We start from the raw sequence: 72,089 nt of genomic DNA on the forward strand, positions 1-72,089 counted from the left end.
GAGGGATGAGAAGAAGTGAGTTGGTACTACTCAGAGTTCTGGATTTTTCCATTTTTTACTAGTTTGCTGTTTAGGTAGTTGGGAGATTGGGCGTGAAGAGCCTTGTGAGTGATGCAGGCCAGTTTGTAAATAAATCTACCCTCTATGGGAAGCCAGTTGAGAGCGTTGAGGGTTGGTGAGATGTGTTCAAATCTTTTAACACCAGTTATGAGTCGAGCTGCCATGTTAAGGATTGACCGTAGTGAGGCTAGGTGAGCTTTTGGAGACCCTGTTAGGATAGCATTTTCATATTCAGTTTAGAAAGGACTAAGGCTTGTATGATTGTCTTCAGATATGAAAGGTAAAGCACACTTTTTGCAGAGTTCTTGTTGTGGTCCTTCGTTGACCAGTTCTTATCCAGGGTAATGCCAAGTGACTTTACTGAGTCTGATAGGACGAGGGAGCTGTTTAGAGCATCAAGCTCCTCGAGCCAGTCTTGAAATGGTCGGTGGTTACTTTTCGGAGAGAACACTATTCATTTTGTTTTGTCTGGGTTCAGTTTTAAGTGGTTTGTGTTAAGACAGGTTAGCATCTTATTTAGGGTGACATTGAGGTGTTGGACGTCACCGGGTGACTTAATTTTGTAGTAGATTTGTGTGTCATCTGCATACAAGTGGTATTGAACCCCTGCTTGTTTCAGAATAAATGCGAGAGGTTCCATGAAGACATTGAAGAGGGATTGTGAGAGGATCGATCCTTGCGGGACTCCAAGTTTGACTCATGCTGGTACAGAGAGGCAGGAGTTGATTTTAATCTGTTACAAACAGTGCTGCAAGAAGGAAGTGAACTATTCTAATACTGTGCCATTAATGCCTGCGCGCCTCTTTAGAGTCTCAAGTAAAGCTTGGTTGATGCTGCTGATAAGTCAATAAGGATGAGGAGGCTGGCTTCACCTTCATTTAAGGCTCTGTGGATGTCATCTGCAATATTGTGCATCGCTGTTTCGGTGCTACAACCTTTCCTGTAACCCGAATGAAAAGTGTTGAGAAGGTTGAAGTTATCCATATGTTTGTTAAGTTGTTGGAGAACGCCCTTCTCCATTGTTTTAGCTAGGAACGGAAGGTTGGAGATAGGTCTGAGGTTGTTGAGCTTGTTGCGGTCGGCCGCTGGTTTCTTGAGTATAGGTGTGATTTGTCCTAGCAGATGGGAGTCTGGGACACGACCTGAAGTGAGAGAGGAGTTGATGATTTTTGTCCAGAAAGGGGTAATAATGTGGTTGAATTCAATTTTGTTTAATTTTTTACTAGTGTGGATGGGAGGGGGTCCATAGTGTGGGAAGTAGGCTTTAAGCTTGCAACTATATTGCAGACTTCGATTTCCACCATGAGTTCGAAGTTTGACCAATTAGCGTCATTAGATTGAGCCTAGAGCAAAACACCCTCTTGGAATCGCTCTGGACTTTTCACACGCTTGTGTGTGTGAAAAGGCCTAGGGCTTGCGGTTACGAGCAGTGGCGCGCAGTGTGTCATCTGTTTTGTGTCGGGTTTCACACAAGGGCCGCACCACTCATGGGACGCTGCAGCTTCTAAAAGTTCTGAGTTTGCTCCTGAAACTGATGCTAATGGGGTGACTTTCTTACCCTGGTTTCACCCTTTCTTCCGCCCTGTTCCTTAAATCTGCTATTCTGTGTTCCTTAAAATCTTCTATTATCTCTTCCCATTTCTTGTCCTTTATTCGAACTAAGCCCCCCTCTCTCTCTCTCTCTATCGAGTTCACATGTTTACTAATTAGATGCATTTTGTTTGAATTCCCTGCAAATCTTGTCAAATGATTCGATTCAGTCACTCTGTGCCGCAGAAGGAGTCCCACACCAGAGTTATTAGTCTGTAGGAACAGGCAGTCAGTTCAGTAAATGAAATAAACCCAACAAACGGAGACGTGGTCACCACATCCACCCGACAGTGCTCGCACAAGTGAAATGCACTCAGTGCACATGTGTATGACATACCTAGCACTGAACCTCCCTCATGGCTTTGGTACAATATTTATGTACATATTTGGTATCAGTAGATCGTAAACCTACCCTAAAGGCAGCGGAGCACAATACAAAGGTAAAGCAAAGTCCATCAGTGATCGGAGGGGTGTCTGGGTTCAGGGAACAGAAGTCTATTGTTGCTGCGTTGTGATATAGTGTCATTTTTTAAGGTGACTTGTGTTCTGCACTATGCTAAACTCAAGCAGAATTATGGGTGTTGTCCCCAGATCCTGGGTGCATGCATAGATGGAGCGCGCTTTGGGGTATCACGATAATTACCACATTATTATATGCTACACAATTACATGGCACTCAATGCAACGTACACTCCAAATACCACTCAGTGCCACTTAATTACACACCACATAATTACACTCTACTGAATGCAACATACACTCAACACAATACCACTCAGTGCCACATAATTATATGCTACATAATTACACTGCACTCAATGCAACAAAAACTCCACATAATACCACTTAGTGCCACATAATCACACGTCACAATTACACTCTACTCAATGCAACATAAACACACTCCACATATTACCACTCAGTGCCACATAATTACACGCCACATAATAACACTCTACTCAATGCAACATAAATACACTCCACATAAATGCACTCTATACCAGATACCACCAATCAAAAAAAATGCACTCCACACCATGACACAATTTCACTAAGCATAATTTCACTCAACCACAGTTCCAGGCCACACAAATGAACTCCACACATTTCCAATATGCACCGCATAATGACACACCAAATAACATTTCAACTCCACAATCCACAATGTACCTTCAATCCACACCATATAGTGTCACCACCTGAGCACCAAACATCATTCACCACCACCATTTTGTATCAGCGCACCACCCAAGTAAGCATCACGTCAGTCTTCCCTTGGAATCTGGCATCTGTTTCTCCCCTAGTGTCCGTTCACCGCTTGTGTTCTAATATTACTGTTTTCCAACCTCCACTCCCCCGTTATTTATTTCCCGCTCCCCCATAACAAAAAAAATTATAACGAACAGGCAGGAAGAAGTTGCCAGCAGTGCAAGTACAAAAAAATAGAAGGCATTTTTTATGTTAAAATCTTTTTTTAATCAGGTTGTTCAGTTGTATTATAATGTTGTCTTTGTTTGTATAAAGGTAACTACAATGCTTAACACTTTATTATAACTTTTCAACATAAGGCACATCAGCCACAATGCTCTACAACAAAGCCAAAGATCTGGCTAAACACATAAGGTCCCAAATGCTAGACCTATTGGCTATGCCAATGCTTGTTTTTCAGTTGGAAGCGTGCCTGGTTGCCCGTGGTATGGTTACGCTCTGCTTGGTCAAGGGTGGCTAAAGTGGGGCAAGTTGTGAGGGAGGGAGGGAGGGTTGGTTTGAGGTTTGGATGAAGGATTGCTCAGTTTTTGAGACTTTATCTGTGAAGAAGCTGGTGATTTCTTCGCATCGGTCTATGGTGTCTTATTTCTTGTGGGGGGGAGCCGTTTGTTTGACCTTTGACAATGTTGAAGAGTTCTCTAGGTCTGTTTTTCATCTGGTCTAGTTGGCTGCGTAAGAAAGTGGCCTTTTCACTAAAAATGTGTTGTGCCAACCGGGTTGATCTGAGTTGCGCTAGGTTAAGACTCGAAGGGTTAACTCTCCAAGTCCTTTCTGATTTTTTTTTGTTTTAATATATTTTATTAGTTTTCAAGCTTTTATTTTCAGTGCACACTTAGGCATTGAGCAAAAGGATATGATATACATAATCTACACAAAACCATAAGGACTATACAGCACAATGGTAATACATGGTGAGTTTGCTTGTTTTCTTTTTTGAACACACTTCACATTACTTTGGCAGAGTTGATGGAATATGTGAAAAGAAATGGTGACTTTATGTTTCTGCTCACGTGATGTTGCATGGTGTTTTGTGCATTGTGGTCTGGGGTATGGGGATAAGATGCGGTGTGAGGCGGCATGTTCGCTCGGTCGTGCACCTTCTCTTGATCTCTTCTATTAATTAGCTTGTGGTGTATACCCCATCGTGAAGTCGCAACGTGACTGTTCCGGATTAAACAATCATCTGTAACTAATGCTATAGTCACAGCTTTATAACCAACGTGTCAAAGGGAACCTGTTTTGACACCCGAACTTAATCGAAAGGGAAAGAGTAAGGAGAAAAAAGGGGTGGTTTAACGAGGGAGGATGAGGATGAAGGGCTAGTGTGGTGGGAAGAATGTCAATGTGTATCTGCAGAGGTAAGCTTCCAGTTCCGGGGCAGGGGTGCGGGGCGATCGAGGTTATGCAAGGGGCAGGTCCCTCCCCAAGGGGGGGGGGGGGAAGAGCGGCACGGCAGATGGGCATCGGGGCAGCGGTGTCGGGCGGTGGGGGTTTTAAGCAGTTGTCATGTCACTACCCTGCAACTGCGCCTCGTCATACAGGTGTGGGTTGCGTCTTTCGCCAAACTGAGCCGGTGGGGTGTCGGTGGGTCCAAGTCCTTTCTGATTGTCTGAGTTGTCTTCTTTCGTTATTAAGATCCACGTTGAACCAAGATTTGTATTTGGTAGATCTCAAATGTTTGAATTTGAGTGGTGCTACTTAATCTAATACCTCTGTCATTGTGGCATTAAAGTGTGTTGTGAGGTCATCAGCTGTCATATTGGAGGGCTGGGGTAGTAGATGAGCCTGAATCCTGGATTTCAGTTCAGTTATGGGGACTCCTTTGATGTTCCTGGGCCAGTGCTTAGGGTTGTCCGGTCGTATAGGATGGTTTCTGACATGTGAGTAAATATTAAACATTATGAGGTGGTGATCAGACCAGTCAGTGGGAGAAATCGATCTCCAAGAGACCAGCTCGTTTTTGGTGATTGTATCCAGAGTTGCTCCTTTGATGTGTGTTGGTTTATTGCAGAGTTGTTTGAGGTTGGTAATTTCAAGCAGGTTAGAGGTTCTGGGTTGTAGTGTCTTCTGGGTTGTTGCAGTGGATATTGAAGTCCCCCAGGAATAGGTCTTCCGTGACTGTTGGGGAGAAATGAGTTATTAGGTCGGTTAGTTCTTCAGCGAAGAGGGTACGTTCACCAGGAGGATGGTAGATGGTGTGAAATTTGATGGGCGTGGTGCCTTTGACTGTAAGGTCAACACCTAGGTACTCAAGAGCCAGGTATTCTGTGGGTTTTAATCTGGTAAGCTGTATTCCTCCTTTATGAATGCTAGCTAGGCTGCCTCCAGTTTTGATTGGTCGGTCATGTCTGATGATGATGTAGCCTGCAGGGCTGAGAAGGTCTAGGATGAAGGAAGAATGGTCATTGAGCCAGGATTCGGCGAGGAATGCGATGTCTATTTCTTTTGTGAGTATAATGTAGTGTAGTTCCTATATTCCCAATAGGCTCTGCGCATTGGAATAATATACCCTGCAGCTTAGACGTAGGACTTATGTCGACTAGGTCTCTGCCGAATATATTAGACTTAATTGTGAGTGCCAGCTAGCTCAGAGGTCACTAGAAACTTTCTCGAGTAACACAAGAAGGGATTAGTTGCTGAAAACCATATAACATGACAACTTTGTTTCCCCAGAATGAAACGTATCTCTAGAGTCGTGGAAACAATAGATGGCTATTTCACTCAGTCAGATGTGCATGCTTCGTTTCACCAGAGTTGCTTTTTAGAAATAGAGAGACGGGCGTTTTCAATAACTGGATTTATTGAACAGTCTTATTTCTCAAGCATAACCAATGCACTGCTACAATTGAAATGCTAGTCAAGAAGTACAAAGCGTATAATATGAATAGTATTATAAAATAGTACTATAAAACCACAATATGGTTTCTAAGCCATAAAATACATACAATGATAAGAGTGGCTAAAAGTACTCAACTGGTGCTTCTAAAGTACGCCTACCCCGGTGAACCTAACCTAAGCCTAGTACAAGGGAAGAAGTAAGTGAGGAGTTGTTTAAGTTTTAGTATTTCTCTGCCAAGAATCTGTTCAAGAATTCTCTAGGGGTCTAATCAGCTCCGTACCTTGGTTTTAGAATGATAGAGGGCTGGTATCTCTCTCTCTCGGGACTCGATCTCCCAGCAATCCACAAGGGCAGCTTGGAAACACCGGAGCTGGATATCTCGGCAGGAGAAACAACAGAGTCTCTCAGTGCGTCAGTTGGAGGGTCGGCTTCCTTCGGCACTTGCAGCAGAAGGGCTTCGGGCAAGTAGTTAGTCGATCTGCTCCTGAACCACAGCGTGTTTGACTGGGCAAATGTTGGCATATTTATACCCCTGAAGGTCCAGAGTTTGACGTAAGATTGGACATAATATCGTCACTAGTGCCTCAGTTCCTTGAAAACTCCCAGATTTCTTGGATAAATTAGTTTTCAAGCAGGGGGAAGGTCCTGACTGCTGAAGGCTGTTTTACCACGAAATCAATGTGGATTCTCGGAGTTTAGTGGAAGTACCCATGCTGTATTAGGGCTGCACAGGCTATAACTAAATGAGGCAATTATTCTTTATGCCTATAGAAGGACTCAGTGAATTATACCTATATATGGGCATGAATTGGGAAAAATTACACTAGGGTCCTAGATTCCCACTTAACACCCACTCCACGAATATTAAGTTCAATAATACATAAGCACTGAACATATTTCAAAGCAAAGTGTTCACAATCCCATCCCAAAATACAAGAATACATTTTTTATTAGGTTCGTTCATATGAAATGATTATACTGTATGCGGAAATTCATAGGCATCACTTGAAATCAAGCAAAATTTATGAGCACATATTTTCCCATTTATAAAAAACGAAGGCACAGACATTAATTGATACTTGAGATCAGTCCCATAGCATAAGTTTTATAACTGCGCTTGTTCTTATCCCTATCATGGTTGAGGCCAATTATTGTCAATTTAAGGAAGTTCAAACATGAAATCTTATTCTTTAAGAATAGTTCTACTTCAAGCAGATTACTCCGTGCCAAAAGTTCTATTTATAAAAGAGTTCAAAATACTCGCTTTGTTTTTAAACAATGAATGCCAAATTGCAGAGTTCAGGGAACGCCGTGTGAAATAATCAAAAGTTATTCTCAGGTGTGTCAGAAAAGTCGGGAGAAAACATCAGATCATCTAGGCTCGAAAATAAGTCATCTACCGTGGTAGGTGAAAGTTGAACCACTTCATTTAGTAGGTCAAATGTGCAGAAGTGGGGAGTGTTGCCATCAGCGTTTGATGCATCATTTAAAAACAAAATATGTTCTGGTATAACGCAGGCTCTGAATAGTGCTTCTAAACCTTGCACCTGCCAATCTTTTGTGCCCCAGACAGTTTTTGTCTTGATGTTGTCTTTCCAGTAGTTAAACCCTAAAGTAGACAGTTGAGCATAAGTTTGCAGAATTAATTTGTTTAGTATTGGTCAACGTTGCCCTATTTATATTTTTAAAATAAAAGATTTCTGGATTTGTAACATTAAACCCTGTAAAGTATGGAAATTTTTCAAAGAATTTTCTCGAGCTGCTTTTTGGCGGCGTTGGATAATGATACCATTGATTGTAATAAAACCTATTTCTAGGGCTTGCTGATTTATGCAAATCATGATTACCATAGTGGTTGAAACAATACATTTGTTCATAATCTGATGACCCTTCTAAGTAGTCATATTCTGTAAATTTAGCTGACATTTCTTAATCTTTCATTATGTTGTTAATAGTCTCAAATTTCCAATCATCAGAAAATTTACTGGGTGCGACAAAGTCACTCAAAGCAACCTTAAATTGGTGTGGAAGTTTCAGAAGCTCCACCGGACCATAGATGTCATAATCAGTTATGTCCCATGCTATACCACCAGGTATAGGAACAACTGTGATGTTCACTGCTGACAGTCCTCTTCTTTCGCAATGAGATGATTTGGAAGGTTTCAGGACCAAGTTGATTTTCTTACTTGCTGTGTCCATAGTACTATATTTTCCATCAATCATACTATCCAGGTTCAACACTAGCACGAGCCAGAGCAGGAGGAAAAGTACACCCAATCCGATCCAAAATTCCACCCATTGTGAAACCAAGTATGTTTTTTCCAATAGATGAAGTTGTTCTGTTACTTTTACTTTGAGAGTTTTGTTAGCTGGCTCATCTGCAGGTTCACTGGGATTCTCAGAAAAGTTATCAAAGTTGATAAAGTAGCCAGAAGCAGTTCTGTTAGTTGTTGGTATTGCATCAGGATTACTGGAAATCACTGGAGCTTTGTTTAATTCAGTATCCTCCCTAATGGGATAGCCTTATTTCCATAACAAACTCACAAACTCCCGTAACATCAGGCCCCTCATTGATTACTGGTAATTAGATATGGATTCTCCAACAACTTCATCCCTTATGATGAATGTCCCCCCTGACAGTCAGGAAATCAACAAGGGGGAGGAAGAGGTAGTGCCGCGTGGCACTGAGGTGGACACGTCCTCCTCATGCACAGATAACTATAATCAAAGAGGTCCACCTCAAAAGGGGGGCTGTTTGTATGTATCCTGGTGTTTCTGGAATACACACATTTGTTTAAAATACCCCTCACACACCAAAAGGGCCCTTGGTGTCATGCTTCATCATCGGGGTCTTCCCGCCCGGCTGCCGGACGGGGCAGTGCTGCGACAAGCGACTACGCTGGAGCACCTTTTTAATGTGGGTGCTATGTGAGTGAAATGGAGTGAGTGTCAGTGAGGTCAGGAGTGATAGGGAGGTGATATTAAAAAAATACCTGGCCTAGTGATACAAAAATTATTTAATAAACACTGGCTGGTATTATTAAAAAAAAAGTGAAGTCGGAAAGGATAAGCGGGGTTATGTGCTTACTTTCCTATGTGGGTCGACATGTTTCGGGGCTCCATGCCCCTTCGTCAGGACCGGGGTTAATGATCCCCCTGTCACTCACTAGAAAGTCGCCACAATGGGTGTATTTACAAAAAAGTGAAGGTTAAGGGAACTATGTGTATGGATATACAGTTAATATTCTAACACACAACCCTTACTAACAAGATACTTTATGTAGTATGCTTATTATGATGAGGAACAGTGCCTCATGGGCCAACAGTAGATGGAGGGGTATTGGGGGGGTCCAGTCAACTCCCAGCCTCTATGTGCTTCCTCCTCCGTCCGTGGCCTCCGTGGTCACGGACGGAGGAGGAAGCATACTACACTCACTGACACTCACTCCATTTCACTCACATAGCACCCACATTAAAAAGGTGCTCCAGCGTAGTCGCTTGTCGCAGCACTGCCCCGTCCGGCAGCCGGGCGGGAAGACCCCGATGATGAAGCATGACACCAAGGGCCCTTTTGGTGTGTGAGGGGTATTTTAAACAAATGTGTGTATTCCAGAAACACCAGGATACATACAAACAGCCCCCCTTTTGAGGTGGACCTCTTTGATTATAGTTATCTGTCCCCCCTGACAGTCACCAATACACATTAGCATTTTTCCAGTGCATCCAATACATCATCTCCCTCCGCTATTTTTTTTTAAGTGGGCGGGAATATATTTTAAATAAAATAATAGCAATCCATTGCAGAGATTTATGCGTTCTGAAGGCTGGTTTTCTACCACAAAATCAATGTGGATTCTCGGAGTTTAGTGGAAGTACCCATGCCGTATTAGGGCTGCACAGACTATAACTAAATAAGGCAATGATTCTTTATGCCTATATAAGGACTCAGTGAATTATACCTATATATGGGCATGAATCGGGAAAAATTACACCAGGGTCCTAGATTCCCACATAACAATAACATCAGCAATATCTGTGGTGTTGTGTACTGCTGATCTACAATTGAGGAGAATGCACGATGGAGGACGGGGCACCTCAGAGTAGGTGTGTACTGTATTTATAGGAGTCTACTGAGCAGGGGGTCTGGGCGAGAGGACCGGTCTAGGGGTTCTTTTAGTGCTCACAAAAACTTGAATTGCCAACGAGGCAGAGTTCTGGCTAATTTCTAGGTAAGAGTGGTTGATATAATCTGCTTCTCGTTCTGAGATGGGGCGGAGAGCTCGGCTAGGTCGATGTGCCTGGTTTCTCACAGGGTTGGTGGGGCCAAGGAAGAAGCTGTAAGGAGGGAAGTTGTGTAGTAGCCCGGATTGTGTGAGCAAGGTGGCTTCTTCCGGTTGGGAAGGTCTAGCTGTAGGTGTGGGATATGTGCCGCTAGGGGGAGTCTATTTTCCGCTCCATTCAGGTCAGTAGCTGGGTAAGTATGTTGAAAGGGCATATTGCCTTTGTCTGGAGTAGTGTATGACTAGGGTCTGAGTAAGGAGAGGGTACAAGGTTGTGGGATTGAGTGGCATCGTTGGGATTAGGAGTAAGGGTAGATTGGACATGTGGAGTTGGGTCATTGTTGTTTCTGGTCCAGAGGTTAGGAGGAGGTGTTGTGGGTCTTTGGTCCAAGGGAGGGGAGTGAGCAATGCTATGGAGGAAGTCGGTGTCCAGGGCATTGGCAAAGTGATCAGAGGTGGTGGCGGGTTGGGCATGTGGCGGAGGGTCGGGGGTGTGTGTTTGAGGGAGCTCATTGTCCGAGGAATTATCGCTGCCGTTGGGTATGGAGATGTTTTGGGCAGGGGGAGGAGGGACAGTGGTGGAGTTGAGGATCGTTTGCGAGGGAAGAGTCGGGTCTCCAGAAGTCGGGTGGTGCCTGTAGTGGGTTCTCTAATGGAGGACTGTTGTTTCAATCTGATCTGCCTCGCTCAGGATCAACCTTGTGGTGTTTAATAACTGTGCGTTTGCTGGCCCTGGTGGTGTCAGTTTAAGCCATTGCAGAGGTTGTTTGGCGGTAGGGTGTGATGATAGGGGTATTGAGATTATAATTTGTGATGGTGGACGTCCAGGAGTTGTAGCATGGGTCGTCTGTGGAGGGTGATTGGGATGGTTCCAGGTTTCTTGCGGGGAAAGGGTGGGGGGGATTGGGTTTGATGGTACTGATGAGTTAGAGAGGAGAGAAGTGTTGGGAAGTGCCAATCAAAAATGGTGAGGTGCGGGTCAGTGTCCTGTATTAGAATGTTTCCTGTGCGGAAGATGGAAATTGAGTTCCCCTTTGAAGGTAGGGGTGACGACTGATGTGGAGATTTTTTTCGCCATAGGGAATATTTACTAATTTGGTAACTTTAAGGGGAAAAACACCTTCCTTCACTTTCGTCGGGCGATTTGTGTAAAAGATGTTAGTTTTCATTTAGTCACGGTGTTCGTAGTTGTCTACTACAAGTGTTTCTGGGTCCTGTTTTAAGTTACTGTGCTTTAGGTTCTTTTGTGCATTACTTGTCAGATTTTCTGGGTACTTTATGGACCATCAATCAATCAGAACATTTGAAAAGCGCACTACTCACCCGTGAGGGTCTCAAGGTGCTGGGGGAGGGGGAGGGGGGGAGGAGGGGAGGGGTGCTGCTACTGCTCGAATAGCCAGGTCTTGAGTAGCCTCCTGAATATGAGTAGCTTCTGGGTCTGCCGTAGGAGGATGGGGAGGGTGATCCAGGTCTTTGCGGCGAGGTAGGAGAATGATCTGCCACCTGTGGTTGCTCTTCGTATGCGGGGGATGGTGGCAAGGTCGGCAGAGCGGAGCTGGCGGTTCGAGGTGTAAAAGGGGAGTCCTCCGTTTAGGTATGTGGGTCCGATGTTCTGGAGTGCCTTGTGTGATTAGGCGAGGAGCTTGAAGGTGATCCTCTTGTTGACGGGAAGCCAGTACAAGTATCTCGGGTGGGGTGTGATGTGGCTGTCGAGGATCAGGCGCGAAGTGGCGTTTCTGTTTGCGTTGTAGTTGTTTCAGGAGTTTGGCCGAGGCTCCTGCATAGAGGGAGTTTCCGTAGTCCAACCTGCTACTGACGAGGGCATGGGGACAGTTCAAGTTTCGGTGGGGATCGACCTGCAGATCTTGCGGAGGGTGTTGAAGCAGGAGGACGAGACAGCATGGACTTCTTGGTCATGGAGAGTTTTAATTCTAGGATGAACCCCAGGTTGCGTGCATGGTCGTTGGGAGTTGGTGCTGCTCCCAGTGTGGTCGGCCACCAGGAGTCGTCTCAGGCTGAGGGGGTGGAGCCGAGGATGAGCTTCAGAAGGCTGCTCCTCCTCCACTCTGCGATGGCTTTCATTCATTCGTGGAGGTTGGTTTTGGTGGTGAGGGGGTCTTTGGTGAGCGAGTGGATCAGCTGGGTGTTGGCGTAGGAGATAATGTTCAGGTCGTGCAGTCGGGCGACCTGAGCTAGTGGTGCCATGTAGATGTTGAACAATGTCAGGCTGACAGATGATCTCGGTGGCTTCGGATCGGAAAGGGGGGAGCGTATGCTCTGGGTTCTGTTAGAGAGGAAGGAGGTGACCCATTCCAGAGCCTTGTCGCGGATCCCTGCGTTGTGGAGGCGGGTGCATAGGGTGCGATGGCAGACTGTGTCGAAGGCGGCTGAAATGTCCAGGATGAATAGGGCCCGCCGTCTCGCCATTGTCCAGCAGGGCCCTGATGTCATCAATGGAGGCAATGAGGGCAGTTTCGGTACTGGCGTTGCTGCGTAACCCGGACTGGGACGGGTCTAGGATGCTGTTCTCCTCGAGGTAGCGGGTCAGTTGACTGTTGACAGTCTTCTCAATGACCTTTGCCGGTAGCTGGAGCAGGGAGATGGAAATCAAGTTCTTTAGGTCCTTCTGGTCAGCCTTGGGTTTTTTGAGTAAGGTGTTTATCTCGGCGTGCTTCCAGCTCTCTGGGAAGGTTGCAGTCTCGCAGGAGATGTTGATGGCCATACGGAGATTGGGTGCGATGGTGTCGTTGGTTTTGTTGAAGATGTGGTGTGGGCATTGGTCTGACCGAGAGCCGGAGTGGATGGTGTTCATGATTTGGATGGTGTCGTCATAGTTTATGTTGGTCCAGGTGAGCAGGGGATCGATGTGGGTGGTGGCCATGGGGCAAGAGGTCTTGGTGGCTGTCGGGCGGTCAGGTTGTTGAAGCGGTCGTGGACGTTTATGATCTTGCGATGAGTTGGGTCTGTAGCGTACGAGTTTAGAATTCTGGGAGGGGTTTGGCAGGTGCATAGTTAAAGACAGAGTTCGGATTCTATATGAATCGATGGGAGGAGAGGTTAGTTGTGCTTTGGCGTCTTGTAGCGGTGAGTGGTTGGACTGAATAATGAGGGAAGTGCCAAATGATAGATCTCTCCAAGATGGTTGCTATCTTGTTAGTACAAAGGTTATCCCCTTTCTCCATTTCCATGCAGAGAGATGAAAAGGTCGCTCCAAGTAGGATTATGTAGAGGCGGTTGGTAGCGGGTGTGGCCTGTAAGTAGCCGAGACTATTGTGGAGGTGCGGCAGAGCATCCCAGAGTTGGAAAAAAACAGTATCGGGGAATCCTGATTGGTGTGGGGTGCTCCCGTGCTGACTTAGTCATCACAGGTCGGGCTTAATAGAAAAGCCGTTCCAAGATGGCTGCTTGTTTGACCAGTGATGGTTTGGCTCAAGTGTGTGTCCTATCGCTCTTTCCATGAGATTGCCTCTCTGGGTAAAGTCCTCTGTCTCTTTCCATAGGTTGCAGTTGTTGATCCTTTGTTTCTTTTTAGGATTGTGAAGAGCGCGGTAGTCTTGTGTCTTATTCATGGCTTGATGTGGAGAAGGAAAAGCAACTCTATTTAGTTAGTTAAGCCTGCCATTTTGAGGGGAAAAGTTGCTGCTATTTACAACGTGTGAGCAAAATGGAGGCTTTGCCATGTTTAATGGGCCATCGATGCAGTTAATTAATCCGGTGCTGCAATGAGCAGGGAAAAAAACTCAAAAAAAGAAGCAAAATAGGGGAAAGTCTAGATTAATGATTAAAACCATAAAGAATCCGATTTTATATCTACCCTTAAACTTGTTAGTTTAAAATAACATCACGCATAACATTCGTATAATTGAACGCCGTGCGGTCTGGTTCTCTACGAACTGTTAAGTACGCAAGCGCGATGTGTCCCAATATGCCGATTGCTGATTGCTGATTGCTGATTGCTGATTGCTGATTGCTGATTGCCGATTGCCGATTGCTGATTGCTGATTGCTGATTGCTGATTGCTGATTGCTGATTGCTGATTGCTGCCGCTTGTTCGAATTAACAAAGAACACTGCACGCGCTAAGGGGCTGGTGCTGATTAACACGCTTCTCTAGGCATTTCGTCATATAAACGAAAGGAGGGTTCTGGTTCCGCCAAGCATACTGATACGGTGTATGGAACATGATTGAAGGTGTCCACACAGGTGAGCTTTAGGACTAATGACTCATTTCAAAACGATGGAGTGAGAGCAGGGAAAGCGGATCATCAGTGCTAAGACTGGACCATGTAGTGACTCGGACAAGGAAGTACAATGGGTACCTATTTCGAGCACGTCCGAAGCATACTATAGTGGGGACATCAATCAAAGGGATAGTTGACGAGGAATGTATACCGGTAGAGGTATAGCGGGTAGAAATAGAGTGGCCCAAGAGTGTCTTTCTGGATACAAGGCCCCCTTACGTCCTGGATGGCTGTTGAATATCGGTCGGGGAGCGTTTTTTAAGCCTAAGAGGGGGGTAGCTACAAGAGATTGTACAGTAGACATCTTTAAGACATTTGCTTACGTGGCCCCTTGTTTACATTTCATTTCATATATCACTTTAGCGTACGTACCACATCGACGAAGATGCAAGCGCGAATTTAAAACTGCACAGTACATATTGACACCCTTACCGGGTTGGAATTCTCACCGGTCCAGTGGTAAGTGGGCACAATAGGATGACTTTCATCACCGTTTTGTGGTTTTAATCAATCATAATGCGTGCCTATTCTCATTATGACATCATTCTATTTCCAACATTTCAAATAGGGAATACAACCTACGCCTTTATTAGAAGCAAGGTATGTTTTTGCATGCCCATTAAAGAACACGTCTTATACCTACACGATGACACAGGTGCAGGATCTTACCTGGTCTTTCTCTTTCGTCGACCGTGATAAGCTCACAGCTCTGTTGCCTTTTTCACCATTCCTCGCACAATGTTTGCATTAAATACATCGCACCGATGTACATAAACGACTCAAAGTGAATTATCTTCTTTTTCTTCTATATACATGTACAATATTACGAGAGTGTATGGGACTATGGCTTCTACTGTAAAGAGTTCGCTGTTACCAGGCGTTATGTCACTTAGCCACCTTTCCCATGCATGAGCATGCGACACACGAGTGAGAAGTGCACTTACATTATGAGAAAAGGGTCTCCTTAAATAGAAAACACAATGTGATGAATCAGATTTTGTGATATGGACAACGATGGCCCACGTGTTCCTCAAGTCTTTCTTCTTCGGCCGATGTTTCCCCCAACATGTAAATCGCTCGTGATATGCATTTTTGTAGCCTTGACAGCATCATCCCTCGATGTATAGATGGATGGTGCACTGGACATTCTGGATAGAATATTCAGTACTGTATATATTTTGTTTTAATTCCAGCCCTGAAGAGTCAGAGCGACCCATACTCTGACGAAACACGTGTCGGCTGGCGCGGTGTAGCTCGAGCAATAAAGAAAGAATTGCTCATACAAGAAGTGGACAATAATGTTTCTTTGGTGTTTGTACCTAACTAACAACTGTATCACCCAGTGTTTAAATTTAATTGTGTGTGCACAGTAATTTGTTTTCAAAGTACAGGTGTTGCGTCCCAACATCTCTGGAGGGGTGGGAGGGTCTCCCCTTTTTCCTGTAGCACCACCACCTTAAATTATTCAGCCAGACAGGCAGTAATCAGGAACATAGCTGAGCGCAATTAGTCCCTAAGAATAAAAAAACCCTGCACCTTTGCCAGTACCGGGTCCCCAGTCTATGCCTTAGAAAATTCATTTTTATGGCTTAGGGTTATCCCTGATTAAAGAATTCTTGTGGGGCAAGTGATTTGTAAGAGTTCAGGGTCATCCAGGCATGAAATCTATTTGAGAAGCTTGCCTTGTCCTCCACTAGGGAAATTTGTTTTATGCATTTCCAGGCCAGTTTTTTTTAAAGGTTAGATGGCTGAGTTTATTTATTTATTTTGAAAGTTTTATAGAGCGCAAACAAGATCCTGGCGGATATCAGAGCGCTATACAACCATTAAAAGTTACTTATACATGAAATATAAACATAACCACACATATGTACACAACATATTGTAAAAGCTGCATAGTAAGATGTATCATCCAAATGTCTTGTGGTTGAGTGCGTGTGTGCATCTCGTTACAGGTTTTCAGAAGACCATATTCATGTGAATTTGGCCATGAGGATGGATTTTACTTCCTTTTTAAAAGAGGTAGTGGATGGGTTAAGTATGGTTTCTGGGGGTAAGGCATTCCATATTCTGGGCGCCATCCCAGAGAAGCATCTGTTATAGGTTTTTTTTCTTATGGAATTTTTGTGGTTTCAGTAGTAATTTTTCAGCATTATTTGAGGATCTGGATCCACCCGAGATCGTCAATTTCTGTGCCAGGTATCTTGGTGTCTTGTGATGCATGGCTCTGTGCGTCATCCACGCAATTTTCAGTCGAATTCTAGCCTCCAGGGGTAGCCAGTTCAGGGATTGTAGGTCCGGGGAGATGTGGGAGCTGCGTTTAGACCCAGTTATGAGTCCTCCTGCGGCGTTGATCGATGCCCTTAGTGGTGCAGTTGATGCTTTGGGTAGGCAACAAAGAGAGACACATCCGTATTCCATTCTAGGAATAACCAGAGCCTGTACTGCTTGCTTGAAGTCATTGTGTGGGAGGAAGGGTTTCAGTTTCCTCAGTGTGTTTATCTCGAAGTTTGCTCCCTTTGTGGCACTGCTGATATGTTTTTGCATGTTGAGGTTACTGTCTGAGGTTATACCTAATGACTTAGCTGAGTCCACGATGGTGGGTTGAACGTTGAATGCCGTAATATGTTTGATCCATTCTTGCATTTTGGGGATTAGTGCGGGTGGAGCTATTAGCAAGAATTCAGTCTTTAGGGCATTCAATTTAAGATGATTTTCTGCCAGCCAGGTTTGGGTATTCCTAAGCGCTGTATCAAGTCATTTGATATCCTCCAAGGTGTGGATCTTGAGGTATAGTTGTGTGTCGTCTGCATACATGTGATATTGCACGTTAGAGGTTTGTAGAATTTCGGTGAGAAGTTCCAAGAAGAGATTAAACAATGTTGGGGATAGTGCGGATCCTTGCGGGACTCCCAAAGATACTGGGACGGGCTTGGACAGGGTGTTGTTGACTTTGAATTGTTGTGTCCGATTTTGTAGAAATGAAGTGAACCAGCTTGGCACTGTCCCAGATATGCCCATTCTGTGTTTCAGGAGGTCTAGCAGGTTCTCATGCTTGACCGTATCAAAGGCAGAGGAGAGGTCAAGTAGGATGAGTAAACATGATTTGTTTTGATCAAGTATTTGCAGCGCATCGTCAATGTGTGTCATGGCTGATTCCGTACTATGGCCTGCCCGGAAACCTGATTGTTGTTTGTTGAGAAGGTTAAAGTGATCAATATGATTCGTTAGCTGAAGATGCACACATTTTTCCAGCAACTTGGCTAAGGTAGGGATATTGGAGATGGGGCGGTAGTTGTTTAGGTCCGCGGGGGTCGGCCGTGGGTTTCTTTAGAATGGGTGAAACCTGGCCTACTTTGAGGGAATCTGGGATGCACTCCTGTCGAAGTGAACTGTTAATGATCTTGGACCAAAGCGGTAGCAGCAGTGGAGTAAGGTCTTTGACTGCGTTTGCCGGAAGGGGGTCAGAGAAGTGGCTAGCGGGGTTCAATGCACAGAGTATATTGCCTATGGCATCTTCAGAATAGGAGGTAAATGATGACCAGTCTGCATTATTTTTTGGGTTGGACTTTGATGGGCTTTGGCATGATGCGGTTCTGGGCGACGGAGGGGTTTGTGCATTCGTTCTCGTGTATAAGGTTAGATCCTTAAGGAGGTCGTTCCTGATGGTATCAGTCTTCACTGTGAAAAAGGTGGAGAATTCCGCACAATTTGGCTGCGGGTATTCTATACTTTGTGGACAATGAGTTGCCTCCTTGGATTGGGTTTTGATCAGTTCAAACAGTTTTTTGGGACGATTTCTTGCCTGGTCAAGTTGTAGGCTGAAAAAGCTGACTTTGGTGCGCTTGATCTTTCGGTAATATGCGTTTCTCTTTGTTCTGAGAATCTTGAGGTGGTTGGCGGAAGGTATCGACCTCTAGGCACATTCTGAAGTTCTGAATGAACGCCTGTCCTCGTTGAGAATACCGTTGTACCAAGGTTTTGAATCTTTCGTAGAGACTCTTTTTAGTTGTAGAGGTGCTACCTCATTTATTATTGATGTCATGGTCGCGAGGTAGTGATCGTTGAGATCATGTACTTTGGCAGATCCTGCGGGGGGCAACAGTAAGTTGTGACATGAGGGAGGCAAGGTGTTCGGGTTGAGTTTTTTTTCAGGTCTCTTTTCCACACCTTTGGTCTTGTGGATTGAGCTGAGATCAGTTTCACCGTTTCATTAATGGAGAAGTTGATGATGTGATGGTCTGACCAGTCGCAAGGTTGGATCGATTCTAGCTGAATGGAGTCTGTTTTAGAGATTATTAAGTCCAGGATCGAACCTTTGTCGTGTGTTGGGATGTTGCAGAATTGCGTTAGGTCTAGGTCATCTAGGAAATTCTTGAGACTGTTCACCGCTGTATCCTTTAGATCATCCCAATAGAGATTGAAGTCTCCGAGGAAAATTTGGGTATTTTGTCGTCCAGTGTTTGAGGATACCATGTCCATGAGGTGCTCGGTGAAGGTGGGGTTCTCGCCTGGTGGGTGATAGATGATGTGCAGAGAGCAGACAGGATTGCCCTTGCTAGTGACGTCAAGGCACATGTATTCGCAAGACTGGAATGATGGGGAAATGGCTCTGTTTATTGAGATATTGGTACGATGAATGCAGGCAATGCCTCCCCCCGACTTATCAGCTCTGTCTCGTTCTAGTATGATGATGTTGTAACTGGGTGGTACTAAAATGTCAATGATTGGTGTGGAGGATTCCTTCAGCCAGGTTTCAGTTAGCATTATCAGGTCTGGTTCATGTGTGAGGATGAGATCAGCTATGTCTGCTGCATGTCTAGCGGCAGATCTGCAGTTTAGGAGAATACATTTGAGTTTGGGCGTGCTGATGGTTGAGGAGGGTTCCTGAGTGATAGGGATTCTTCTAAGGTTGTTGTTTGTGACGCCTCTAGAGTTAGATTTAATGGTCCTATGAGGATTGGGGCGAATAGTCGGGATCAACGAGGATGCAGGTCTGGGTGTCTTGTTGTGGGTGGGTTCATAAGTGCTCAACAGGGAGAGTAATTCACTCTCTGAAAGCGTAATGGTGCTTCTAATTGGTCGGGATGAGTTATTGTAGGAGGGGACTGAGGACCAAATGGGGCAATGGAGAGTCGTATTAGTTGTGGGTTGGTTCCTGGGCCAGCCAGTTTTGGGGTGTCTTATAGCTCTAGTTCCCCATGGTTGTCTCGCAAAACGATCATTGAGTGCTTGGAGTTCTTCTTTAATTTGATTCAAAGAGAGCATGATCTCATCAAGTTTGGATTTTTGTGCATGCTGGCGTGTGGTATGTAGCTGTGTTATGGGTGTGGCTATGGACGCATGCGTTGATATCTGGCCTGGTGTACGGTTGGTTGTATGTGTGAGTGTGGATGAGAGGGGTGCTGCGGGTGGGAGTGTGTGTGTTGGGTGGGTTGTGGGGGTGCCTATGGAAGGTAAATGGGTCTGTGTTATGGGTAAAGATTTAGGCGCTGGGAGCTGGCCTGGAATGTGGTTTGGGACCACTGTGTGGGGGGAAGGTAGGGGTGCTGCGGGTGTGAGTGTGTGTAATAGGTGGGCTGTAGGGGAGGATAGCTGGGATGAGGGTGTGGGTAAAGATGCGGATGACGGCGAGTGGGCTGTGGGAGTGGACGGCTGGGATGTGGGTTTAGGAAGTAAGCTAGGGTCCAAGGTGATGATGGAGGGCCACGAGTTTTCTCTGTCCACTGAGTGGGATGTCGTAATTTGGTCTAACAGCTGAAGTAAGGGTGGTGGACTAGCGTTAGGGGGGTGGTTAGTATGGGTGACGGTGTTTGGCCAGGTTGCAGAAGCGTGAATGTAAGTGAGGGGCGAGATGGTGTTAACCAAAGGGGGATCTTTTGTAGTGGTTAAGGGGTGTTCGTGGTTACTGGGGGTGCGAAGGTCAAGTCAAGTCAAGTCAAATAATTTATATAGCGCGCTAAGTCCGGGGAGTGTCAAATAGGTCACATGCAGGTGAAGGACGGTCTGGCACGTCGTAGTCGGTAAGGAGAGGAAGTGAGAAATTTTGAGTAATGGCGGAGGGGGTGGCCTGAGTGGTCGTTTGGGGTTTAGACACTTGCTCTTTGATAATTGGGAAGATGTTATCTAAGAGGCTTAGGTTATGATCTGTAGATTGCATAAGGATGGTTCCATTGTTGTAGATGGTGATGGTTACTGTCGCTTGGAAGAGTTTGGAGGGGGCGATCTAAATCACTAGGCCATGGGGGATTTTCCTGATGGCGGAGAATGTAAATAGGGTTAGAAATGCTTTTCTCCATTGTGCTCTCCGTTTCGTATGGAAGATGATGGCATTGGTTGTGTGTCCGTTATGTTTTGAAAAATAGGGATCAGCTATGGGTGTTTCAGGGTGAAGTTTTATGAGATTGTGCTTGAAGCATTTAGCTGCGTTTTTAGAGAGTTTGGGGGGGAAGTGATGGTGTAGGTGTGCGTGCCCGTGAGCTCCATAATAAGCCCAAGGTAGTTGGTGAGGCGTTGTATGTGTGTTTCTGTTAGCAGTCCATGTTAAACTGTGTGGGGTCGGGCTTGGGGAGGTGGGGGCATGTGTAAGGAGGTGGTGAGTGGGTATGAGGGAAGGTGTCAGCTGTGGTAGTTGCTAGATACTAAATTGGGTGTAGGTGAGGTATCAAGCGGTGGATGGATATGAGGGGGGTGTCAGCTGTGGTAGTGGCTTAACGAGTAATGGGATATGAGGTGTGTTGGTGAAAAGAGAGTTAACCGGCCTACAGGACGAAAGAAAGTGAGTGAAAAGGATCAGCAGGGCGAGAGATAGCGTGGTATGGTAGTAGTGAGCAGAGAGATAGTGTAAAGAATGATAAGTTATATTGGTCAAAAGTAGGTTAAAATAGTAGGTAGGACTTCTGACCTGTGGTAGTTGGGTAGTAAGCTTGGGTGACGTAGGGTGAGTGTTATATCCTTGAGGTAGCGCTGTTCCAATATGGCCGCCTCATTTGTACAGAGTCTTCTAGAGAGCAATACAGTCCTATTTCTTTTACCATGGATTGAAGGCTGGTGGTTGTAGTCTTGTTTTTATTTCTATGCACTTGTCCTACTTTCAGTTGCTTGTTTGGTCCACCTGGGACCACCAGAGTTCTTTGAGCCTGGTGGTTTCCAGGGCTAGCTGAAGGTAGCTTCTCTTGGGAGGATTCCCTATGCTAGATGTCGTGCCACAGCAGATGATTTAACAGGTTTGTAGTGGCGCTTCTGGTCTTATGCCAGCATATGATGTAAGATCCATGCCGGGCCAAGACTTGTTGTAAAAGACCGAACTCCAGCCGTATTTTAGCATGTGAAGTATAATGCGGGCGGCAGAACAAGGTCCTATATGCTTTGACCAGTGTGCTGTCCAGAACCTTGGTATCTCTCCTCCGCATTGGCTCACTGCCATAGGTAATCGAGGGGAGTAGTTTAGCCTGGACTACCTTCAGAAACAGGCTCAGCGTCGGCCCCATCAATTTATTTGAAAGGTTTTTCATCGATAGAGATATTAACATCCCTTTCCTTCTTATTTCCTCTTTCTGGCGCGTAAATAACCCTTCCTTGTTGATTATAACTCCTAGGTACTTGTACTTGTGAGCTGGTTCAAGTTTAGTGCCGCCCAAAAACCAGTTCTTCTGCAGGTTTATTTTTTATTGTCATTGACCGAGTCTTACTCTGATTTATATTTATGTTGTTTTCTAGGGCATAATTCTGCATGTACGTTAATAGATGTTGAAGACCAACATAAGTATGACTAAGCAGAACTACGTCGTTTGCATACGTAAGATTGGTTAATGTTTTGCCACCTAGCTTTGGTGAGTGGGAATTGCAGGCAGAGTGTCTTTGGGAAGTCGGCCATGAATAGATTGAACCGGGTGGGAGCGACCACACAACCCTGTTTCAGTCCTTTTGTTGTGGGGACTTTTGAGAGGTGGGTGCCGTCGCCTAGTTTCACCTGCACCCAGGTGTTTGTATGGAGAAGTGACAGAATGTTTAAGATAGGCTTTGGGATGCTCCAGATCCCGAATTTCCCCCACAGTCTGCCCCTGTCCAGGTTGTCGAAAGCAGCACCAAAGTAGATATAACACAGATGTAAGGGTATTTTGCGGAAGCCAGTCTGGTTCAGCGGTATTATCTGGTTTGCCTCTGCCCAGGATGTGAACTCCTCTATTATGATGCCCGCAAAGTATTTTGCTTCATTATCTATCAGGGCAACTAAACAGTAGTTACTAGACTCGGCCTTGCCTCCTTTTTTGTGAATTGGCACAATTGTCAAGCCCTTCCAAGATTCGGGCATTCTGTTTAACAGCCTGACTTCCAGAAAAAGAGATTGCAGGATGTCCGCCCAGTCCTCCGTCTTTGCTTTGAAAAGTGCAGGCGGAATACCGTTCGGTCCCAGAGCCCGTTCTTTCCTTTCGCGATCTGCTTTTTTTATTGGAAGTGACAAGGGGCTACTAGCTCCGCATGACGTTATGTCTACTGTGGCTGGCAACCACTGCTCCCACGTCTCAATGTCGCATCCTCCAGCTTGTTCTTCTGGTGGCCAGCTATAAGGGATTTGTGCTCCAACGCCTCCTGTTTGGTTGTTAAAGTGAATAGTAAGAAATTCCACCCAGATTGCTTCTGAGATGTATGATACGATGCCCTCATGATGAGGGTGGGTAATCCCATTCACGGTTTTCCAGAAGCGGGCACAGTCAGTGCAATTTATGTCATGTAGAGGTTTTGCCCAGGTTGCATTCTCTTGATCTCTGCTGAACCATTTCAGTCTCTTGAGTGCTGAGGTCCCTCTAGAGTAAGCGTGCGCTAGAATTATCCGGAAGTCTTCTCAGCCTCCGCAAAGTGATATTTATTGATTTTTATTTTGAGGGACTTAAGACGATCTCTTTGGCCTTTCGGAATTATGTTTTTTTGCCATGATTTCTGGGAGTGGTCTTTTTTGTAGAAAGTAGCGGTTTGGTGTTCTAGAAATGTGGCAGTGTACTGTCCCCAATGGGCGATTGGGTCTTTAGAGCTGAAGAACAAGTTACTTACCTTCGGTAACGCTTTTTTCTGGTGGATACAGTATCTGCCTGTGGATTCCTCACCTTGTGAATATCCCCCTGCGTCAGTAACGTTCGGAAAATTCTTTTGTAGCATGCCGGCGTGGACGTCATAGGAGCACGGCATCGCGCGTGATTCCGACTGACGTCACTGACTCCTTATTAGGCCTACGTCGGCGTGATGACATCAGTTCCGCCCTTTTTTCCGTGCCTTCGAGGCACCCGGACGGACCAATGACAGTAGATATATACATATACAATATACCCAGAACACAATATCCAAAAATACACACATAGTGTGTAGACAATGCATGAAAAGCACTATATATATGTATATGTGTGTATATGTATATATGTATATATGTGTGTATTACCTACTGGCGGTCGCCAGTAGGTATATATAGTTAGGATTTTTTCTCTATGGGACTTTTGAAAATTCTATGTCTAATAACTTTGGCGTTTGTGGACGGAATTGGCTGAAATTTTCAGGAAAATGGCACATTTTGTTTCTGAGCAGCCCCTGAAAATTTGGGGGGGGGTTTCGTCAAGGGGGGGCCGAGAAAAAAGGGGGGTCCCAAAACGCGTTTTTAACATTGAGTTTTCCATAGGGCGGTTGGCCTCACTTTTAGCTAGAACGGCTGAATGGATTTGCACGAAACTTGGCAAAATTGTAGGACTGTTAGCCCGATGTGCCTTTGCTAGGTCTCAATATATGTGCTCCAGTGGATTTTGAGAAATTAACGTTTTAAAAAACAGATATATCTGTGAGAGCGTCCCGGGTAGCGCTCCGGTTCGCGTACTTTTCGCGTAACGGAACTTTGCGAAGCGAAGCTGATTGGCTCTCTGGTGTCTGTCAACATTCTAAACAGTCCGGAACGGCTGCCATCTTGTCTCTCGGTAGGATCGAGAGACAAGAGGAGGAGAAAAACGAAGGGGGAATTTAATGAAAGGGGGCAAGGTAGACCCCTCTTGACCCCCTAGGAATGATGTTGGGGTTATTAAAGGGTCCAGTGGGGCAAATTAAAAAAAAATAATTTTTTCGCGGTATCAGCGCTTCCCGGTTCGCGAACCGGGTCGCGAACTGGTAGCGAAACGGGAATTCGCCATTTTGTGTTTCGTTTTAATTAAATTACAAGATGGAGGAAAAACAATGTGTGAAATGGGTATAAGGGGGTACGGGAGACGTATCCTGACCCCCTATGTTTTCTGAGGGTGGCTGAGGAGGCTCATATATGTTGATACATGTCTTCCAGCGGCTGCGCGTGAGCGGATTTTTTTTTTTTGCTGCGTGACGTCTGTTAACGTTCGATTCGAAAGAAAATCAGGAAGTGTTGACCGCCATTTTGTCACTGCGAGTAAATATATTGTTAAAAATAATTGTTATAAATTAATCCGTATTGATAAACATTGTCTGCGCCATCTTGCCTTTTTTCCAATGCCACACTTTTGTCGTGCACGGCAGCCATTTTAGATGCCTTGACCAGACCCACTCTCTGCACGCCGCCGATCCTCAGCATGGCTCCCCACCCTCGCAAGCATCTCCCCCACGCACTGGTCACCACCGCTCTCTCTCTCATGCATGGGCCATAAACCTCCTCCCATCTGCGCTGCTCTTCCCTGAGAATCGCACCCTGTGCTCGCCCAACACCTCCCTTTCACCCTATTCACTACCGCACCCTCTGACACTCCTCTTCCTCTGTGTCCGATTGTCCAGGCCGGTCCTAGGCTATCACCTAGCCCTGCGGATTTAGTGTATGGCCCCAACTGTAAAGAATCACCCCTCTTCAAAGGAGTTACAGTAGATCAAAGCCCCCATCCCATGAGATCCATCACACCACACGCGTTCCTACTATCTGATAACGATCCTGTATTGTGATTGGGGAGGGGATTCTCACTGTAAGGGTGTGTGGGACCGAGCCTGAAGCGGAAGATTCCAGGAATGCCTTTTTGTACATCAAAGTCTTCACAATTATGTGTCACATTACAAATATATAGCACTCCAACAAAGTAGTAGGATTATAACACTTTAATAACTTATAAATATATACAACGCTCCAACAAAGTAAACACGTTAAAAAAACCATTTTAAACAACTATTTACATGGCAGCCTGCTGCAACATCCATCTCAAAGCAACAATGGGCTGCTTTGGTCTGTCTTTTAGTCTGCAAAATCCGTCGGCCTGTGAGGTGGCATCAGTAGCAGACCGTTGTGCGAATAGGCCGAAGAAAGCACAACGCGCCGAGATCAGGACGGCACCGATGTGGTGTCCAGCAAGTTGCCGCACTGGTCTGGCCATCCTACAATGCTGTGCCGAAAAACGGCGTGGGGCGCCCCGGGGGGGGGAGGCGGCGCCAACGGGCCTCCCCCGCCTCCCCAGGTGGAGGCTCCTCAGCTGCAGTGGGGCGCCCCTTGGCATCCAACTGAGTTGCGCCCGCTCTTCCGGAACAGTGCCTCCCTCGGCCAGCTGAATTGCGCCTGCTCCACACCTTGTCCCACAATCCGTTTGACCTGAAGACACGTCCTGCGGTGCCCTGGTCCGACCATCACATATACCTGCGCCAGGAGATGGCGTGGGGTGCACTAGAAGGGAGAGGCGGCGCGAACGAGCCTCCCCCACCTCCCCAGGTGGAGGTTTCTCAGCTACACCCCAACGCTTCACTCGACCAGCTGACTTGCGCCCGCTCTTGCGACACAGTGCCTCGCTCGGCCAGCTGAATTGCACCTGCTCTTGCTATTACAGTGCCTCACCCGCCATCCAGCTGAGTTGCGCCCACTCTTGCGGTGCAGCGATAGGCGGTTGCCACAGGACTCTCAAAATGGCGGCCGGCTCTTCGGATTTGAGCCTGGTCCACTAAAATGGCCCTGGGACACATTTGAACTCGGACGTTTGCCTGCTAGGGCATGGGCCCCATTCCCGAAAGCGTCCCCTCAGCCTTGAAGATTCTACAAAAGTCATCGGGGCCCCCGACTCCCGCAGGCTTCCGGTGGGGAGCGGCTGCCATGATTGCTTGCGGAATGGCCACGACGGAGCCACGAGATGGTGGTGCTTGCGAGAAGTTGGCCTGATATGCAGTGCTCACTATTCTAGTGAACACTATGTATCAGTCCAGACAACCCTTGTTGATGATTGGTTGTAAGTCAACCTTATAGACCAGCTATCCTAGTAGCGTGGATACGAGCAGTCTAAGGCTAAAGACTCGAGAGGGCGTGTTAAGCCAGCTGTTATACCATCACATATACCCCTTGAACACCAAGTGAAAGGACACCACACAAGTGTTATGAAAATAAACAGTGTATTTATTAGAATCACAACAGCCCTGTACTCTTTATGAGGACAGGGTACTAAGCACAAAACAAAACTCTTACGAAAATACTTAAGTTAGCACAATATACACAAATGCCCGAGGGGCACGTAAAACCATATACTATGGAAGTGGAATGCGATATTACTAGCAGGTAAGTACAGTACTAATAGGCTTTGGAATCGCTAGGACTTGACTGTAGAATCATTAGATTACTTCTAGGAGGCCTAGGGGACTCGGGTGCAGAGTGTGCACTCTCACGCGTGATGCGGGACAAAGTCTATGGTAGCTAGTAAAAGCAAAGTTAGTGTTCTCGGGCGAACCCGACCTGGTAGGAAGAAAACTAAAGTGGATTCTGACCCTTGGATAGTGAGGCTATGCTGGGGCACCGCAATGCCGAAGTTACCTAGCCCAGGGGCTGCAGCTGCATAGGTCTCAAAAGACGTCGGGAATCCTCGTTGCCGGACCAGGAGCCTGGAAGAAAGATGCTGGCAGGCGACCAGTGAAGAGAGTTCGAAGTGATCCAAGCCTGGATCTTGAAGATGGATGATACCTGAAAGCAGAGGGGACCAAGTTCGTGACTACTAGCCAGTAGTCAGGTGGCACCAGGAGGGCACCGGATGGTAGTCACCTCGACTAGGTGATTGGGCGACGCTGGGCTCTGCAGATCTCACGGACCAGGAGGCGTTGTCGGCGACCAGGATGGAGGAGCGAGCTGTCCCACGATGGATGAAGCTGTCGGCGTCGCTGGACCCAGGATTGGGCAACAAAGCCTTGGCTAATTCAAGCCCACGCGGTGGACCTAAAATGGCGTCTGGAGTGGACCAGGAGGGTCCGGGGTGCTCCTCTCTTGGAAGGGAGCAAGGGCCAGTCTGGAGCAACCAGACCAGCGGTGGTGATGTCGTCGGGCGTCGTTCAGAAGGCCACAAGCCAGCGGGCTAGTAGCCAAACAACGCGGTGAGCTGCAAAAAGCAGAAGGGCCCCACGCAGATCGTGGAGATGCTGGGAGGCTGTACCTCGGTGCTGGAGCTGCTCAGGGTCGGGGCTTCTCGGACCCCAAAGCACTCACCAGAGGATCCCTCGGCGGTCGTGCTGGAAAGAAGTCGTGCAGTCTTGAAGATGGCCGGTCCCTCGAGGTCTCGTCGCACTCACGGTTCTCAACTTTGCTGTAGAGGTGAGTAGAGGTCAGAGGTGCCAGGGAAGCCGGTTCTCGTCGAGCTGGGCATTCGGATTCCGGAGGAAGGACTTGCAGCAGACCGCAGTGTTCTTAAGATGGTGCCTGCGGATGCAGGGTGACTACTCCTTAGTCACAAGGGAGAATCTTGAAGAAGAAATCTTGAAGTCCTTTCGAAGAAAGTCGTGTCTTGATTCCAAAGATGATCTAATTTGGAAGGGGGCCCGCTCCTAACTTTATACTAGGAAAAGGGGCTGACCCGGTGACTAGGTCCTGCTTATGGGTGGGACTAGGAGGGGGGTGGTTACACCCCTCTCCCATGCCGGACTTTCCCCAGGCCAGGGTCTGGTGTGCCCCTGGAACTGGTTCTGGCCGGCCTATGCGTAGTGAGCACCAGGGTGCCACTCAGCAGTCACCTTCCTGTAAAGCCCTGCCTACCCAGGATACACAAAACCCTGTCTGGGATGGTGCTAGCACCGCCCCGGACAGGAAACCCTTTGTCCAAGCTCTCCTCGCTGGAAGGACTCCCAGCAGCAGGAGGTCAGACTCGTGTCTGTGGTGGCAGCATCCATTTTGTGGAGCTGAGGCTTCAGTTAACTTTAACCGGGGTTCACAGTTACATGCATGTCGTGTCCCTCTAGAAGGGTGGAATGCTAACCCCGTTGCCAGAATTGGCGAGGGGTTAGTATTCCAATTCGTATGACACCTTACTCGACATGTTTTGATAAAGCAATACCAGAGATAGCATATAACCGCGAGGATTATAATGCACTTAAGAGTATATGGTATGCAATATCATGGAACAGCTATTAGGACTTGGTTTCCGCAAGCTGCAAACGGGCTCAGCTCATGCCAGAGCACCATTTCACACGATTCCATGCACTCTGCCTTCAGGATTGTTAAGGACTGCCATAGGAGTGACTGATAGGAATCTGTGTGTCCATTTTTAGGGTTAGATATAGGTATACTATATCTACAGCAAAGGGTGATTACACGACTTTGCCCCAGCTGTCATGCAGCCAGTTGTGTCAAATCTAGGAGGCCAGCCAGGGGTGGCATAATACATGCTTCAGCCCCTGGTAGGCCCTGGGTACACCTATGCCCTGAGTGACAGGGTCTGATAAGGTGGCCCAGCCAGGCTGTGGGTCTGATTGGCAGGCCCACAGCCAGAGAAAGTCGTAAACCAGTGAAACAAAAGCAAAAAATCTGGGTGGTCATAGGATTGCAGACCCTACTCTCCTACATGACCCCCCCCCCAAACTTTGGGACAATAAGCTAACCTTGACCAGGTGAGTCTTCTTGTTCTAAGTGGAAATATCTGGAGAGCCCATCGGCATTGCCATGATCAGTACCAGGTCTATGTTCCACTGTAAAGTCCATCCCCTGTAGGGAAATGGACCACCTAAGCAGTTTGTGGTTTTCACCCTTCATCTGATTTAGCCACAAGAGGGGCTTACGGTCGGTCTGAATCTTGAAGTGAGTGCCAAACAAGTATGGCCTCAGCTTCTTCAGGGCCCAAACCACAGCAAAGGCCTCCCTCTCAATAGCTGACCAATTTTTCTCTCTGGGGGTCAGCCTTCTGCTTATAAAAGCAATGGGCTGGTCTTGACCATCAAAATTCAGTTGAGATAGAACAGCTCCCACACCCAACTCAGAAGCATCTGTTTGGACAATGAATGGTTTGGAGTAGTCTGGACTCTTGAGGATAGGTGCTGTGCACATGGCCTGCTTTAGGTCATCGAATGCTTTTTGACAGCCTGCTGTCCACTGAACCTTTTTTGGCATTTTCTTACTTGTCAGTTCATTTAATGGAGTCACAATTGATCCATAGTTCCTGACAAACTTTATATAGTAACCAGTCAGGCCCAAGAAAGCTCGAACCTGAGTCTGGGTGGTTGGAGGAGCCCAGTCCCTGATTGACTGTATTTTGCTCTCCAGTGGCTGAACCTGGCCTCCACCTACAAGGTGGCCCAGGTATACAACCTGTGTCTGCCCTATCTGGCACTTGGTGGCCTTGATAGTGAGGCCTGCTGCTTGCAGAGCCTCTAACACTTTCCTCAGGTGGACCAGGTGATCCTCCCAGGTGGAGCTAAAGACAGCAATATCATCAAGATATGCTGCACAGAAGTCATCCAGCCCAGTGAGAACATGATTCACCAACCTTTGGAAGGTGGCAGGTGCATTTTTCAGACCAAAGGGCATTACCACAAATTGATAATGCCCATCAGGGGTTGAAAATGCTGTCTTGGGCTTGGCATCCTCAGCTAACCTGATTTGCCAATACCCAGCTGTCAGGTCAAATGTGCTTAAGTAGTTGGCAGAAGCCAATCTATCTATAAGCTCATCTGCCCTTGGTATTGGGTGGGCATCAGTCTTAGTGACTGCATGGAGACCCCTGTAGTCTACGCAGAACCTCATCTCTTTCTTACCACCCTGGGTGTGAGGTTTTGGCACTAGAACTACTGGACTAGCCCAAGGGCTATCTGAGGGTTCAATGACTCCCAACTCCAACATTTTCTGCACTTCAGTTTTGATGCAGTCTCTAACATGATCAGGCTGCCTGTAGATTTTACTCTTGACTGGCAAGCTGTCACCAGTGTTAACCTCATGGGTGCACCAATTGGTCTGACTGGGTGTTAGAGAGAACATATGTCTGAAAGACTGAAGAACCTGTTTGCAGTCTTTCTGTTGATGCTCAGAGAGGCTGCCACAAAAGACAACACCATCTACTGACCCATCATCAGGATTCTGAGTGAGCAGGTCTGGGAGAGGGTCACTCTCTTCCTCCTGTCCCTCATCTATGGCCATGAGCAAGCTCATGTCCTTCCTGTCGACATATGCTTTGAGCCTGTTGACATGGAGCACCCTGTGGGGGCTCCTGGGAGTTCCCAGGTCCACCAGGTAGGTGACCTCTCCCTTTTGCTCAAGAATTGTGTGGGGCCCAGACCATTTGTCTTTGAGTGCTGCTGGGGCCACTGGCTCCAACACTCACACCTTCTGTCCAGGCTGATAAACAGTCAGGACAGCCTTTTGGTCATGCCAAGCTTTTTGGAGTTCTTGACTGGCCTTAAGGTTTTCAGATGCCTTCTCCATATACTCAGCCATCCTGGAGCGGAGACCAAGTACATAGTCCACTATGCTGGTTGCAGGCTTTTTGAGAGGTCTCTCCCATCCTTCCTTCACCAAGCACAGGGGTCCTCTTACAGGATGCCCATACAAAAGTTCAAAAGGGCTGAAGCCAACCCCCTTCTGTGGGACCTCTCTGTAAGCAAACAGAAGGCAGGGAATCAGGACATCCCATCTACGCCTGAGCTTTTCAGGTAGTCCATGAATCATCCCTTTTAGGGTCCTGTTGAACCTTTCAACAAGCCCATTGCATTGTGGATGATAGGGTGTAGTGAATTTGTAATTGACACCACATTCCTTCCACATAGCAGTTAAGTAGCTTGACATGAAGTTTGCACCTCTGTCAGAGACAACCTCCTTAGGGAAGCCCACTCTGGAGAACACTCCAACTAGGGCCCTTGCCACTACAGGTGCTGTAGTGGTCCTAAGTGGAATAGCTTCAGGATACCTGGTGGCATGATCCACTACCACCAGTATAAACTTGTGTCCTGATGCTGTCTGGGGTTCCATTGGACCAACAATGTCAATCCCCACTCTTTCAAAGGGCACCCCCACCACAGGCATTGGTATAAGGGGGGCCTTTGCTGTGCCACCTGACTTACCACTGGCTTGGCAAGTGACACAGGAGCGACAAAACTCCTTGGTATCCTCATTCATGTGAGGCCAGTGAAAGTGTGAGACAAGCCTTTCCCAAGTCTTTGTCTGGCCTAAGTGACCTGCTAAGGGAATCTCATGGGCCAAGGTAAGGAGGAAACCTCTCGGAGAAAGGGGATAACCAGCCTCCTGGTCATGCCAGGCTTGGGGTCTCTTGCCTCAGTGTACAGGAGTCCATCTTCCCAGTATACCTTGTGGGTACCTGTGGCATTCCCAGCAGCCTCAGCAGCAGCCTGCTGTCTGAGGGGTTCAAGGGAAGGGCAGTCTAACTGGTCCTTCCCCAGGTCTTCCCTTGAGGGGCCACCTGAACCCAGAAATTCAACTTGATCAAGTTCGAACTCTTTAGGCTCAGTTTCCCTCAATTCCTGTAGGTCAGCCTCCTCTGAGACTTGATCCACAACCTGGGGCAAGGGGGAAGGCAATGCCATAACCCTACTGCTCTTCTTCTTGGAAGGTGGCTGGTCCATTTTTCCAGGATCCAGCACCTGTTCAGTGGGGCATCTTCTGGCCTGTGACCTAGTCACAGCAAGCACATGTGCTGGCAAGCCTAACATCTCCATGTGAGTCCTATGCTCCACTTCTGACCATTGTGATGACTCCAAATCATTGCCCAACAAACAATCCACTGGGAGGTCTGAACTAACTACAACCTTCTTTTGGCCAGTTACCCCTCCCCAGGAGAAAGCTACAATTGCCATACTATGACTGGTAGTGACATTGCTTGCATTGGTCACCAGGAAATCTGTACCTGGCATGATCTGTCCAGGGTCCACAAAGTTAGGTGTCACCATGGTGACACTGGCACAAGTGTCCCTATAGGCCTGAGCCATTTGTCCATTGATAAAAGGTGTCTGTCTGTATTTGCCCAAAGTATTGGGACTGACATTAGGGGATATATCCACATCCCCTGTACAGACAAGGACAGCCTGAGTGAGTGTGCCAACTAAGTTGTCATACCCCAAAGAACCCAAGGTTAACCCAACTAAACCCTTGGGAGGTGCACTACCACTGCTGACTGTACTAGGGGGCACGGGTGCCTTAGGGGCTGCAGTGGCAGGAGTCTGCCCTCCTCCTTTCTTGGTGCACTCACTAAACCAGTGAGATTTACTTTTACAGTATTGGCACCACCTTTTAGATTGGCCTTCTTGATTCTTCTTTTTCTGGGAAGCCTGACCCCCACCCTCTTTGGGTTGTTTGGGACCTGTTGAAGACTTCTGGTCATTTTCACCTTTAGAGTCTTTACCCTTCTGGTCTGCTTTCTTCTGACCACCCTGGTTCTGGCCCTGGTTCTGCTTAACTCTTGTTCTGACCCATCTGTCTGCCTTCTTTCCCAATTCTTGGGGAGAGGTCAGATCTGAGTCAACAAGATGCTGATGCAACAACTGGTTCTGACAATTGTTTAAAATTTGTTCTCTCATGATCAAATTATACAATCCTGTGTAATCAGTAACCTTACTGCCCAGCAACCAGCCCTCCAAAGCCTTAGTGGCACAATCGACAAAATCAGACCAGTCCTGAGACTGAGTTTTCTGGGTATCCCTGAACAGCAGCCTGTACTGCTCAGTGGTTAGGCCAAACCCATCAATCAGTGTGTTCTTCAGGACTTGGTAATTGTTAGCATCCTCAGCTCTAGTAGTGAGGAGCTTATCTCTACCTTTACCTTCAAAGGAGAGCCACAAGATAGCTGCCCACTGACTTTGGGGAACACCCTGCACAGTGCAGGCCCTCTCCAAAGCAGTAATCCATTTGTGGATGTCATCCCCTTGTTTAAAGGGGGGCACTATCTTACTCAGGTGTCTTGTATCAAAACTCCTGTCCCTATTGCTAGGTATAATGCTGCCACCAGTGGGTTTTGACCCACTCAATTCTTGCTCTCTAGCAAAGGCAAGTCTCTATTTGGCCAGGGCAAGTTCTTCCCTTTCAATCCTCAGATTGACTTCCCTTTCCTTGGCTTCATATACTCTCCTCTGAGGGGAGGTCATCCTCCTCAGAGCGGAGGCCTGAGAGCCATTGGTTTGAATGGATCTGTTAGAGCCTCTTGATAGAGACCTAACTCGTCCATTCCCAATGTTAAGCTGGCCTGAGAGGGGTTCCAGGGGTCTCCTAGTACCATTCTCATGCCTGCTTAAGTTGTCCCTAGTTAGCTGGCTAACTACTTCTGGACCTTTGCTTGCCTCGTCCTCAGATGGCTCTTGATCATCATCCTCCTCTCCTGAGAGATGGATGAGGTCAGGGTCACCTGTGGTTCCCTCTAGGGCAGGCATGTCCCCTTCTGGATGAGAAGAGCTAAGTTTCTCAGCTTTTCTGGCATCATAAGTCTCTAAGAGACCAATCAGAAATGGGATTGTGGGGTTAGACCCCTGTTTTAGCTTCCTGGAGGTACACACTTGTCTCATCTCCTGGAAGCTAAGGGCTGCATATCTGGAAGAGGCCTGTGGAGGGTCCTCAACCACCAGAGGGGTCTCTGTAGACTCTCCGTGGTTAGACATGCTTCTAGTGTGGTGTAAGTGATGCACCTACCTACACTACATGTTTGCCTACTGATCCCTTGCTAAGAGTTGCAGCCAAGGTGTGCTAAGCCTTGAGGATCTACACCAGCTGGTTCAGTAGAACTCAGAGTATTCAAAGCTAAGTTATATGTATCTGGAGTACTTATGTGATCTTTCACAAGATATTCTTAGGATACATGTGGTAAAACAACAGCAAGCTCAAATCCCAACCGCTGCTCACCAATGTGAGAAGTTGGCCTGATATGCAGTGCTCACTATTCTAGTGAACACTATGTATCAGTCCAGACAACCCTTATTGATGATTTGTTGTAAGTCAACCTTATAGACCAGCTATCCTAGTAGCGTGGATACTAGCAGTCTAAGGCTAAAGACTCGAGAGGGCGTGTTAAGCCAGCTGTTATACCATCACATATACCCCTTGAACACCAAGTGAAAGGACACCACACAAGTGTTATGAAAATAAACAGTGTATTTATTAGAATCACAACAGCCCTGTACTCTTTATGAGGACAGGGTACTAAGCACAAAACAAAACTCTTACGAAAATACTTAAGTTAGCACAATATACACAAATGCCCGAGGGGCACGTAAAACCATATACTATGGAAGTGGAATGCGAAATTACTAGCAGGTAAGTACAGTACTAATAGGCTTTGAAATCGCTAGGACTTGACTGTAGAATCGTTAGATTACTTCTAGGAGGCCTAGGGGACTCGGGTGCAGAGTGTGCACTCTCATGTGTGATGCGGGACAAAGTCTATGGTAGCTAGTAAAAGCAAAGTTAGTGTTCTCGGGCGAACCCGACCTGGTAGGAAGAAAACGAAAGTGGATTCTGACCCTTGGATAGTGAGGCTATGCTGGGGCACCGCAATGCCGAAGTTACCTAGCCCAGGGGCTGCAGCTGCATAGGTCTCAAAAGACGTCGGGAATCCTCGTTGCCGGACCAGGAGCCTGGAAGAAAGATGCTGGCAGGCGACCAGTGAAGAGAGTTCGAAGTGATCCAAGCCTGGATCTTGAAGATGGATGATACCTGAAAGCAGAGGGGACCAAGTTCGTGACTACTAGCCAGTAGTCAGGTGGCACCAGGAGGGCACCGGATGGTAGTCACCTCGACTAGGTGAGTGGGCGACGCTGGGCTCTTCAGATCTCACGGGCCAGGAGGCGTTGTCGGCGACCAGGATGGAGGAGCGAGCTGTCCCACGATGGATGAAGCTGTCGGCGTCGCTGGACCCAGGATTGGGCAACAAAGCCTTGGCTAATTCAAGCCCACGCGGTGGACCTAAAATGGGGTCTGGAGTGGACCAGGAGGGTCCGGGGTGCTCCTCTCTTGGAAGGGAGCAAGGGCCAGTCTGGAGCAACCAGACCAGCGGTGGTGATGTCGTCGGGCGTCGTTCAGAAGGCCACAAGCCAGCGGGCTAGTAGCCAAACTACGCGGTAAGCAGCAAAAAGCAGAAGGGCCCCACGCAGATCGTGGAGATGCTGGGAGGCTGTACTTTGGTGCTGGAGCTGCTCAGGGTCGGGGCTTCTCGGACCCCAAAGCACTCACCGGAGGATCCCTCGGCGGTCGTGCTGGAAAGAAGTCATGCAGTCTTGAAGATGGCCGGTCCCTCGAGGTCTCGTCGCACTCACGGTTCTCAGCTTTGCTGTAGAGGTGAGTAGAGGTCAGAGGTGCCAGGGAAGCCAGTTCTTGTTGAGCTGGGCAGTCGGATTCCGGAGGAAGGACTTGCAGCAGACCGCAGTGTTCTTAAGATGGTGCCTGCGGATGCAGGGTGACTACTCCTTAGTCACAAGGGAGAATCTTGAAGAAGAAATCTTGAAGTCCTTTCGAAGAAAGTCGTGTCTTGATTCCAAAGATGATCTAATTTGGAAGGGGGCCCGCTCCTAACTTTATACTAGGAAAAGGGGCTGACCCGGTGACTAGGTCCTGCTTATGGGTGGGACTAGGAGGGGGGTGGTTACACCCCTCTCCCATGCCGGACTTTCCCCAGGCCAGGGGCTGGTGTGCCCCTGGAACTGGTTCTGGCCGGCCTATGCGTAGTGAGCACCGGGGTGCCACTCAGCAGTCACCTTCCTGTAAAGCCCTGCCTACCCAGGATACACAAAACCCTGTCTGGGATGGTGCTAGCACTGCCCCGGACAGGAAACCCTTTGTCCAAGCTCTCCTCGCTGGAAGGACTCCCAGCAGCAGGAGGTCAGACTCGTGTCTGTGGTGGCAGCATCCATTTTGTGGAGCTGAGGCTTCAGTTAACTTTAACCGGGGTTCACAGTTACATACATGTCGTGTCCCTCTAGAAGGGTGGAATGCTAACCCCGTCGCCAGAATTGGCGGGGGGTTAGTATTCCAATTCGTATGACACCTTACTCGACATGTTTTGATAAAGCAATACTAGAGATAGCATATAACCGCGAGGATTATAATGCACTTAAGAGTATATGGTATGCGATATCATGGAACAGCTATTAGGACTTGGTTCCGCAAGCTGCAAACGGGCTCAGCTCATGCCAAAGCACCATTTCACACGATTCCATGCACTCTGCCTTCAGGATTGTTAAGGCCTGCCATAGGAGTGACTGATAGGAATCTGTGTGTCCATTTTTAGGGTTAGATATAGGTATACTATATCTACAGCAAAGGGTGATTACACGACTTTGCCCCAGCTGTCATGCAGCCAGTTGTGTCAAATCTAGGAGGCCAGCCAGGGGTGGCATAATACATGCTTCAGCCCCTGGTAGGCCCTGGGTACACCTATGCCCTGAGTGACAGGGTCTGATAAGGTGGCCCAGCCAGGCTGTGGGTCTGATTGGCAGGCCCACAGCCAGAGAAAGTCGTAAACCAGTGAAACAAAAGCAAAAAATCTGGGTGGTCATAGGATTGCAGACCCTACTCTCCTACATGACCCCCCCCCCCCCAAACTTTGGGACAATAAGCTAACCTTGACCAGGTGAGTCTTCTTGTTCTAAGTGGAAATATCTGGAGAGCCCATCGGCATTGCCATGATCAGTACCAGGTCTATGTTCCACTGTAAAGTCCATCCCCTGTAGGGAAATGGACCACCTAAGCAGTTTGGGGTTTTCACCCTTCATCTGATTTAGCCACAAGAGGGGCTTACGGTCGGTCTGAATCTTGAAGTGAGTGCCAAACAAGTATGGCCTCAGCTTCTTCAGGGCCCAAACCACAGCAAAGGCCTCCCTCTCAATAGCTGACCAATTTTTCTCTCTGGGGGTCAGCCTTCTGCTTATAAAAGCAATGGGCTGGTCTTGACCATCAAAATTCAGTTGAGATAGAACAGCTCCCACACCCAACTCAGAAGCATCTGTTTGGACAATGAATGGTTTGGAGTAGTCTGGACTCTTGAGGATAGGTGCTGTGCACATGGCCTGCTTTAGGTCATCGAATGCTTTTTGACAGCCTGCTGTCCACTGAACCTTTTTTGGCATTTTCTTACTTGTCAGTTCATTTAATGGAGTCACAATTGATCCATAGTTCCTGACAAACTTTATATATTAACCAGTCAGGCCCAAGAAAGCTCGAACCTGAGTCTGGGTGGTTGGAGGAGCCCAGTCCCTGATTGACTGTATTTTGCTCTCCAGTGGCTGAACCTGGCCTCCACCTACAAGGTGGCCCAGGTATACAACCTGTGTCTGCCCTATCTGGCACTTGGTGGCCTTGATAGTGAGGCCTGCTGCTTGCAGAGCCTCTAACACTTTCCTCAGGTGGACCAGGTGATCCTCCCAGGTGGAGCTAAAGACAGCAATATCATCAAGATATGCTGCACAGAAGTCATCCAGCCCAGTGAGAACATGATTCACCAACCTTTGGAAGGTGGCAGGTGCATTTTTCAGACCAAAGGGCATTACCACAAATTGATAATGCCCATCAGGGGTTGAAAATGCTGTCTTGGGCTTGGCATCCTCAGCTAACCTGATTTGCCAATACCCAGCTGTCAGGTCAAATGTGCTTAAGTAGTTGGCAGAAGCCAATCTATCTATAAGCTCATCTGCCCTTGGTATTGGGTGGGCATCAGTCTTAGTGACTGCATGGAGACCCCTGTAGTCTACGCAGAACCTCATCTCTTTCTTACCACCCTGGGTGTGAGGTTTTGGCACTAGAACTACTGGACTAGCCCAAGGGCTATCTGAGGGTTCAATGACTCCCAACTCCAACATTTTCTGCACTTCAGTTTTGATGCAGTCTCTAACATGATCAGGCTGCCTGTAGATTTTACTCTTGACTGGCAAGCTGTCACCAGTGTTAACCTCATGGGTGCACCAATTGGTCTGACTGGGTGTTAGAGAGAACATATGTCTGAAAGACTGAAGAACCTGTTTGCAGTCTTTCTGTTGATGCTCAGAGAGGCTGCCACAAAAGACAACACCATCTACTGACCCATCATCAGGATTCTGAGTGAGCAGGTCTGGGAGAGGGTCACTCTCTTCCTCCTGTCCCTCATCTATGGCCATGAGCAAGCTCATGTCCTTCCTGTCGACATATGCTTTGAGCCTGTTGACATGGAGCACCCTGTGGGGGCTCCTGGGAGTTCCCAGGTCCACCAGGTAGGTGACCTCTCCCTTTTGCTCAAGAATTGTGTGGGGCCCAGACCATTTGTCTTTGAGTGCTGCTGGGGCCACTGGCTCCAACACTCACACCTTCTGTCCAGGCTGATAAACAGTCAGGACAGCCTTTTGGTCATGCCAAGCTTTTTGGAGTTCTTGACTGGCCTTAAGGTTTTCAGATGCCTTCTCCATATACTCAGCCATCCTGGAGCGGAGACCAAGTACATAGTCCACTATGCTGGTTGCAGGCTTTTTGAGAGGTCTCTCCCATCCTTCCTTCACCAAGCACAGGGGTCCTCTTACAGGATGCCCATACAAAAGTTCAAAAGGGCTGAAGCCAACCCCCTTCTGTGGGACCTCTCTGTAAGCAAACAGAAGGCAGGGAATCAGGACATCCCATCTACGCCTGAGCTTTTCAGGTAGTCCATGAATCATCCCTTATAGGGTCCTGTTGAACCTTTCAACAAGCCCATTGCATTGTGGATGATAGGGTGTAGTGAATTTGTAATTGACACCACATTCCTTCCACATAGCAGTTAAGTAGCTTGACATGAAGTTTGCACCTCTGTCAGAGACAACCTCCTTAGGGAAGCCCACTCTGGAGAACACTCCAACTAGGGCCCTTGCCACTACAGGTGCTGTAGTGGTCCTAAGTGGAATAGCTTCAGGATACCTGGTGGCATGATCCACTACCACCAGTATAAACTTGTGTCCTGATGCTGTCTGGGGTTCCATTGGACCAACAATGTCAATCCCCACTCTTTCAAAGGGCACCCCCACCACAGGCATTGGTATAAGGGGGGCCTTTGCTGTGCCACCTGACTTACCACTGGCTTGGCAAGTGACACAGGAGCGACAAAACTCCTTGGTATCCTCATTCATGTGAGGCCAGTGAAAGTGTGAGACAAGCCTTTCCCAAGTCTTTGTCTGGCCTAAGTGACCTGCTAAGGGAATCTCATGGGCCAAGGTAAGGAGGAAACCTCTCGGAGAAAGGAGATAACCAGCCTCCTGGTCATGCCAGGCTTGGGGTCTCTTGCCTCAGTGTACAGGAGTCCATCTTCCCAGTATACCTTGTGGGTACCTGTGGCATTCCCAGCAGCCTCAGCAGCAGCCTGCTGTCTGAGGGGTTCAAGGGAAGGGCAGTCTAACTGGTCCTTCCCCAGGTCTTCCCTTGAGGGGCCACCTGAACCCAGAAATTCAACTTGATCAAGTTCGAACTCTTTAGGCTCAGTTTCCCTCAATTCCTGTAGGTCAGCCTCCTCTGAGACTTGATCCACAACCTGGGGCAAGGGGGAAGGCAATGCCATAACCCTACTGCTCTTCTTCTTGGAAGGTGGCTGGTCCATTGTTCCAGGATCCAGCACCTGTTCAGTGGGGCATCTTCTGGCCTGTGACCTAGTCACAGCAAGCACATGTGCTGGCAAGCCTAACATCTCCATGTGAGTCCTATGCTCCACTTCTGACCATTGTGATGACTCCAAATCATTGCCCAACAAACAATCCACTGGGAGGTCTGAACTAACTACAACCTTCTTTTGGCCAGTTACCCCTCCCCAGGAGAAAGCTACAATTGCCATACTATGACTGGTAGTGACATTGCTTGCATTGGTCACCAGGAAATCTGTACCTGGCATGATCTGTCCAGGGTCCACAAAGTTAGGTGTCACCATGGTGACACTGGCACAAGTGTCCCTATAGGCCTGAGCCATTTGTCCATTGATAAAAGGTGTCTGTCTGTATTTGCCCAAAGTATTGGGACTGACATTAGGGGATATATCCACATCCCCTGTACAGACAAGGACAGCCTGAGTGAGTGTGCCAACTAAGTTATCATACCCCAAAGAACCCAAGGTTAACCCAACTAAACCCTTGGGAGGTGCACTACCACTGCTGACTGTACTAGGGGGCACGGGTGCCTTAGGGGCTGCAGTGGCAGGAGTCTGCCCTCCTCCTTTCTTGGTGCACTCACTAAACCAGTGAGTTTTACTTTTACAGTATTGGCACCACCTTTTAGATTGGCCTTCTTGATTCTTCTTTTTCTGGGAAGCCTGACCCCCACCCTCTTTGGGTTGTTTGGGACCTGTTGAAGACTTCTGGTCATTTTCACCTTTAGAGTCTTTACCCTTCTGGTCTGCTTTCTTCTGACCACCCTGGTTCTGGCCCTGGTTCTGCTTAACTCTTGTTCTGACCCATCTGTCTGCCTTCTTTCCCAATTCTTGGGGAGAGGTCAGATCTGAGTCAACAAGATGCTGATGCAACAACTGGTTCTGACAATTGTTTAAAATTTGTTCTCTCATGATCAAATTATACAATCCTGTGTAATCAGTAACCTTACTGCCCAGCAACCAGCCCTCCAAAGCCTTAGTGGCACAATCGACAAAATCAGACCAGTCCTGAGACTGAGTTTTCTGGGTATCCCTGAACAGCAGCCTGTACTGCTCAGTGGTTAGGCCAAACCCATCAATCAGTGTGTTCTTCAGGACTTGGTAATTGTTAGCATCCTCAGCTCTAGTAGTGAGGAGCTTATCTCTACCTTTACCTTCAAAGGAGAGCCACAAGATAGCTGCCCACTGACTTTGGGGAACACCCTGCACAGTGCAGGCCCTCTCCAAAGCAGTAATCCATTTGTGGATGTCATCCCCTTGTTTAAAGGGGGGCACTATCTTACTCAGGTGTCTTGTATCAAAACTCCTGTCCCTATTGCTAGGTATAATGCTGCCACCAGTGGGTTTTGACCCACTCAATTCTTGCTCTCTAGCAAAGGCAAGTCTCTATTTGGCCAGGGCAAGTTCTTCCCTTTCAATCCTCAGATTGACTTCCCTTTCCTTGGCTTCATATACTCTCCTCTGAGGGGAGGTCATCCTCCTCAGAGCGGAGGCCTGAGAGCCATTGGTTTGAATGGATCTGTTAGAGCCTCTTGATAGAGACCTAACTCGTCCATTCCCAATGTTAAGCTGGCCTGAGAGGGGTTCCAGGGGTCTCCTAGTACCATTCTCATGCCTGCTTAAGTTGTCCCTAGTTAGCTGGCTAACTACCTCTGGACCTTTGCTTGCCTCGTCCTCAGATGGCTCTTGATCATCATCCTCCTCTCCTGAGAGATGGATGAGGTCAGGGTCACCTGTGGTTCCCTCTAGGGCAGGCATGTCCCCTTCTGGATGAGAAGAGCTAAGTTTCTCAGCTTTTCTGGCATCATAAGTCTCTAAGAGACCAATCAGAAATGGGATTGTGGGGTTAGACCCCTGTTTTAGCTTCCTGGAGGTACACACTTGTCTCATCTCCTGGAAGCTAAGGGCTGCATATCTGGAAGAGGCCTGTGGAGGGTCCTCAACCACCAGAGGGGTCTCTGTAGACTCTCCGTGGTTAGACATGCTTCTAGTGTGGTGTAAGTGATGCACCTACCTACACTCTATGTTTGCCTACTGATCCCTTGCTAAGAGTTGCAGCCAAGGTGTGCTAAGCCTTGAGGAGCTACACCAGCTGGTTCAGTAGAACTCAGAGTATTCAAAGCTAAGTTATATGTATCTGGAGTACTTATGTGATCTTTCACAAGATATTCTTAGGATACGTGTGGTAAAACAACAGCAAGCTCAAATCCCAACCGCTGCTCACCAATGTGAGAAGTTGGCCTGATATGCAGTGCTCACTATTCTAGTGAACACTATGTATCAGTCCAGACAACCCTTATTGATGATTTGTTGTAAGTCAACCTTATAGACCAGCTATCCTAGTAGCGTGGATACTAGCAGTCTAAGGCTAAAGACTCGAGAGGGCGTGTTAAGCCAGCTGTTATACCATCACATATACCTCTTGAACACCAAGTGAAAGGACACCACACAAGTGTTATGAAAATAAACAGTGTATTTATTAGAATCACAACAGCCCTGTACTCTTTATGAGGACAGGGTACTAAGCACAAAACAAAACTCTTACGAAAATACTTAAGTTAGCACAATATACACAAATGCCCGAGGGGCACGTAAAACCATATACTATGGAAGTGGAATGCGAAATTACTAGCAGGTAAGTACAGTACTAATAGGCTTTGAAATCGCTAGGACTTGACTGTAGAATCGTTAGATTACTTCTAGGAGGCCTAGGGGACTCGGGTGCAGAGTGTGCACTCTCACGTGTGATGCGGGACAAAGTCTATGGTAGCTAGTAAAAGCAAAGTTAGTGTTCTCGGGCGAACCCGACCTGGTAGGAAGAAAACGAAAGTGGATTCTGACCCTTGGATAGTGAGGCTATGCTGGGGCACCGCAATGCCGAAGTTACCTAGCCCAGGGGCTGCAGCTGCATAGGTCTCAAAAGACGTCGGGAATCCTCGTTGCCGGACCAGGAGCCTGGAAGAAAGATGCTGGCAGGCGACCAGTGAAGAGAGTTCGAAGTGATCCAAGCCTGGATCTTGAAGATGGATGATACCTGAAAGCAGAGGGGACCAAGTTCGTGACTACTAGCCAGTAGTCAGGTGGCACCAGGAGGGCACCGGATGGTAGTCACCTCGACTAGGTGAGTGGGCGACGCTGGGCTCTGCAGATCTCACGGGCCAGGAGGCGTTGTCGGCGACCAGGATGGAGGAGCGAGCTGTCCCACGATGGATGAAGCTGTCGGCGTCGCTGGACCCAGGATTGGGCAACAAAGCCTTGGCTAATTCAAGCCCACGCGGTGGACCTAAAATGGGGTCTGGAGTGGACCAGGAGGGTCCGGGGTGCTCCTCTCTTGGAAGGGAGCAAGGGCCAGTCTGGAGCAACCAGACCAGCGGTGGTGATGTCGTCGGGCGTCGTTCAGAAGGCCACAAGCCAGCGGGCTAGTAGCCAAACTACGCGGTAAGCAGCAAAAAGCAGAAGGGCCCCACGCAGATCGTGGAGATGCTGGGAGGCTGTACTTTGGTGCTGGAGCTGCTCAGGGTCGGGGCTTCTCGGACCCCAAAGCACTCACCGGAGGATCCCTCGGCGGTCGTGCTGGAAAGAAGTCATGCAGTCTTGAAGATGGCCGGTCCCTCGAGGTCTCGTCGCACTCACGGTTCTCAGCTTTGCTGTAGAGGTGAGTAGAGGTCAGAGGTGCCAGGGAAGCCAGTTCTTGTTGAGCTGGGCAGTCGGATTCCGGAGGAAGGACTTGCAGCAGACCGCAGTGTTCTTAAGATGGTGCCTGCGGATGCAGGGTGACTACTCCTTAGTCACAAGGGAGAATCTTGAAGAAGAAATCTTGAAGTCCTTTCGAAGAAAGTCGTGTCTTGATTCCAAAGATGATCTAATTTGGAAGGGGGCCCGCTCCTAACTTTATACTAGGAAAAGGGGCTGACCCGGTGACTAGGTCCTGCTTATGGGTGGGACTAGGAGGGGGGTGGTTACACCCCTCTCCCATGCCGGACTTTCCCCAGGCCAGGGGCTGGTGTGCCCCTGGAACTGGTTCTGGCCGGCCTATGCGTAGTGAGCACCGGGGTGCCACTCAGCAGTCACCTTCCTGTAAAGCCCTGCCTACCCAGGATACACAAAACCCTGTCTGGGATGGTGCTAGCACTGCCCCGGACAGGAAACCCTTTGTCCAAGCTCTCCTCGCTGGAAGGACTCCCAGCAGCAGGAGGTCAGACTCGTGTCTGTGGTGGCAGCATCCATTTTGTGGAGCTGAGGCTTCAGTTAACTTTAACCGGGGTTCACAGTTACATACATGTCGTGTCCCTCTAGAAGGGTGGAATGCTAACCCCGTCGCCAGAATTGGCGGGGGGTTAGTATTCCAATTCGTATGACACCTTACTCGACATGTTTTGATAAAGCAATACTAGAGATAGCATATAACCGCGAGGATTATAATGCACTTAAGAGTATATGGTATGCGATATCATGGAACAGCTATTAGGACTTGGTTCCGCAAGCTGCAAACGGGCTCAGCTCATGCCAAAGCACCATTTCACACGATTCCATGCACTCTGCCTTCAGGATTGTTAAGGCCTGCCATAGGAGTGACTGATAGGAATCTGTGTGTCCATTTTTAGGGTTAGATATAGGTATACTATATCTACAGCAAAGGGTGATTACACGACTTTGCCCCAGCTGTCATGCAGCCAGTTGTGTCAAATCTAGGAGGCCAGCCAGGGGTGGCATAATACATGCTTCAGCCCCTGGTAGGCCCTGGGTACACCTATGCCCTGAGTGACAGGGTCTGATAAGGTGGCCCAGTTCCAATTGGTAAATGCACCTAGGGTACATGTCGTAATTTAGAGAGAGAACAGCCAGGCTGTGGGTCTGATTGGCAGGCCCACAGCCAGAGAAAGTCGTAAACCAGTGAAACAAAAGCAAAAAATCTGGGTGATCATAGGATTGCAGACCCTACTCTCCTACAGTGCTCTCATGCTGACGCCAGCTTCAGTCTGAAACATCCAGAAACACTGTAGACTACCAATTCGATGACTTCCGGTGGAGCCCCAACGTGACCCGGTAGGGAAGAACTTGCCCTCCCCTCTTTTGACTGATGGTTCTTGTTGCCTGTCCCTTCTATTGTCATCTAACGGAACCTTTTTGGACTGACGAGTGAGAAAAAAAAAGGTGGGGCTTTCATCATTTGGAAAAAAAAATGTTCTAAACCAATGAAAAGTTTTATTTTTAGGTCATATGATCAAGCCTTCCATCATTAGGAAACCAAAAGTAAAATGAACCAATGAAAAGTTTTATAAACAAGTCACATGACCTATTATGCGGCTTTGGGCTATAAAAAGCCTACAAAATCCGTTGGCCTGTGAGGTGGCGTCAGTAGCGGACCGATGTGCGAATAGGCCGAAGGCAGCACAACGCGGCGAGATCCGGATGACACTGAGGTGGTGTCCAGCAAGTTGCCGCACTGGTGTGGCCATCCTACAATGCTGCGCCGAAAGACGGCGTGGGGTGCCCCGGGGGTGGGAGAGGCGGCGCGAACGGGCCTCTCCCGCCTCCCCAGGTGGAGGCTCCTCAGCTGCAGTGGGGCGCCCCTTGGTGTTTCACTCGCTATCCAGCTGAGTTGCGTCCCCACTTGCGGCTACAGTAGGCCGAAGGTAGCACAACGCGACGAGATCCGGATGGCACCGAGGTGGTGTCCAGCAAGTTGCCGCACTGGTGTGGCCATCCAACAATGCTGCGCCGAAAGACGGCGTGGGGTGCCCGGGGGGGGGGGGAGAGGCAGCGCGAACGGGCCTCTCCCGCCTCCCCAGGTGGAGGCTCCTCAGCTGCAGTGGGGCGCCCCTTGGCGTTTCACTAGCTATCTAGCTGAGTTGCGCCCGCACTTGCGGCTACAGTGCCTCACCCGCCATCCAGCAGAGTTCCGCCCGCTCTTGCAGCACAGTGCCTCACCCGCCATCCAGCTGAGTTCCGCCCGCTCTTGCGGCACAGTGCCTCACCCGCCATCCAGCTGAGTTCCGCCCGCCCTTGCGGCACAGTGCCTCACCCACCATCCAGCTGAATTGCGCCCGCTCTTGCGGCACAGTGCCTCACCCGCCATCCAGCTGAGTTGGGCCCGCTCTTGCGGCTACAGCGTCTCGCCCACCATCCAGCTGAATTGCGCCCACTCTTGCGGTGCAGCGATAGGCGGCTGCAAAAGGACTCTCAAAATGGCGGCCGGCTCTTTGGATTTGGGCCTGATCCACAAAATGGCCCTGGGACACCTTGGAACTCGGACGCTTGCCTGCTAGGGCATGGGCCCCATTCCCAAAAGCGTCCCCTCTTTTGACTGATGGTTCTTGTTGCCTATCTCTTCTGTTGTCATTTAACGGAACCTTTTTTGACTGCAGAAAGGGGTTCTGGTCCGACCGCTGGTTGGTGGAGGCATTTTGACTATATTCTGGACCTGCCCGGCCTCGCCCAAAATGGCGCCGGTATAAATGGGACTCGTAACTACTTGTTGTGTACTGGTTGCCCAGCCTTGATATCACGAGATACGTATGCAGTTTTGAAGCACATGGCGGGCGGGGACGAGTACTGATTGAACATTTGGACATTCCTATTGATATTAAGTTCTGATGTGTTATTGATTACTGTACTATTGAAATTTTGAATTAACGTCATCCATGGTACTTGCCCGCAAATGTATATCTAGATAATTTTATTGTAACTGGCCCTGTCGTACTTTAATTATAAAATGTACGTCCACCGATTCCGCAACTGTTAGACACCTTAGTTCTTGCAACCTAATGGCCCGCCCGTTACGTTCTTCTACAGTGTAAATGCCCCCTCATCATATACGATTCCAGTTTGCTCCGTGGCCGGCCCACGTGGTTATAGGCCCGTATTTGTATACTGACATTTTCACAATAAAGGTTTTTAAAACAAAACATGATAGTAGTACCTAGATTGGTAAAGTTTTGAATAATAGCGACTGTTTTCGAATCAGTGAAAGGCAAGTGAAATAAAGCAGCCCGATTACATGACAGTTAAAAGGTATAATACGCAGGAAAGCAGTAAAGATAAATGGTCAAGGGCTGTTGTGTTTTCCACTCCTGCAACATAAAGTGATCGATAAGAATCCGATATTCATGCCTATCAGCGACTAAGACAGCAGGTTGAGCCTCTTTTGTTCAACTGCTCCCTCATGGGACGAAGAAACGCCCTTTTTCTCGAAATAGGAATATTTTACTTGCAGGACAGTTGTAAATTTCCCGGTAAAATACATTAGCCTGGAACATTGTTAGTGATAAACTGTAAATGCATCTGGGTCCTTTGCTTTACAAGTCAGAGTGAGAAAAAAAAAGGTGGGACTTTCATCATTTGGGAAAAAAAAATGTTCTAAACCAATGAAAAGTGTTATTTTTAGGTCATATGACCAAGCCTTCCATCATTAGAAAAACAAAAGTAAAATGAACCAAAGAAAAGTTTTATTAACAAGTCACATGACCTGTTATGCTTACGTTACGCGCTGCGCGCCGCGCCCTGGATCGCTTCCGGGAAGCTGCGCCTCGCGCACCGGAGCACTTCCGGGTGCGCTAACGCAGCGCGTCATATGACGCATTACGCGACAACGCAGGTCCAGAATATAGTCAAAATGTCTCCACCAACCAGCGGTCGGAACAGAACCCCTTTCAGCAGTCAAAAAAGTTCTGTTAAATGACAACAGAAGGGACAGGCAACAAGAACCTTCAGTCAAAGAGGGGAGGGCAAGTTCTTCTCTACCGGGTCACGTTGGGGCTCCACCGGAACTGATCGAATTGGTAGTCTACAGTGTTTCTGGATGTTTCAGATTGAAGCTGGCGTCAGCATGAGAGCACCCCGTGGCTACGTTGTGGCCATTCCGCGAGCAATCATTGCAGTCGCTCCCCACCGGAATTCTCCGGGAGTCGGGGGTCCCGGTGACTGTTGTAGAATCTTCAAGGCTGAGGGGATGCTTTTGGGAATGGGGCCCATGTCCTAGCTGTCAAGCGTCCGAGTTCCACGGTTGCCCAGAGCCATCCTTGCAGGCCAGGCCCAAGTCTGTGGAGCCGACCGCCATTTTCTGTGTTCCGTGGTAGCCGCCTGTCGCTGTACCTCAAGATTGGGTGCAATTCCGTTGGATGGCGGGTGAGACGCTGTAAAAGCAAGAGCAGGCGCAATTCAGCTGGCCGAGCCAGGCACTGTGTCGCAAGAGCGGGCGCAAGTCAGCTGGTCGAGTGAAGCGGTGGGGTGTAGCTGAGAAACCTCCACCTGGGGAGGTGGGGGAGGCTCGTTCGCGCCGCCTCTCCCTTCTAGTGCACCCCACGCCGTCTCCTGGCGCAGGTATATGTGATGGTCGGACCAGGGCACCGCAGGACGTGTCTTCAGGTCAAACGGATTGTGGGACAAGGTGTGGAGCAGGCGCAATTCAGCTGGCCGAGGGAGGCACTGTTCCGGAAGAGCGGGCGCAAGTCAGCTTGTTGCGTAAAGCACTGGGGTGTAGCTGAGAAACCTCCACCTGGGGAGGTGGGGGAGGCTCGTTCACGCCGCCTCTCCCTTCTAGTGCACCCCACGCCGTCTCCTGGCGCAGGAATATGTGATGGTCGGACTAGGGCACCGCATGACGTGTCTTCAGGTCAAACGGATTGTGGGACAAGGTCCAGAATGGAAGAGTCACTAAAAGGCAAAAAGTTCCGTCTGACCCCGGGAGACGGCCGCCTATGTCGGGGGCGATCTTAGGCCACATCAGGGCAACAAGACTTGAGGAGGGGGCAGGAGAAATCCCGGGAATGGATTTGATTTTGAGCCCCAAATACAAGGCTTGTTTGGATCGATGTTGCAGCAGGCTGCCATGTAAATAGTTATTTAATAAAACGTTTTACCCTGTTACTTTGCTGGTGTGTTGTATATATTTATAATATTTGCATAGTGTTTGTCGTTATTTTGGGCGGGGTGGGCGGCGGAGCCGAGCTGTCTTGCAGCCATCATGGTGTCGAGCTCAGTTCATCTCACTAGTTTCATATTTCTCATGAGGGGTTGTTCCTAATGTTTCTATTTTAGCGAGGTCAAAAAGAGATCCCATTAGTGGCCTACTGATTTTGTTTGATTCCTTTTGTTTTTTTAACGATTTTTCACTATCTGCAAAGACTAAACAGAGTATTGCGACTCTGTGCTTGTTTGTAAATAGAGAATGAACCAAAGAGAACCAATTCTAAAACAGTAAATGCTTGGATAACAATCAATCAAATGAAGAGAGAAGCAGGCACGACGGATTACAACGGGTGCAAAGGCCTGCGTTACCTACCCTTCACTATCTGCAAAGAGAGAATACTCTTAAAAGAAAAGAGGGGGGGGGCAGCGTTCAAAGCACATCAGCGTGCATAAACACGAAAATGTTTTTACCTATCACGTACTTGACATTTTAAAGCTTTTGATATTTGCTATTAAAAAACCATTGAAATTCACTGAAAAAACCATAGGTTATAGACCATATATAGTTAGGAATTAGCATTTACAAAACCTTGAAAATTCACTGAAAAAACCATGGGTTATGGACCATATATAGTTAGGAATTAGCATTTACAAAACCTTATTTTACTCACACAAAACCATTGAAATTTCATATATAGTTAGTTGCACTAACTATATATCGCGCACCCACAAAGTCACTCAATGAGATCTTAAATTGGTGTAGATACTTCAGGATTTCAACCGGACCATAGATTTCATAATCAGTATTGTCCCATGCTACCCCGCCGGGGATAGGGTTGGCTGTAAGGTTGACTGAAGAAAGTTCTCTTTTCTCGACGTGTGAAGATGTGTGTGGTTTAAGGACCAAGTTGATTTTCTGGCTTGCTGTGTCCATTTTAGCATATTTTCCCTCAATGAAATGTCCCAAGCATAGTACCATGATGAACCAAAGTATGAGGACAAATGCACCTAAGGCCACCCAAAATTCAATCCATGGAGAAATCAGATAGGTTTCTTTCAGCTGTTGAAAAAGTTCCTTAGTTTTATCTTTAAAAGTTTTTGTTGATGGCTGTTTCTTAGATTCACTCAGATCTTCAGAGAAATCATCGAAGTTGATGAAGTAGCCGGATGCCGTTCTGTCAATTGTTCCAATTGCTTCTGGATTACTTCTTGTTCTAGAAGTTTCATTTGTTACTTCATCGTAGGTTGGTGTGTCTCGACTAAATGTTTTTATTTGGGTTTTTAGAGGTTTAAGTTCCATTGCTTTGTTGCATAGTCATTGTTGATTTACTGTAGAGTTTTCGAATGTTATTAGTCTCTCAGTTTGAACCTCTGTATTTGTAGCAAACGTTGGTGTTCTGCTACTTCTTGGGAGTCCACTTGGCCTACTATTTGTTATCGGCCACATGATTGTGGTTTTACCAGGTCGATGGATACAACTCTGTTCTCCTTTTTACCAGCAAGGGGCGGTAGTACTACTGATCTTGTCCCGTTGACAGACAGGACAGGAACTGCTTTTCTGTAGGAAGGCCCAAATTCCTTCTTTACCGCGATCTTCTCTCTGACTAGCTCCCCGACTTTTGGAATCCAGACAGGCCTTGCTGGGACAGGTGGTTTTTCTTCAGTGGTTGTTGGCTGTTGTTTCAACTTTATGTTGCTCAGGTCTTTCCTTGTTTCATTTAAGTCCTGCAAAATAGCCAAACGATCTTTGATATCAAAGCTTTTGTCTTTAACCACTGAAGTCTGACTATCAAGATCTTGGATCATCATTCTAGTCCCAAACAATAGTTTGTACGGACTGAATCCTCTCAGAGAATCTCTTGGCAGGTTATTTAGACTACGTTGGACACTTATTAGATGTTTGACCCACCCAGCTCCTGAACCTAATACCTTTGCTGTTATAGATTGCTTTATGTCACGGTTTTTTCTTTCTATGATTCCGTTTCCCTCAGGATGAAATGGACAAGAGTACCGCAATGCAATGCCCATGCTGGTCATGGCCTCCTTATAAGCCCGAGAGCTAAAAGCAGGACCCTGGTCAGAATGTAGCATGCCAATTGCGTATGTGCCGATAAAGACTCGCAAATCTTTTATAACAGTTCTGGCGTCAGCCGGTCGCTGGGGCCACATCCATATGAATCTCGTACATGAATCCACTGCGACCAAGATATATTTATAGTTACCATCCCTTTGTAAGGGACCACAGTGGTCCAGATAAACACAGGCTAATGGTTTGTCTGAGATTAGAAGGGGCGTCTGCGCTGGTCGTCTCACTGTTGATACCTTCATTCTTTGACATATTTCACATTCTAGAACATAGTTCCTTGTCTGTCTTCTCATTTGAGGCCACCAGTATCTCTGCTTTAATAATGATACTGTGGCTGAAACGCCAGCATGTACAGAAGCAAGCCCTTCGTGTGCCGCTATGATGAGTCCTAACCTATGTTCCATGTTTGGAATTGCCCTATCCCCCACTCCAGGGATTCGAGCAAACGGAACATTATTTGCATCAGTTATGTATGAGTACTTTACTGGAAAGCCTTTCGGGAGTGTTTCTATCGCTTTTTTTACTGTAGCGCTGACAGCCTGTAATATTTCGCTGTCTATTTTTGTTTTTGACCGGGTGATGGCAGCTACGGAAGCCGTTTGTACAGCTGCCTTCGCGGCCTCATCAGCCAATTAATTCCCTGCAACGTGAACGCCATAACGTTGATGACTCAGTGTATGGATCACGTGAGTCTTTTGTAGTCATTTTTGCAAAAGAACTACTTGTTCCCAAAGAATTTTATGCTTGATTGTGCCTCCTTTTGCATCTTTAAAGCCGTTTTGAACCCAGATCTGCAAGTATTCATTATAAGACTGGACGCAGTAATACGAATCACACACTATGAGTGTGGGGAATTCTCGATCGGTATTTTCAAGCGCCATTTTGAATGCTCGTAGTTCTGCTCTTTGAGCTGTGCAATCTCCTAGAGATTGCGTTTTAGTGACCAGTGGTTTAAATTTTCCTTCGTGCCAGCGACCTTTAACGATCGCGCACGCAGCACTGTAAGCTTGTTTACCCCCTACTGCGGGTTGTGCTGATCCGTCTGTATATATTATACAGCCGTAATGTTCTAGAGGTAAAATTTCGGTTGGCAGAGGACATTCGAATTCATATTGGAGAAATTCTTGTGTTTTCAGGTTGGGATCAAATTCGTATACCACGTCTGTTGCTGCAAGAGAATTAGCCCATTGTATCCATCTTGGATGGAGTGCTTTAGCATTCGGAATGCTAGCCTTCGTTACCGCCTCCAGGGCTGGTATCGGTGTTACGATGATTATTCATTTACCTTGTGCTAAGGCTCTTTCTTTTGCTACAGCAGTCTGTACCGCGGTTAGAATTTTTTCTGTTGGGCTGAATTTCATTTCAGCTTTTGTGTACAAGTGTGATTTGTATGCAATTGGTACCCTTTCTCCCTCATTAGAGGTCAGGTATGTGAATCCGCATCTTCCTGGGATGACTCGAATCACAAGGTTGCGTGTGTTGTCACGTGTTTGTAATTTTGTTTTAATTAACATGTCTGTTTGTAAAGATCTCAAAATTTCTGTGTGTTTTTGAGTCCAATTGTTTCTTTTAAAATCTGGTTTTATTAGATCATAAAGGGGTTTGACCCTTTCTGCGTAATTTATAATGTAAGTTCTTCCGAAATTCAGGAAGCCTAGAATTGATTGTAGGTTTTTTAGTGTTCTAGGCGCTTGGATTACAGCACATTTCTCTAGGAAATTGTCAGCCAGGCTTTTGCCTTCACTTGATAGTTCATATCCTAAAAACAGGACTGTTAGATGGGCAATTCTTGACTTTTTAAAGTTGAATTTGTAACCCTCTGCTGCAAACCCAAGTTTATGGTGTTCACTCTCTTCAAGTGAGTATCCAAGTCGTCATCTGTTAGATAGATGTCGTCGACATAAGATAATGCCTCATCATCATAGGTTTGTAGTAACTCTGTTACTCTCGCTGAGAATAATCCTGGGCTGTTCTTGAACCCCTGGGGCAAACGACAGAAATATTTTTGCGCGCCATTTATTGACAACGCGGTCAAATATCTGCTCTCTGGTGCTATATTCTGACAAAAGAATCCATTAGAGATGTCTAACGTTGTTTTGTACTTTTTGCGCACTATGTTATTCATTAGTGCAGCACTATGCAAGTTTTGTACTGCAAATGTTTTGCAACATGAGTTAAGGTGTCTGTAGTCCAAAACTAGACGATATGAATTGTCTGGTTTGGAGACAGGAAACAAAGGGTTGTTCATTTGTGAGGTGCAAGTTTCAATCACCCCCTGGTATTCAAGTTGATCTAAGATCTCTTTTACCTGTTTTTTAGCTTCTTGCTTAATTGGGTACTGCCTCTGTGCAGTAGGTTGTGATTTTAACTGGATTTTGGGAGGAGGAGAGTCCTCATCCCATCCCGCATGATTTTTATATAAAGCAGGAGCTTGAGCTACTGCCCACTTTCTTGCAAGTGTATATTTTTTATGTATTGGAATATGATTTGAGAAGGCAGGCATAATTATTTCTTCGCCATGAGGGCACTCCCTGACAAACTCTGGTGACCAGTCTTTTTCAGCTAGAAGGATGTCATAGCCCTTGGAGAGATTATCCCAAAATAGACCCCTTATTTTCCTAGTCTTATCCCCCTCTATACGTAATGTTATTTCATATATTTTATGGGGTTTGCTAACTCTGGTATCTGCAGTTTCCACTTGAATGTATTCATTCGTGTCCACTGTCTCCAGATGATTCATAAGGACTTTGCGAGCTATGCTCACTTCTGCTGTGCTGTCTAGCATTGTCTGAGCCCATTCTCCGTTTTTCAGCTGTGTCCTCAGTATTCTCGGCATTGTTGATTACTTTAATACTGGCTACCTTCTTTTTTGGAAATTGTAATTTTTTATTTTGATGAGCAGGCTCCTTGTCTTTGGACTTGACGTGCTCTTCCCTGTGTTCTGATCGTCCTCTTCTTTCCGATTTCTGCGAGGAAGTCTGAAAAGATTGAGAGGGACGTGTATCAATTTCTTGATATCTATCAGGTTTTTTTATATTATCCCTATTTCTAAGGTTGTATTTTTTCCCCAGAGGGCTCCCTCTTGGGAGACCTGCGTCCTTGGTTCGGAGATCTTTCTCTCCGCCGAGGAGACCTTCCTCTGGATTGGAATCTTTTTTCTTTAGGATTGGATTGTTTATTTCCATCCCAGCTCTTTTTTTGAGTGTTTAAATTATTTTTAATAAATACCTTTTCAGGACTTTCAATTAGTTGCGGTTTTACCGGTATTCCACCCAAACCATCTCTTCCTAGTGTGGAAAAGTCAATTTTGCCATGTTCTGTGTCCCTACGTGTTCCACATCCTAAGTTATATGTGCATGATTAATATGCATATGTATCCCCCTATTATCGATTAAAGACGCAATTATAGTTGTGTCCAACTCTAGTATGCCAGTTTCCAGGTCTCGTGAAAGCAACGAATATCAGGTCTATGTAAACCTATGTTGCCACGTTTTACAGTGTGCACGTTAATTCAGTAAAAGTCCCCGTTTCTAGGCCTCAAAAGGGCCCGGACACCAGATTCAGCTCCTGTCTCCTGAACCCACTCCGAGGAGCGATACAGCCCCCACCTGCATCCCTGACCCTTCACTTACTTCCTGCCTCACAGTGCCCGGCTCGGCCTGGCTCTGCCTGCCAGTCTGCCAAGAGTATGTTATGCTTCTAGTTATCAGTCCAGCTCTCCCTCTCTGCATTCCTAAGCTACTGAATCGCATCAATAGTTTCAGTCATAGTCTAGCCTCTCTGTCTCCATGTTAGAGAAATACTGTATTAATATTCATAGAATATTCCTCGCACACACAATATATGTAGAATAATGTATGCACCAGCCTTAGTGTCAAGTAGCCTTTGCCCTGATAACTTTTGGATTCTATCAACATGTTCTCTAAACATCAGATACCAGATATGGTTAGGTACATGTCGCTCTGACTCCGCAGACTTTAGTCTCCTCTTCTAGTGCAGAAGTCATAGCCCCCAGTTCTCCCTGGTAATACGTCATTGCCCGTTTGCGCGCACCACTAGGTCAGAGGTCCCAGCTCCTCAGGTAGCCCCCTCCATGTTTCCCCCCCATTCATGACACTTCTGTGACGTTCATACCACATGTCTATGTACACGCCTCTTGTTACACCCACTTTCTACCTTATCTTTCGCGACTGCTACAAGACACGCCCACTGCTACGCCTACTGTATTGAATATAATGCAATTGTTTTAGTATATATATGTTGTGCACTGTTATGTTTTCTCCATTATTCAACTATTCCCCTGCCCCCGGCAGCTGCCATCCTATTCCCATGCAGGCTGTCCTGTTCCAGTCCTTTATGCCTGATTAAAGCCTGTGACTCAAGATACCTCGAATCTTGTCTCTTATTTATTGAGCTATCTGTTTATATTGTATCCAGTCAAAAATAGATCCGGTAATTAATTATTTATTTACCACATAATGGCGCCCGAACAGGGACTTGCCCTTTCCCCACGCGCCGGAGAAGCCACGCAGGCCCCCTGATCCTCTGCAGCCGTGACGGAACCATACCGTGCACGTGCAGATATTTCTGCTTCAAGTATCCCTCAGGCCCACGGAGGAGACGGAGGTTGCGGTCCAGCATCCAGACGAGGCGGTGGAGGAACGCGGCGAGTCCCGACCAGAGCCCAAGCTGAGAGTACAAGGTCCGAGGTATCCGGAGGCCCACCTGTAACTGAAGTCCGAAGTTCGTCGTCCGTCGTCGTAGCAGTCCAGTCCAGTCCGAGGCCTTCCGTTCTTGCTGCCCGGTGAGTACCGTTGCTGGGGTAGTATCTAGACAGGGTCAATTCATTTGTCTCTGGTCCGTGGGTTTGGGTACGCAAATCCAACACGAAGTGTCCACCTAGGTGGATGCGGGTCCTGACGTGTCTCTTTATGAGACCGGTAAGTTTCGTACTGTTTTAGCAGTGCATCTAGTAACTCTAGTAAGTTCCGTTTCTCGAGAAATTCATGTGTTCTGTTCTCAGTGTTCCAGGTAATATTCTGTCCGAACTGTTATCTTGAATGTTATTCCATGTGTTTTCAATGTCGTGGTATGAATGATTTGTTTTTTCAAGTTATTATTGTGTTTATCGTGTATTGTATTGTGTTCAGATCCAGCCTAAAGTATGCCTCTGTTCTCTAAATTACGTCAGTTAAAAACCAGAAAAGGGCTGCTCGAGGAAGCAGTCCCTGTCCCGCCTAGGGACAGTCCAGGTCATTTTATGTATCACAAGCATGGCTTAAGTGCCATAATATATCTAGATTTATGGTCTGATTATACCAGACATCTCGAAGAGAAATATAGATGGCCTGTATCAGGCACATGGGATGCCGAGTGCATCATGCGAGTAGAAGAAGCATTATGGAAAAAGAAAGCCAGACAGTCCCAGAAAGATGCCATCGAGTTATGGCGCAAAGAATCTCATAAAAGAACCGAAAAAGAATTCAGAAAAATAGAATTAAGTAGAGAATCCTTAGAGAAAGCCCAAGAAAGGGAATTTATCGAAATAGGTGAACGAGTTAAAACAGAACAGTCAGACAGACAGAGAAATGCCCTTGTTAAGGGTATGTATCCTCTTCTTGCCGAGGGCTTGCCAAAAGCAACCCCGGAGGCATCCAGTAATTTCCCGCCACCACTAGTTCCGACTAAGCTACGTCATAAACCGACCGCAGCTGATATTTTTCTCTCGTCCTACTTGGACGATACAGTCCCAGAATATGCAAATCCTGTCCCGCCTGCTCCTGTAAATAATGTAATTCCTGTCCCTCCAGCCACCGGGGCACCCGTTGTAGCACCTGTTACGGTACCCCCGGTCCAGCCTACAGTACATGTACCGACTACATCAGTCACTCTCCCAGCCCGTACAGTACACACCGACGATTCTAGTCAAGGGGCCGCGGGGGAGGTTCTCCTCGTACCCCGCCTCAACACAGACGTATGACGCTACATGAGCTAGCGTTACAGCGTTCACCCAAATTTCATTCAGTTGCAGATATCAAGCGAGCACTTACCGAATGCCGTTACGATTTAGTCCCAGGCGATGATGATATGGTCCTGTATTCATTACGTGTAAGACGGGTGACCGAGTACTTGGACACCCTGCCCAATATGAAGGAATATTTAGACAGAATATATCGTTTTATCCATACAGGAAGAGATCCAGAAAGTATTGGCGACGCCATGGTTCAAAGAAAAGTCGAGATTCAGCTTATGCTTTTAAAGTTTTTAATTAATTGTTTAATAAGAGAACAAGATTATCCAGAAAAAGATCCAGAAGAAATGAAAGTCCTGACCAAGTGGAGTGACCATATAGCCGAGGGAAGACACAAGACACAGAACAGTATAGAGTATGTACAAGAAAATCTGTAAAGAAATAATAAAGTTACATGAGAAACGAGAAGCAACACAAGCAACCGAGAAAGAGAATGACTCTTCTACTGAAGAGGTAGACGACGAGAATCCCTCCAGAATAGCGTATGTAGGTAGAACTAGACTTTCCGACAGACATTCACGTCCAGATTACAAGAAAACTGTTCCTACTCCAGTACCAGAACAATGTTCTCTAGAACAAGTATTCCAGATTACCGATAAAATTCTGAAATCACGAATAGGTTATAGTGAACTTAGTACTATGCATGAACAAGAACTAGCCCGATCAGCAGTCCGATGGACTACTGATTCTACCACTTTTCCAGACGAAATAGTGGCACAAACGTTTCTGAAACTGCCCCCAGCCGAGCAGCGACTGGTGGGTATGTATATGATCCAGCACCTCATCACACTGTATGAGGAACAGCACTCTGATCCAGGTCCGTTGCATGATGTTCTGAACGAGTTACTACAGTACAGATGGAAAGGTCTAGGTACCGATTTAATTAGTGTCATTCTAGAACAGCGCCACAAATATCGAACGTTCCTGAACCCGCATTTTGTTCATGTCTCACCCCCAGAAAGTAAATCATTTTATATAGACAGACAGAATCCGTTACGAGAAGTACACCCAGTTAGGACAACGGGTGGTGATCTAGAACGAGTATTCGTTTACACCCCCATTACAAAGATGGAACTCTTAGAAATGAAAAAGTTAATTCCCTGTCACGACAAAGATCCAGCAGGGTTCCACCGTGAATTAAAAGACATGCTCCGTATGGGAGAATACACATATCCTGATATCATTAAAATGTTAAAGGTCCTGTTGCCTGCGGGCATATATGAGAAACTCAAAGAAAAAGAGTGGGAGGTGGGAGAGAAAAAGATAGATTGGACAGCTCTAGAAGCTGAAGATAACACACGTGTACCCGGTACCGGTCTTGGGGATAAATGTAAAGAATTGCCCGAGTTATTGATACAAGTTTTGCCAAGATTACTAGCCACGAAAAAGGAAGACTGGGATGCTATCTCAGCCTGCAAACAGAAACAAGACGAAGATACTAGTGATTTTTATTCTAGATTCGAGAAATGTTTTATTATTAACAGTGGTTTGAAAACAAGTAGCGAGTCATACCCTCATCTTTTTGTTACTAAACTAGTCGAGAATTCAAGCCCGCAAGTTAAAAATCGAGTTCTGAAAGTCGAAGGTACCTGGCAAGCTAATACTCCGTCCCAAATGCTCCAGATGCTCCAGTATCACCAGAATAGAATCAGAGAAGAGCAAGAACACGAAAGGAGACGTATGAAAGACACGAAAATGAAAGTATTAGTTGCACAATCTGTTCCCCAAGACAGTCAGAAGAGGGGTACGAATTAAGCCAGTCATCCTGCAGCTCCCGTTAAAGGGACCTGCAATTACTGTAAACAGCCAGGTCATTTTATAAATGAGTGTGCAGTTCTGAAACACAACATAGCTACTGGTAAGACTAAAGAAAGACCACGTCCGCCTAGACAAGAACAAGTTTCACAGACTTCCCAGTTACCACAGAATGCACAACAGACAGTTACAACAGCGCAGCCTATCGCTGCAACACAACACGTTACACAGCAGATGTACCAGTACGCACAGTCCGAGTATCCAGAATATCAGCCATATTCATGAAACAGCCTAGAGAGGGAGGTTGGCTTGCCTCTCATCGAGATACCTGTAGATCAAGAGGGTCCCTATGTACACAGTCAAGTATTAGGGAAAGACAGAAAGTTTCTGATTGATACAGGGGCAAGTAGGACTACAATCAGTCATGACGAGGTTCCAGGGGCTCCGCTCTCAGGCTCTAGAAATGTTTCCCTTGGATTTTCAGGAAAGCCAATTGTTAACGAGATTTCGAAACCAGTTACTCTAGAAGTTGGTCCATTGTCCCGAACTACTGATTTTTTACTCACGAAGTCATGTCCAGAAAATTTGTTAGGCATCAAGACATTAAAAGAATTAGGTGCAGTAATTTGCTGCTCCCCAGAAGGAGTACGATTGTTTTTACGTGACTTTAAAGGTCACTATGTATTACGTGATTTTGATCCAAGATTACTGAATGTCCCGCAGCATCTATGGGCACAAGGTCCAACTGATGTTGGTTGTATGCACGTCACACCCCACCGTGTGACTCTGAAACCAGGTATAGTTTTGCCACGAATCAGACAGTACAGATTGCCACCTGAGGCTGTAGCAGCCTTATCCAAAATTATTAACGAGCTCATTGCCCAAGGAGTGGTTGTAGAAACTGACTCCAATGTATGTAATTCTCCTATCATTCCAGTCATGAAACGTACTGATCCAAATGCACCTCCAGTATATCGATTATTGATTGACCTTCGAGAACTTAATAAATGTATCATTCCTCAGTACCCAGTAGTCCCAGATATTTCTTCCCTATTGACAGCCATTGATTCTGAAGCTACGTTCTTCACAGTTATCGATCTCAAGAATGCATTTTTCAGTGTCCCCATTCATCCAGACAGCCAGTTCCTTTTCGGATTCTGTTTAAATGGAAGGAGCTATAAATTCACACGAGCTCCTCAAGGTTTCACAGAAAGTCCTAGCATTTACAGTCAAGCACTCAAGAGACAACTAGACAATATTCACATGCCAACTGACACTGCCCTGCTCCAGTATGTCGATGATCTACTGATCACAGCCCGTTCTGAACGTGATTGCGAGCGTGCGTCACTTACAGTTCTGTATTTCCTAGCCGAGATGGGGCACAAGGTGTCCCCTTCGAAGCTTCAATTCTGTGTCCAGCAAGTGGTCTACTTAGGACACTTACTGTCCAAGAGGGGTAGGCAGTTGACACCTGACCGTATCCAGTTAATAGCATGTCTTCCACAGCCCAAGACCCAGAAGGAGGTACGAGCTTTTATCGGCCTCACTTCTTATTGCAGACAATGGATTCCTCAGTATGCATTTCTAGCCAAGCCACTGATACAGTTAACGACACAGGAGGCAGCCGTATCGACTGTCCTCCCTTGGACATCCGAACATACGCTTGTTTTTAATGAATTAAAGAAAGCTTTATGCCAAGCACCTGTTCTAGCAACACCGAACTACAGTAAGCCTTTTACACTTTTTGTCACAGAACGTGATGGTACTGCATTATCTGTTCTCACACAAGATCAAGCAGGACAATACTAGCCCTGTGCTTATTTTTCTAGCACATTAGATCCAGTAGCCCAGGCTCTGCCTGCGTGCCTCAAGTCAGTTGCAGCCACAGCTCTAGCTATCAGACAAAGTGATTCCATAGTGTTAGGACACTCCCTGACAGTACAAGTTCCACACTCCGTGGAAGTTCTTTTAAACAGAACCCAGACTCAGCACTTGACTATTGCACGTTTAACAGGTTATGAACTGACACTGTTCCAGCCACACATAGAAATCAGACGCTGCAACGTTTTAAATCCTGCAACACTGTTACCGTCAGTTATTTCAAATCCTGCCACACATGACTGTGTGGAAGTTGTTAATACCATGACAAAGCCAAGACAAGACTTGACAGATATTGCGTTACCTGATCCCGACCTGACACTTTATGTGGATGGTTCATGTATGAGAACAAGTACAGGAGAACTAGTAGCCGCGTATGCAGTGACTACTGAAACCGAAGTTATAGAGACACATCGTATTGACACCCTGTCTGCTCAAGCAGCAGAGCTAGTCGCTCTGACCCAAGCCTGCATACGTGCCAAGAACCTGAAAGTAAACATATATACAGATTCACGTTATGCATTCGGAGTCGTACACGACTTCGGAGTGCTCTGGCAAGAGAGAGGTTTCATGACTTCTCATGGAACCAAGATTCAGCATGGTCTCCTCATTCAAGCTCTGTTAGATGCAATACATTTACCGACAGCTATCGCCATTATGAAGTGCAAAGCACATACGAAAGTCACTGATATTATTTCTCAAGGTAACGATCTAGCCGATCGAACAGCCAAGCTTACAGCTCAGACTCCAGACATTCCAGTTAACACTCCAGAACAGACAACATGTATGACAGTTAAGGACCCTACACAAGATGTCATAGATATCTAGTCACATGCTACTCCCGATGAAATCAAGAAATGGTCCGAACAAGGAGGGGTCCAGACAGATCAAGGATGGTTGACGAAGGGAAAAGCCACATGGTTTCTCCCCGACTCAATGGTTCAAGTCATTATTAATACCGCACATAGTCCTGCACATTTAGGAGAAAAAGCCATGTTAGACAGTATCCAGAACATTTGGTTTAACAAACATTTACGAGCTGCAGCCAAGCAGAAAGTCCGTACCTGTATGATATGTTGTCAGTTCAATCCAGGTAAAAGTGTCCCGGTGGAACAAGGTGGATTCCAACCTCCTGACCACCCTTTTGAAGTCCTCCAGATGGATTATATTCAGATGGAGCGATGTCGAGGTTTCAAGTATGTCCTCGTAGTTGTATGCGCTTTGTCCAGATGGACAGAGGCATATCCAGTCCCAGATTACACAGCTGCGACCACTGCCAAGCAGTTGGTTCGTGAATTCTTTCCCTGCTATGGACTCCCTAGGGTCGTGTATTCAGATAATGGCCAGCCATTCTCATCCGAGTTAATGAAACATGTTTCCCTTCTGTTAGGGTACCAGTGGAAGTTCCATTGTGTGCGCCATCCCGAAGCAGCCGGTCTCGTAGAGAGACATAACCAGACATTAAAAATCCGCATTGCCAAAGTTTGTAAAGAGAAAGGTGTAGACTGGCTCGTAGCTCTGCCAGTTGCCCTATTTTATATGCGCATGGTTGCACATTCCAGATCAGGTCTGTCCCCGTATGAGGTCGTATTCGGCCGCCCCCCAAATATGTGGGGTACACCTAGACCCCGCAGTATTACAGATGTTTCCAGTAATATGCTGACAGATTACCTAGCTTCCTTGATGTCTGCCCTACACTCTTGTCGTTCACAGGTTGCCGCCGCATTTCCAGACAATACTGAAGTAAAACCGCATGAGGTCATTCCAGGCGACCTCGTCCTGGTGCGGAATTTTGATCGTTCAAGTCCACTGGAGCCCCGTTGGAAGGAGCCACGGATGGTCTTACTAACAACGAGGACCGCCGCCAAGTTGGAGGGCCGCAAGGGATGGGTCCATCTGTCCCACATCAAGAAATTCCATGGATTGAGTGAAAAAACATTTGCCAAGAACATTTCTAAGGACTGCCTAAAAATTGACTCTGAACTCAAGCCTCCCCTGTTAGAGGAAACTCCGCAGCAGGAGTATAAAAAGAAACTCAGGTCTAATAAAATAAGTCAGCCAGTTTAATTGTCTAAGTCCCTCTCTGGTGAAACGGTTAGACAGGTTTCTGACATGTATGAGATAGACCCCCATAGTGAGAGAGTTAGTCAAAACTCTATCAAATGTATCATTGTTCTAAGTTTTCTGCTATTTTTGAGTTTAATGGTTACCTGCACAAGTTATGCATTACATTTATGTTTTCCAATTTCTCATGTAAATAAGTATTCTAATACTACAGTAGAGCACACATTTAGTGATCTGCCTCCTCATGAGCTATCCTATCGTCTTGCTATGCGTAACAATACCTTTATCAGAATGTTACACTATTCACACCAGACCAGCAATGCCACTAATTGTTGGGTGTGTGGTCGACTCCCCCCTTTCCAGACACCGAAGGGAGTTCTACCACTCTTTCCTTATCCGTTTTCACATAATGGTTCGTGTGGAGCATGGTCCACGTTAACGTCATCCTCAACTGATATGTCCCTTCTGAATAGAACATGTTTCCCAGACAAGCAAGGTCTCTCCCATAGAACAGGGTTAGATCTAGAAAATGAAGTATATCATTTAGGTAATTATTCCTCGAATTCCATGGTCCTGAATGTTCAGTCCGATACTACTCCAGATTTGCCTGCTATTTCAGTACTACCAGTCAAAGGCGAATTATGTGTCAGAAAGAATGGTTCCGCACATGTAGGACATAGTGATTGTACTATTATTGTCAAGTATAGTGACAGTGGGAAATCTATTTTCAAAGCCTCACGTCATTCTTATTTTGTTTGTGGTCAGACCGCATATGTTCGTCTGCCCCTCGATTGGGATGGAACATGTTACATTGCCTTCCTACTGCCACCAGTTTTTCTAGCCCCATCTGATTATCATAGAAACACACATCTAGTACACATTAGACATAGAAGGGAGATCGAGTCCCCGATTGTCGATCAAACTGAAACTACTCTAGAACAATATCAAGACTTCAATAAAGGTTTCTTCTTCTTTATAGGCCCTGTCCAGAATAGTAAGTTAATACGTAGGTTAACAAGAACCCTTGAAGCAGTAGTGAATGAGACTACTTCTGCTCTAGGTAACTTAACTGAAGAGCAATCTGCTATGCGTTTTGTCGTGCTCCAAAATCGTCTCGTTCTTGACGTCATACTGGCCGATAGAGGAGGAGCATGTAGAGTCATCGGATCTAGTTGCTGCATTTTCATTCCTAATAACGCGCCGTCTGTTTATTCAGCTATAACCAGACTTCATAAAATTGCCCATCAGTTACACCAGAATCCAGGCACCTGGACATGGTCCGGTTGGCTCTGGAATATAATTTCTGCCTGGGGATGGAAAGTATTGTCATTCCTAGGTATAGCAGTAATGATCATATTCAGTTGCTGCCTCTGTTTACAATGTGGCCCTGCGATTTGCGGCATTTGTGCTACATCCTGTATTCCTAGTCCTAAGTCCCGTTCCAAGACAATTCGAGACGAGCAAATGATGCTATATGAAATGATAGATGGTATCATGAATATTGATGTTTCCTGATGGAAACGTAGTGACAAGGAGGGAATGTGGAAAAGTAAATTTTGCCATGTTCTGTGTCCCTACGTGTTCCACATCCTAAGTTATATGTGCATGATTAATATGCATATGTATCCCCCTATGATCGATTAAAGACGCAATTATAGTTGTGTCCAACTCTAGTATGCCAGTTTCCAGGTCTCGTGAAAGCAACGAATATCAGGTCTATGTAAACCTATGTTGCCACGTTTTACAGTGTGCACGTTAATTCAGTAAAAGTCCCCGTTTCTAGGCCTCAAAAGGGCCCGGACACCAGATTCAGCTCCTGTCTCCTGAACCCACTCCGAGGAGCGATACAGCCCCCACCTGCATCCCTGACCCTTCACTTACTTCCTGCCTCACAGTGCCCGGCTCGGCCTGGCTCTGCCTGCCAGTCTGCCAAGAGTATGTTATGCTTCTAGTTATCAGTCCAGCTCTCCCTCTCTGCATTCCTAAGCTACTGAATCGCATCAATAGTTTCAGTCATAGTCTAGCCTCTCTGTCTCCATGTTAGAGAAATACTGTATTAATATTCATAGAATATTCCTCGCACACACAATATATGTAGAATAATGTATGCATCAGCCTTAGTGTCAAGTAGCCTTTGCCCTGATAACTTTTGGATTCTATCAACATGTTCTCTAAACATCAGATACCAGATATGGTTAGGTACATGTCGCTCTGACTCCGCAGACTTTAGTCTCCTCTTCTAGTGCAGAAGTCATAGCCCCCAGTTCTCCCTGGTAATACGTCATTGCCTGTTTGCGCGCACCACTAGGTCAGAGGTCCCAGCTCCTCAGGTAGCCCCCTCCATGTTTCCGCCCCATTCATGACACTTCTGTGACGTTCATACTACATGTCTATGTACACGCCTCTTGTTACACCACTTTCTACCTTATCTTTCGCGACTGCTACAAGACACGCCCACTGCTACGCCTACTGTATTGAATATAATGCAATTGTTTTAGTATATATATGTTGTGCACTGTTATGTTTTCTCCATTATTCCACTATTCCCCTGCCCCCGGCAGCTGCCATCCTATTCCCATGCAGGCTGTCCTGTTCCAGTCCTTTATGCCTGATTAAAGCCTGTGACTCAAGATACCTCGAATCTTGTCTCTTATTTATTGAGCTATCTGTTTATATTGTATCCAGTCAAAAATAGATCCGGTAATTAATTATTTATTTACCACACTAGTTCTTCATAGGATTTTTCTATGATTCTGGCAATTTCAGCTGGTTGGTCTGCTATATCTGTTTCTTTTAACCTTTGGCGGATCGCCACATTTGCTGCTTCTCCCTTTATGTTGGCTAGTAATATTGCAGAGACCTGCTTGAAGTCTTTCAGTAATTTCATACCGAGAGTTAAAGCGGGTTCTGGACCGTATTCATCTTGAATTTGTTTTAGCACATCTGGTATTACTGACATGGATGGTACACCATGTGTTTTTGTGTAAAATGGAAGCAAAGACTGTTCCCCAAGTGTCACAGTCCTCCACGTGTGGTGCGATTCCCATAGGAAGACAGATAGTCAGAATCCTGTGTTTTTCCACCGGGGTGGTGTCTGGAAACACGCCTCTATTTGAGTGATTTTTTGTGCTAGCCAGAAAGGTATTTGTTCCCGTTTTGCGGGTACTTTACCTAGACAGGACTGTATGTTCTGTGGTGTAATTTTATTTGTGTTCCCCTGATGAGGGGTCAGCTGTGGAATTTTAATTGCTGGTTGGACCGTTGAAGTCCGCATTACATATTGGACTAATTGTCTATGTATTTTTATTAATTGTTTTAGCTGTGCTAAAAGATCTGCTGCAGACATTCCTTCAATGTCTGGATGTGGTGTGTATCCAGCTGGGACCGGCCACGTCGCTCCTGGTCTACCTAGTGGACCGAGCCTGGTGATGTGATTATTATGTTTTAGGGCGCCATTAAACAAGAGCAGGTGCTCTTGGAATTTGAGTGGTATTTCCACCTCCTCAAAAGGAGTGTACTCATCAGGAGGTTCCTCTGTTTTGTAATAGTGGAACTCCTTTGTTACAGCGTTTGCTGCTGGAAAGTTTATCCATGAATAGAATACCTCTGTCTGCCGATATTCGTGTGCCTCAATTACGAATATGACTGTACCACCTCTTGGTGTCAGTCCATTTTTTATAAGTTTTAAAGTTATAGATTTCCTTATGTTGACCGGGATGAGTATTATATCCGGGTCATTTTCCTGCAGAGTATTATCAGCTGCTAGGAGTTCAGCTGCTATTCTAGCTGTCTCCCTTTCTTCTTCACTGTCTGTCATTTTACTGACAGGAAGGTTATTCTGTTTTGTTTACAGATCAGGTTTCCACGGAAACAAAGATTAGATGCACAATATTTTGGAACAGTGTATCCTTCAACGTTGAATAAACCAAGAACCATACATAGGAGTCTCCTCCTGCGAGGTTTGGTGGATATAACCTTTCACCCACTCCAGACGTCTTTGGAGAATTATGGGAAAAAAGGGGGTCTGTGTGAAAAAGCACGACTGAGTTACTCTAATGTCTTGCGTTAGTTTTATCGCCTTTCCAAACGTTTGGGGGCCATGTAGTGTAGTTCCTATTATCCCAATAGGCTCTGCGCATTGGAATAATACCTTCAATAGTATAGACCTAGGGCAGAGGTTAACTAGGTCTTCTACTGACGATATTAGACTTAATGTTTTGTGTTTGCCAGCTAGCTCAGAGTTCACTAGAAACTTTCTCGAATAGGCAAGGAGGGTTTTAACCTCCCTGGATAGACAAGAAGGGATTTAGTTTCTGACAACCATAGAACATGACAACTTTGCTCTCCCCTAATCAAGAGTGTATCTCTAGAGTCGTGTGAAAACAAAAGACAACTTATTTTCCTCAGTCAGTACGTGCATTCTTAGTTTCACCAGATTGTAGAGAAAAGGAAGAGACGGGCGTGTTCAATAAAAGATGGTATTTATTGATCAGTCTCTTTTCTCGTACAAGAGAAATGGATCGCTACTATTGTAATACTTAGAGTTGAGTAAAGTGCATATAGTAAAAGCAGAATTAGAAAGTAATACTGTAAAAGCATTGATATGGTTTCTAAGCCATATGATGTTTTAAAATGGATAAAATAGATACATACATATATACATTGGCTAATCGTACTCAACTGGTGCTTCTAACCACGCCTACCCCAGTGTACCTGACCTAAGCCTAATACGTGGGCGGGAGTAGATAAGTAACAGTTTAAGTTTAGTTTGTTTTGCCAAGGGACTGACTCAAGGATTCTCTGTAAGGGGTTATTCAGTTCTGTACCTGAGTTCTAGAATGGTGGAGGGCTGGTATCTCGTATCCCAGGTCTCGATATTCCAGCTGCCTGCGAGGGCTGCTTGGAAACGCCGGAGCTGGATTTCTCGGCAGGAGAAAGGCAGCGTCTCTCTCTCAGCGCGTCAGGAAGGCGGGGCAGCGCCTGTGGGCTTCGCTCTCTGCTGGGCTCCTCGGCAAGTCTTGCTGCTCCAATCTCGTCCCCACTGCGTGTGTTTGCTTAAGGCAATGTCGGTAATATTTATACCTGAAAGGTGCCGAGATTGACGTAAGGATGGACATATATACGTCAATAAGGATGTCATACGAACGGGTTCGTTCGCACATTCTTTACTGAAGTTCTCGGTGAAATCAAAACAATGGCTACGGGAAAATCCCAGGTCGCGGTAGGTTTGATTTGTTTTGAGAACTCCGTATGCCTTATCAGGGGCTGGAGGAATAGTGCTTGCCTAATTAGATGGCATGCGTTATGACCTAATCAGATAACGCGCTTCTGTGCCGTGGTGTGGCTCAATCAGATAACGGTTTTTGCACCGTTGGATGGCTGCTAGTTAATTATTAACCAAACCAGGGTCAGGAGTAGGGGGATCGATACAGTACCTATAGAAATACATCACAAGATAGAGGGACGGAAGGGATAGGTGGGAAGGTAACACTCTGTTCCAGACCTGGTGGGAGGGAGGGAGGGATGGAAGGGAGGGACGAGGGAAGCGATTATTACAGCCCAGACGGCACAAAGTACTACATTTTCTTTTAGATTAAGCGCATTATGACTCTCTCAAGTCTACGAGCACTTTCGGAGTTTATCCACGTACATAATCTTTTTTTTGCCACAACTTAACACGAATGCAGAGGCTTCTTCGCGCCTACCTGTTGCTTGCTCTGCACCTCTTTCCCCGGTTGATCAGCGGCTCGGCTCTCAGCTGGTCTGGTCTTGGGCTGCGTCCTGGCTCACAGCTGATCACAGATGCTGCACAAGTTGGTGAGTTACAGATGGCTCCAAAAAACCCACCCAGATCGACCAGGACAAACAAAACTAACAATGAGGTGGTACCAACGAGTGAAGGAACAACTATATCACAAGTCCCCACATTCCATGGAAAATTGAGAGAGGGGGCTCTTCCTACAGGGATTACAGCCACTACTGATAAGGCAGGAGATAAGGCAGTAGAAACCGTGCTATCTCCAGGAGGGGGAGTTGGTGCTGCTATCCCCTCTTCAGCTTCCATAGTACACGGTAAGAAAGTTCTGCGACCTCCGATCCCTCTTGTACCTCTGCCCTTACCCTTATCAGCTCCTGCAAAAGACAGTAGCATTAAAATTGGCACAAATGACACAAATAAAGTTACTAATGCTACCAATGGCATTAACGCTAAACCACTGAAAGGGGGAAAGAGCGTAGTGGAGCTTGAGGGAAACTTAATCAATATGGTTGTCTATACTGAAGCTACAGAGGGGTCTCTGGAGGGGGGTTCTACAGAAGAAATAGAAGGAGAAACAGTTGCTACTACGGGAGCCCACTCAGTTGACTTTTCCATGGAAGATCTCCCCTTAGAGAGGGGGTCCGGCGTTGATTCACTAGCCGCTAGCGCGGAGGCAAATAACTCTCTGAATGGGGAACTATGCATAATGGAGGAGTTGGCAGCTTTAGAGGGTATTGCGGAGGGTACAGTAGAAGGTGAAATATCTAATGATGAATTTGAGGACTTAACAATGACCGGCTCTCCCTCAGACACAGCGAAATACCTTTCGAACAGGAGGGACAAGGCTAAGTCTAAGTCTAAAATAAGGGGCAAGAAGGCGAAAACCATGGGCTTGGTAGTAGGTTTAAACCCACTGACAAGGAAAAACCTCCTGGCTGAGAAAAGCCCTCTTAGGAAATGGATTCAAGCTAAGGGGCTGGTGAAAAATATGACACTCACGCTCTCTGGTACAAGCCCTTCCGATCCTGATGGTACTGACCTTCTTGCATTATCTCCGGAGGATTTTGTTAATACAGCAAGTATTTCTAGACTGCTCTCAGTTGGAGAAACTGGATTAACGAGCGTAACTGACCTGACTGGGCCCATGACCCGGTCCCCGGAGAGAAAGACCTCACACTGGCTTCTACAACGATTGAGACCTTGCCTAATAGCACCTCTATGGCTAATATGACTACTGCTAATAGCTCTCCTGTCTGGATAAAATCACCTACGATTCTGCCGACAACTATCTCCACAATCCCTCAGTGCATAACCACTCTTAATGAATTCTCAGAGTCAGAGATAGAATCACACGACTCCCCACTGGACATCATCTTACAGACTTTGACTGGACACAGGAAAGAAGCGCAAGAACATTTCTTACAGCTGCGAGATGATAACATCAAACTCCAGAGTGCTATGCTCGAGATTACATCTAAGATGGGGGGGATAGTCCAGGAAATAGAGGGTTTGCAACAGCGAGTGGTTCAGGTGGAAGAGGGCTCAGCTAGAATTGATGCTAAGGTTAGCGAACATGAATCCCAGCTTTTGGCCCTTCAATTGAAAGTTGAGGACTTGGAGAATCGCCAACGGCGATCTAATCTAAGGCTCTTCGGTATCCCAGAGGGGGTTGAAGGGGAGGATCCGAGGGCATTCATGGTGGACTTACTCCAGAAAGCCTTCACGGATCTCGTTGATTGGGACTCCCAACTTCAGAGAGTCCACCGGCTACCATTGGTTCAGAGGAACAAGGATAACCAATTTCCTCGCCCTTTCCTTATCCACTTTGGTAACTATCTGTTAAGGCAGGCAAAATCATTCAAAGCTAGACCGAATCTACCAGTCTCAGTAGGGAATTTATCTTTTTTAGTCAAATCGGACCTTAGCAAGGCTACCATGGACAGGAGATGGCAATTACGTAAACTTATAGATCCGTTTAAGTCACATGGTGGACAAGCTTTCCTACAGGAGCCCGCCCGCCTCAAGATAATCAAAAATGGCCATACTCACTTCTTTACAGATGTAAAGGAAGCAGAGAGCTTCCTCGCGTCACTTTCCTAAACTTAGAGAACTATAAGTGATCTCGTAATATAATATTCTAGACTCAAGTATCCATTTATGAATAGTTTTTTTTTTCTCTCTATCATTGAATCAAGCACTAGTTTTCTTTTTTTTTTTAGACACATGTAGAGTCTTTTTGTTCGGGTGGGGCTAGGGGAGGAACCACTGGCTGCTCCTCAGGTTGGCTGCCATTCTAGCGGCAGCTAGTGTTCGGGGGGGGCTCCTTCCCGTGAGGGGGGAGGGGTTGGAGGGGTGGGGGATTTGGGGGGGTTGGGAGGGGTTGGTGGGGGGGAGCAGTATACTATGGGAAAAGCAACTCAGATAGCGAAATTATGGTTTCACTTCAAAAACATTTTATTATACACTTCAGCCTTGCGGAATGACAAGATTTATTTGATCTCTTTTTTTAAAATGGCGCGCATAAAATGTCTTGCATGGAATGTTGCAGGTTTAAACAGCAGAAATAAGAGAAGACTTGTCCGAGAAGAATTAGCCCTCCATGACCCGAATTTTGTTTTTTTGTCTGAGACACACATAGCCTACAAAGTCAGGAAGTTACTTGGCCAATTGGGCTATGATGTGATTATTTGTTCCACTTTTAATGCTTCAATAAGAGGGGTCGCTTTCCTAAAAGACAAACGCTTTAAGATTGAGATATGTAGAACTGCTTGTGATAAGAATGGCAGATGGGCTTTAGCGCAAATATTAGTCGGAAAATGCAAACTGGTTCTCTGTGTGATTTATGGTTCAAACTCTGACGAGTCATTTATTTTCGATCAATTAAATATGGAATTACTACAGTGGAAAGGGGAATTAGTTATCATGGGTGATTTTAACTGTATAATGAACTATCAGATTGACACTACTAAGCATAACTCATTCCAACGAATGCGGAGAACCCGCGCCGCCATATTAGACCTTGGCCGTATTCATAATATCAAGGATGCTTGGCGCAGTGCATGCCCCAATGTGCTCGGTTACACATATTATTCTGCTCCCCATAGGCTCTGTTGTGAGAAGTTGGCCTGATATATAATGTTCACTATTCTAGTGAGCACTTTGTATCAGTCCAAACAACCCTTATTGATGATTGGTTGTAAGTCAACCTGATAGACCAGCTATCCTAGTAGCATGGACAAGAGCAGTCTAAGGCTAAACTCTAGAGGACGTGTTAAGCCAGCTGTTTTACCATCACATATACCCCTTGAACACCAAGTGAAAGGACACCACACAAGCTGTTATGAAAATAAAAGGATATTTATTTAGAACACAACAACCCTGGACTCTTTATGAGTCAGGGTGCTAAGCACAATACAAAGCTCTTAAAGAAATACTGAAAGTCGCACAATTTACACAAATGCCCGAGGGGCACGGAAAACCATATACTACAAAAGTGGAATGCGAAATTACTAGCAGGTAAGTACTACTCTCAGAGGCTTTAGAACCGCTGGGCCTACACTGCT

At 46.6% G+C, this 72,089-nt stretch overlaps 2 pseudogenes; one reads left to right on the forward strand and one right to left on the reverse strand.

The window, feature by feature from the left end:
• Positions 1–4,960: 4,960 nt before the first annotated feature.
• Positions 4,961–52,401, reverse strand: LOC147668925 (uncharacterized; annotated as a pseudogene).
• Positions 52,402–57,839: 5,438 nt separating this feature from the next.
• On the forward strand, positions 57,840–59,111 carry LOC147668926 (uncharacterized; annotated as a pseudogene).
• Positions 59,112–72,089: the final 12,978 nt, after the last annotated feature.

The sequence above is a fragment of the Lissotriton vulgaris genome, unplaced genomic scaffold (assembly GCF_964263255.1).
Source record: "Lissotriton vulgaris unplaced genomic scaffold, aLisVul1.2 SCAFFOLD_313, whole genome shotgun sequence".
NCBI lineage: Eukaryota > Metazoa > Chordata > Amphibia > Caudata > Salamandridae > Lissotriton > Lissotriton vulgaris.